This window comes from Mauremys mutica, chromosome 17 (assembly GCF_020497125.1).
Source record: "Mauremys mutica isolate MM-2020 ecotype Southern chromosome 17, ASM2049712v1, whole genome shotgun sequence".
Lineage (NCBI taxonomy): Eukaryota > Metazoa > Chordata > Testudines > Geoemydidae > Mauremys > Mauremys mutica.
In genome coordinates this window covers 6670471-6738375 of record NC_059088.1, presented here as the reverse complement: position 1 = coordinate 6738375, position 67905 = coordinate 6670471, and the positions used below count along the sequence as shown (strand labels likewise).

The following is a 67905-nucleotide window of genomic DNA, read 5'->3' as shown; positions in this document are numbered from 1 at the left end:
GGCGGGGGGGGGGGAGGGACGCACTGGGGATGTGGGGCGCACGGGGGGCAGTGAGAGGGTCAGGACCCCGGCGGGGGGGGGGACGCACTGGGGATGTGGGGCGCACGGGGGGGAGCGAGAGGGTCAGGACCCCGGCGGGGGGGGGGGAGGGCCCCACGGGGGATCTGCCGCCCCCCGGGGGGATCGAGAGTGACAGGACCCCGGCGGGGGGGGGGGAGGGACGCACTGGGGATGTGGGGCGCACGGGGGGCAGCGAGAGGGTCAGGACCCCGGCGGGGGGGGGGAGCCGCCCGCAGGCGATGCGCGGCGCGGGGGGGGGAGCGAGAGGGTCAGGACCCCGGCGGGGGGGGAGGGACGCACTGGGGATGTGGGGCGCACGGGGGGGAGCGAGAGGGCCAGGACCCCGGCGGGGGGGGGGGGCGCACGGGGGATGTGGGGCGCACGGGGGGGAGCGAGAGGGTCAGGACCCCGGCGGGGGGGGGGACGCACTGGGGATGTGGGGCGCACGGGGGGGAGCGAGAGGGTCAGGACCCCGGCGGGGGGTGGGAGGGACGCACTGGGGATGTGGGGCGCACGGGGGGGAGCGAGAGGGTCAGGACCCCGGCGGGGGGGGGGAGGGAGGGACGCACTGGGGATGTGGGGCGCACGGGGGGGAGCGAGAGGGTCAGGACCCCGGCGGGGGGGGAGGGACGCACTGGGGATGTGGGGCGCACGGGGGGGAGCGAGAGGGTCAGGACCCCGGCGGGGGGGGGGGACGCACCGGGGTGGTGGGGCGACCCGGGGGCGGCGAGAGGGTCGGGACCCCGGCGGGGGGGGGGTGGGACGCACTGGGGATGTGGGGCGCACGGGGGGCAGCGAGAGGGTCAGGACCCGGCGGGGGGGGGGGAGGGACGCACTGGGGATGTGGGGCGCACGGGGGGGAGCGAGAGGGTCAGGACCCCGGCGGGGGGGGGACGCACTGGGGATGTGGGGCGCACGGGGGGCAGCGAGAGGGTCAGGACCCCGGCGGGGGGGGAGGGACGCACTGGGGATGTGGGGCGCACGGGGGGGAGCGAGAGGGAGAGGACCAGCGGGGGGGGGGGAGGGAGGGACGCACTGGGGATGTGGGGCGCACGGGGGGGAGCGAGAGGGTCAGGACCCCGGCGGGGGGGGGGAGGGAGGGACGCACTGGGGATGTGGGGCGCACGGGGGGGAGCGAGAGGGTCAGGACCCGGCGGGGGGGGGAGGGACGCACTGGGGATGTGGGGCGCACGGGGGGCAGCGAGAGGGTCAGGACCCCGGCGGGGGGGGAGGGACGCACTGGGGATGTGGGGCGCACGGGGGGGGAGCGAGAGAGGGTCAGGACCCCGGCGGGGGGGGGGGACGCACTGGGGATGTGGGGCGCACGGGGGGGAGCGAGAGGGTCAGGACCCCGGCGGGGGGGGGGGGGGTGGGACGCACTGGGGATGTGGGGCGCACGGGGGGGAGCGGAGAGGGTCAGGACCCCGGCGGGGGGGGGACGCACTGGGGATGTGGGGCGCACGGGGGGCAGCGAGAGGGTCAGGACCCCGGCGGGGGGGGACGCACTGGGGATGTGGGGCGCACGGGGGGGAGCGAGAGGGTCAGGACCCCGGCGGCGGGGGGGAGGGACGCACTGGGGATGTGGGGCGCACGGGGGGCAGCGAGAGGGTCAGGCCCCCGGCGGGGGGGGAGGGACGCACTGGGGATGTGGGGCGCACGGGGGGGAGCGCGAGGGTCAGGACCCCGGCGGGGGGGGAGGGACGCACTGGGGATGTGGGGCGCCCGGGGGGGAGGGGGAGGGTCAGGACCCCGGCGGCGGGGGGGAGGGACGCACTGGGGATGTGGGGCGCACGGGGGGGAGCGAGAGGGTCAGGACCCCGGCGGGGGGGGGGAGGGACGCACTGGGGATGTGGGGCGCACGGGGGGCAGCGAGAGGGTCAGGACCCCGGCGGGGGGGGGAGGGAGGGACGCACTGGGGATGTGGGGCGCACGGGGGGGAGCGAGAGCGTCAGGACCCCAGGGGGGGGGGAGGGACGCACTGGGGATGTGGGGCGCACGGGGGGCAGTGAGAGGGTCAGGACCCCGGCGGGGGGGGGAGGGAGGGACGCACTGGGGATGTGGGGCGCACGGGGGGCAGCGAGAGGGTCAGGACCCCGGCGGGGGGGGGGAGGGACGCACTGGTGATGTGGGGCGCACGGGGGGCAGTGAGAGGGTCAGGACCCCGGCGGGGGGAGGGAGGGACGCACTGGGGATGTGGGGCGCACGGGGGGCAGCGAGAGGGTCAGGACCCCGGCGGGGGGGGGAGGGACGCACGGGGGATGTGGGGCGCACGGGGGGCAGCGAGAGGGTCAGGACCCCGGCGGGGGGGGAGGGACGCACTGGGGATGTGGGGCGCACGGGGGGCAGCGAGAGGGTCAGGACCCCGGGGGGGGGAGGGACGCACTGGGGATGTGGGGCGCACGGGGGGGAGCGAGAGGGTCAGGACCCCGGCGGGGGGGGGAGGGAGGGACGCACTGGGGATGTGGGGCGCACGGGGGGGAGCGAGAGGGTCAGGACCCCGGCGGGGGGGGAGGGACGCACTGGGGAGGTGGGGCGCACGGGGGGCAGCGAGAGGGTCAGGACCCCGGCGGGGGGGGAGGGACGCACTGGGGATGTGGGGCGCACGGGGGGCAGCGAGAGGGTCAGGACCCCGGCGGGGGGGGGAGGGACGCACTGGGGATGTGGGGCGCACGGGGGGGAGCGAGAGGGTGAGGACCCCGGCGGGGGGGGGAGGGACGCACTGGGGATGTGGGGCGCACGGGGGGGAGCGAGAGGGTCAGGACCCCGGCAGGGGGGGGAGGGACGCACTGGGGATGTGGGGCGCACGGCAGGATTCAGGGGGTCCCGCCCCCCCATTTACCTCCTTCTCCCCACAGATGTGGCTGACAGTGGCGGCCGAGGCGGGACTCGCAGCTGGCCCCAGAACCGACACCACCCCTTTGGGCAGGATCTGGCACACTGCGGGGAGAGAGAGTGTGGGGGGCACGCCGGGCAGCCAGGCCCTCGCACGCCCCCCTCGCACGCGCACACACGCACCTGCATGCTCACCACTGCACACCTACCCTTGCACACGCGCAATCCTCCCTCCACAAACGTATCTTCACATGCCCACGCTTGCACACACACACTTACACACAACCCTTGCACACTCACCATTGCATGCCCACCCTCACACACGTGCACTCCTCCCTCCACAAGCATACACGTCCTGCACAATTACCTTTGCGCACACACCCTGACACACACATGCTCTCACACACATCCTCCTCTTGCCACAAACATGCATGCCCTGTCCGTTCACACTCACATGCTTGTCTGCCCACGAATGCACACTCATCCTTCCCCACACTCCCATCCTTGCACACCCACCTTGCACACTTTCCCTTCCACAAATACACACCCTCATCTTTGCACATGCCCACTCACCCTCACTCTCCTGCTGTGACACAGTGGGAATGTTCCCAATGTTTCTCTGAATACTGTGGGTGCCTCAGTTTCCCCTGTGTGTTAGGTACCTGGCTGGGGGGCTCAGGGGGTGTGATTGGTGCAGTGACCCCTGGAGGGCAGGTGTGACGACCGGCCCACGCTCAGAACCTGCTCACTGATGGCTGGAGCTTGGCCCTGCAGGGCCGGCCGGGGGGCGGGAGGGGAACCCAGGAAAGGGACAGAGGCCGAGGGGGCTACGGGGGGTGGGAGGCTGGGCTGGGGGAACTGGTCAGTCCTGGCTTGGGACTGGGGGGGCTCTGGGTCCCCCCCAGACAGACTTTGCTGCGGCCCCTGGTCCCTGTGCTCACAAGCTCTGTTCTACGCTGGGTCCCCCACGACGAATAACCCGTCGGGGTCACTCGCTGGCTGGGAGTCGCTGGGGGGGGCAGGGCCCTTTGGGGGCGTGAGAGGCTCCCCAGGGGCCCCGCCCAGGGGGACTCGCTGCGGGGGGGCCGGGGTGAGCAGGGGGCCGAGGTCGGACCCAGGAGGCCCCGAAGCTGAGCAGGCTCCTGGCCCCGGTGACAGGTGCCCTGCGGGAGACGCTGCCCCAGAGTCCTGCCTGGCTTCCCCCGGAGCCCTGAGAGCCCCCAGCCCGGGGCCCCGGGACCCCCCCAACCCCCTGCCGTGCCAGGACCCCGGGACCCCCCCAACCCCCTGCCGTGCCCAGGACCCCGGGACCCCCCCAACTCCCTGCCGTGCCCAGGACCCCGGGACCCCCCCAACTCCCTGCCGTGCCCAGGACCCCGGGACACCCCAACCCCCTGCCGTGCCCAGGACCCTGGGACCCCCCCAACCCCCTGCCGTGCCAGGACCCCGGGACCCCCCCAACTCCCTGCCGTGCCCAGGACCCCGGGACCCCCACAACTCCATGCCGTGCCCAGGACCCCGGGACACCCCCACCCCCTGCCGTGCCCAGGACCCCGGGACCCCCCCACCCCCCTGCCGTGCCAGGACCCCGGGACCCCCCCAACCCCCTGCCGTGCCAGAACCCCGGGAGCCCCCCAACTCCCTGCCGTGCCAGGACCCCGGGACCCCCCCAACCCCCTGCTGTGCCCAGGACCCCGGGACCCCCCAAACGCCCGGCCGTGCCCAGGACCCCGGGACCCCCCCAACTCCCTGCTGTGCCAGGACCCCGGGACACCCCAACCCCCTGCCGTGCCCAGGACCCTGGGACCCCCCCAACCCCCTGCCGTGCCAGGACCCCGGGACACCCCAACCCCCTGCCGTGCCCAGGACCCCGGGTCCCCCCCAACTCCCTGCGGTGCCAGGACCCCGGGACCCCCCCAACTCCCTGCCGTGCCCAGGACCCTGGGACCCCCCCAACCCCCTGCCGTGCCCAGGTCCCCGGGACCCCCCCAACCCCCTGCTGTGCCAGGACCCCGGGACCCCCCCAACTCCCTGCTGTGCCAGGACCCCGGGACCCCCCCAACTCCCTGCCGTGCCCAGGACCCCGGGACACCCCAACCCCCTGCCGTGCCCGGACCCCGGGTCCCCCCCAACCCCCTGCCGTGCCCAGGACCCCGGGACCCCCCCAACTCCCTGCCGTGCCCTGGACCCGGGTACACCCCAACCCCCTGCCGTGCCCAGGACCCCGGGACCCCCCCAACCCCCTGCCGTGCCCAGGACCCCGGGACCCCCCCAACCCCCTGCCGTGCCCAGGACCCCGGGACACCTGCACTCTGACCCCTCCCCCCCTACGCACACAAACGTGCACACTCCCCATCGCCTCCGTCTCCTGCACGCTCCAGCACACACTCACATCCATTCTCCTCCTTGCACACTTGTGCCCGGCACATGCCCATGTCCCTGACTTCACACAGATTATCCCCACCCAGTGAGGGCTGGGCCCACGTGTGCACACGCACCTTGCACACCCAGCCATGCTCATGCTCCCACCCCGTTGGGTCACGGACTCACCCTCGCCTACTCACACTCGCCGCACCACGATGGTCTTGCAGAGGTGCTTTTGGACTAACCACCCTCGTGCTCACTCCCCCTCGCACGCTCCCCTCACATGTTTACACACTCACATGGGGTCACCCCCTCACACACTGAACACTGGCACATACAATGGTGTTGGCAAACTAGTTCTGGCTACCCCTTGCACACTCACCCCTCGCACATTTACTGGTGTCAGTGGTCTCACACATGCCCCCTCGCACAAGTACTGGTGTTAGTGGTCTCATGCACGGCCCCTCGCACACGTACTGGTGTCAGTGGTCTCACGCACGCCCCCTCGCACACATACTGGTGTTAGTGGTCTCACGCACAGCCCCTCCCACATGTACTGGTGTCAGTGGTCTCACGCACGCCCCCTCGCACACGTACTGGTGTCAGTGGTCTCACGCACGGCCCCTTGCACACGTACTGGAGTCAGTGGTCTCACGCACGGCCCCTCGCACACGTACTGGTGTCAGTGGTCTCACGCACGGCCCCTTGCACACGTACTGGAGTCAGTGGTCTCACGCACGGCCCCTCGCACACGTACTGGAGTCAGTGGTCTCACGCACGGCCCCTTGCACACGTACTGGTGTCAGTGGTCTCACGCACGGCCCCTTGCACACGTACTGGAGTCAGTGGTCTCACGCACGGCCCCTCGCACACGTACTGGTGTCAGTGGTCTCGTACTGGCTGTCGCGCTGCAGTTCGAAGATCTCGACCTCCACGCGGGCCTTAGCCGGCACCTCGATGATGCTGTTGATCTGCTCCCGGGCCAGGGCCAGGGCCAGGCGCTCCCCGCGCCCACACACTGTCTGATCGTCCAGGATCGCAGCTGGGGGGCACAGAGCCGGGGGGCACGTGGGGCCAGAGACACCACCGACACCCCTCCCCCACCACTGAGCTCCCCCCATCCTCAGCCACCTCCCATGGCCCCCCACCCATCCACGGCCCCTCACTCCCGACCCGCAGTCCCTACCCCCCAGCCCTGGGCTTCCGGCCCCCAGCTCTGCCGGTGCCCCTCACTCCCAACCCGCAGCCCCTGCCCGCAGCCCCAGGCTCCCCCAGCTCTGCCGGTGCCCCTCACTCCAGACCCGCAGCCCCTGCCCCCAGCCCCGGGCTCCCCCAGCTCTGCCGGTGCCCCTCACTCCAGACCCGCAGCCCCTGCCCCCAGCCCCGGGCTCCCCCAGCTCTGCCGGTGCCCCTCACTCCAGACCCGCAGCCCCTGCCCCCAGCCCCGGGCTCCCCCAGCTCTGCCGGTGCCCCTCACTCCTGACCCGCAGCCCCTGCCCCCAGCCCCGGGCTCCCCCAGCTCTGCCGGTGCCCCTCACTCCTGACCCGCAGCCCCTGCCCCCAGCCCCGGGCTCCCCCAGCTCTGCCGGTGCCCCTCACTCCAGACCCGCAGCCCCTGCCCCCAGCCCCGGGCTCCCCCAGCTCTGCCGGTGCCCCTCACTCCAGACCCGCAGCCCCTGCCCCCAGCCCCGGGCTCCCCCAGCTCTGCCGGTGCCCCTCACTCCTGACCCGCAGCCCCTGCCCCCAGCCCTGGGCTCCCCCAGCTCTGCCGGTGCCCCTCACTCCCGACCCGCAGCCCCTGCCCGCAGCCCCGGGCTCCCCCAGCTCTGCCGGTGCCCCTCACTCCAGACCCGCAGCCCCTGCCCCCAGCCCCGGGCTCCCCCAGCTCTGCCGGTGCCCCTCACTCCCGACCCGCAGCCCCTGCCCCCAGCCCCGGGCTCCCCCAGCTCTGCTGGTGCCCCTCACTCCCAACCCGCAGCCCCTGCCCCCAGCCCCGGGCTCCCTGGGGTGCCTCACCCATGCGCAGTGACGACAGCACCTGCAGGCTCAGGCGGGTGAAGCTGACAATCAGCAGCAGCAGCAGCAGCGCGGGCGACGTCGGCATCTTCCACCCTCCTCATGGGGAACGTCGCCGCGGCCCCGGCTGCCACCTGCGGGGGGGAGGGGGAAGAGCCCGGGGCGGGGCCCGGGGGAGTCACATGGCAGAGCACCCCCTAGTGGCACCCCACAGCGCCCCCCCACTGACCCGGCCCACAGCGCCCCAGTGACCCCCCACAGTGCCCCCACTGACCCGGCCCACAGCGCCCCCTACTGACCCCCTGCCCCCATTGACACTGCCCCACAGCGCCCCCCCACTGACCCCTGGCCCCACAGCGCCCCAGTGACCCCCCACAGTGCCCCCACTGACCCGGCCCACAGCGCCCCCTACTGACCCCCTGCCCCCATTGACACTGCCCCACAGTGCCCCCTACTGCCCCCCTGCCCCCATTGACACTGCCCCACAGCGCCCCCCCCACTGATCCCTGGCCCCACAGCGCCCCAGTGACCCCCCTACAGCCCCCTCTACTGACCCCGCCCACAGTGCCCCAGTGACCCCCCACAGTGCCCCCACTGACCCGGCCCACAGCGCCCCCTAGTGACCCCCCCAGTGACCCCTCCAGCCTCCTCTACTGGACCCCATCCACAGCGCCCCAGTGACCCCCCACAGTGCCCCCACTGACCCGGCCCACAGCGCCCCCTAGTGACCCCCCCAGTGACCCCTCCAGCCTCCTCTACTGGACCCCATCCACAGCGCCCCCTACTGACCCCCTGCCCCACAGACCGCTCTACTGACCCCGCTCACAGCACCCCTAGTGACCCCCCACATCCCCCTTACTGACCCCGCTCACAGCACCCCTAGTGACCCCCCACATCCCCCTTACTGACCCCGCTCACAGCACCCCTAGTGACCCCGCTCACAGCACCCCTAGTGACCCCCCACATCCCCCTTACTGACCCCGCTCACAGCACCCCTAGTGACCCCCCACAGCCCCACCTAGTGACCCCCCACATCCCCCTTACTGACCCCGCCCACAGTGCCCCCTAGTGACCCCCTGCCCCCATTGACACTGCCTCACAGCCCCTCCAGTGACCCTGTGCGACGAAGTGGGGCTGTTCTTAATGTTCCCTCTGAATACTGGGGGGGGGGGGCCGGTTCCTGGCCGACCCTCTGTCACCTGGCAACTAATGGCCAGGCCCTGCCCCCCCGTAAGGGGATGCTAAAGGGGGGAAGAACAAAGGGGTCAGGTGACCTCCTGGCCCGGGAAAGGAGCTGAGCAGAGAGGAGGGGCTGGAGGGGGTCAGTCTGGGGCTGGCTGGGGACGGGGAGTGAGGGCAGACGTGGGGGTCTGGCTCACTGTCCCCCAGAATGGACCCGGCCGAGGGGTCCGGCTCGCGGTACCTACAAGCTCTGTGTTAGCCCCTGTTCCTGTCATCGAATAAACCTCTGTGTCACTGGCTGGCTGAGAGTCACGTCTGACTGCACAGTGGGGGGGCAGGACCCTGTGGCCCCCCAGGACCCCACTGGGGCGACTCGCTGTGGGAAGCGCACGGAGGGGCAGGGGAGGCTGAATGCTCCAAGGAGAGACCCAGGAGGTGAAGCCGTGGGAGCTTCTTGCCCTGCAGACAGGCTGCTCCGAGGGAGAGGAGGCTCCCGAGTCCTGCCTGGCTTGGTGGGGAGCAGCTCCAGAGCAGCGCCGGGGACCCCGTAATACAAGAACTAGGGGTCACCAAATGAAATTAATGGGCAGCAGGTTTAAACAAATCAAAGGAAGTTTTTCTTCACACAGCGCACAGTCAACCTGTGGAACTCCTTGCCTGAGGAGATTGTGAAGGCTAGGACTATAACAGCCTTTAAAAGGGAACTGGATAAATTCATGGTGGCTAAGGCCATACATGGCTATTAGCCAGGCTGGGTAAGAATGGTGTCCCTAGCCTCTGTTCGTCAGAGGATGGAGATGGATGGCAGGAGAGAGATCACTTGATCATTGCCTGTTAGGTTCACTCCCTCTGGGGCACCTGGCATTGGCCCCTGTCGGTAGACAGATACTGGGCTGGATGGATCTTTGGTCTGACCCGGTACGGCCGTTCTTATGCTCTTATGACACTGCCCCACACCCCAATCCACAGAGCCCCCTACTGACCCCCTGCCCCACAGCACCCTCTTGTTTCCATGCACAGGGGGGTGGGACTCAGTGTCCCGGGTGTTACTGGTTAACGAGGGGGGGGGAGAGGGAGTTTGTTGGGACACAGGACCGGAGAGGGACTCGGGACCCCGGCCCGGCCTGGAGGATGGAGACCCCAGCGACTGGTGACCTGGGGACCCAGAGACCCAGCTCAGGAGTCGCAGCCGGTTCTGGCCAGTGGGGGACAATGGGCTGCGGGGAGAGGACCCCGGTGACCTGCCCAGCCGGCTCCAGCCAGAGGGGCCAGAGGACAGAAGAGGGGAGAGGAGACCCAGGCGACCCTGTGTCCCTGGAGAGGAGACAATGGACAGAGGGGGCCTGGGGCCGGGGGTATCGGAGGCCCAGCTGGGAGCAGGGGGCTCGGGGCTGGAGGGGGGGAGCAGGCAGAGCCCCCCCTGGCTGCAGGGGGACTGGGATATGCTGGGCTGAGCGAGGCCAGGCCTGAGGCCGGAGAGTTTCCTGTGCTGGGTTCAACTCTCAATAAACCCTCCTGTGTTACGCTGGGGGAGTCGCTCCGGGCTAGAGAACAGGGTGGGGGGGGGGGGGGATCGTCCCCTTCGGGGGTGAGGAGGCCCCGGGGGCCCAGAGCAAGGGGACTCCCTGGGGGGCCCACGGCAGAGCCAGACGTGCTGAGGCTCAGAGCGGTGCGGCTCCGGGAGGTGGAGGGGCCTGACCCTGGGAGAGGGGCCCCCCGAGAGGGGCTGTCGCACTGAAGGGGGCACCCCCCCACACAGACCGCACGGGGCCACGCGTGGGAACGACCTGGGAGTCCGTGACACACCTCTTACTGACCCCCTGCCCCACAGCGCCCCCTAGTGACCCTGCCCCACAGTGCCCCCTACTGAGCCTCCTGCCCCACAGCGCCCCCTACTCACCCCCCTGCCCCACAGCGCCCCCTAGTGACCCTGCCCCACAGTGCCTTCTACTGAGCCTCCTGCCCCGCTTCCTGCCCCACAGCACCCCCTACTCACCCCCCTGCCCCACAGTGCCCCCTACTGAGCCTCCTGCCCCCCGGCGCCCTGGCCAAGGTGACTCCCGGTGGCAGTTTGGGGGAGGGGTCTCGCAGCATCTGGCACTGCTCCCCCCCCCCCCCCGGCACCGCTCCCCGTTTGTGCCAAGTCAGCAGCTTGCAGCGTCCTCGCGCCACCTTCACCTTGAGCGACGTGGCTTCCCGCAGCCTGGCTGGGCACTGCTGGGGGAAGCTCACAGCACCAGGGGCCCCAGGGAGGGGGCGTCTCAGTGCCATGGGAGGGGGATATAGTCAGTTGCATGGGGATGGGGCCATGTCCAGTGCTGGGTTCCCGGGGGGGATTTGGGGGGGACGGGGCCGTGTCCAGTGCTGGGGTTCCCGAGGGGATCTGGAGGGGACAGGGCTGCGTCTCGGTGCCAGGGTTCCCAGGTGGAATTTCGGGGACAGGGCCGTGTCTTGGTGCTGGGGTTCCCGGGGGGGATTTGGGGGAGACGGGGCCATGTCTTGGTGCTGGGGTTCCCGGGGGGGATTTGGGAGGGATGGGGCCGTGTCCAGTGCTGGGTTCCCGGGGGATCTGGGGGGGCCGGGGCCATGTCCAGTGCTGGGGTTCCCGGGGGGGATTTGGGGGAACAGGGCCGTGTCCAGTGCTGGGTTCCCGGGGGGGGATTTGGGGGAACAGGGCCGTGTCCAGTGCTGGGTTCCCGGGGGATCTGGGGAGGCCGGGGCTGTGTCCAGTGCTGGGGTTCCCGGGGGGGATTTGGGGGGAACAGGGCCGTGTCCAGTGCTGGGTTCCCGGGGGATCTGGGGGGGCCGGGGCCGTGTCCAGTGCTGGGGTTCCCGGGGGGATCTGGGGGGACAGGGCTGTGTCTCGGTGCCAGGGTTCCCAGGGGGAATTTCGGGGACAGGGCCGTGTCCAGTGCTGGGGTTCCCGGGGGGATCTGGGGGGAACAGGGCCGTGTCCAGTGCTGGGGTTCCCGGGGGGGATTTGGGGGAGACGGGGCCGTGTCCAGTGCTGGGTTCCCGGGGGGGATCTGGGGGGGACGGGGCTGCGTCTCGGTGCCAGGGTTCCCAGGGGGAATTTGGGGGACGGGGCCGTGTCTTGGTGCTGGGGTTCCCGGGGGGGATTTGGGGGGATGGGGCGATGGGATGGGGCCAATCACCCATCCCTCCATGGTCCAGGAAGGGGGTGGGGGAAATGGGAATCCAATCCTGTCACGTGACCCTTGATGCCCCACCAGCTGCATGGGGGAGGGGAGGGAGAAGGGGGCGGGGTCTCAGATGGCGTTGCCTGGAGACACCAGCTTCCTTCCTAGCCGTGTCCTGTTGCCCAGCAACAGCTACCGGCTGCCACAAAAGGGTATCAACATCTGAGCAGGGAGACGGTGCTGTGAGCTTCACCCCAGCAGTGCCCCCAGCCAGGGCCCCTGGTGCTGTGAGCTTCCCCACAGCAGTGCCCTCAGCCAGGGCCCCTGGTGCTGCGAGCTTCACCCCAGCAGTGTCCCAAGCCGGGACCCTGGTGCTGCGAGCTTCACCCCAGCAGTGCCCCTGGCCAGGACCCTGGTGCTGCGAACTTCCCCCAGCAGTGCCCCCACTTTGGGATCCTGGTGCTGCAAACTTCCACCAGCAGTGCCCCCAGACCAGGACCCTGGCACCATGAGCTTCCCCCCAGCAGTGCCCCCAGATGGGGACCCTGATGCTGTGAGCTTCCCCCCAGCAGTGCCCTCAGCTGGGGACCCTGATGCTGCGAGCCTCCCCCAGCAGTGCCCCCAGACCAGGACCCTGACACTGTGAGTCTCCCCCCAGCAGTGCCCCTGGCCAGGACCCTAGTGCTGCGAACTTCCCCCAGCAGTGCCCCCAGATGGGGACCCTGACGCTGTGAGCCTCCCCCCAGCAGTGCCCTCAGCTGGGGACCCTGATGCTGTGAGCTTCCCCCCAGCAGTGCCCTCAGCAGTTAACTCTGCCCCTTGAACCCTCAGCACTGAGACATGGCCCCTGCTAGAAGGCAGCCCCAAGGAACTGCCACTCTGGAGAGACAGCCCCTGTCCCCCCCCCCACTGCATCCCAGCCCCCGCCCCGAAAATCCAGCACCCAGACCTGGCCATGCCCCTCCCCCCATAGCAGGAGGCCCCAGGCCCCAGCCCGGCCTGGCCAGCGACTCAGCCCCGAGTCCTCCTGCCCAGGCCGCGCCAGGGAGCCGGGGGGGGGGGGACCTCTGTGCCCCCTGCAGCTGCGGGTGAGCGAGGCCTCGAACTCAGGGCTCGGCTGCGGGGGGCTGCCAGGGCCCTGGGGCAGAATGTGCAGAGGGGCCCTCTGGGAGGGGGGGTGCAGTGGGGTGGGACGGACGGGGTTTGAGCGCTGGGAGCTGCTGGGGGGGGCTAGGAGAGAGGGGGGCTGTGGGGTGGGGGCACATGGGGGACCCGGGGTGGTTGGTCCCAGAGCGGGGCAGGGGGAGCATACAGACACCCCCTCCCCCCATGACCCCCAGGCGCAGGGGGAAGGGGGCTTGGGCCTGTGGCCGAGGGGGGCCGGCTGGTGCCTGGGGGGGGCGCTGAGACCCAGCAAACTCGATTCACACATGGACCCACTGAGCAGCTAGAGCGTCCCCGAGCCCAGCTCCCCCCCCCCCGGCGGGGACAGGCCCCTGCCCCATTCCCTGCCCCCCTGAGCCAGCCAGTCCCTCCCCCCGGGCCGGATCGGGGCCGGGGCCCCCAGCCCTGGCTTGGGGCTAACGGGGGGCACCATGGGGACAGGCCGGGGGAGGGGTCAGGCCGAGCTGGGGGCGCCAGGACGGAGCAGAGAGAAAAGGGGGGGCCGGGGCCCAGCGAAGGCGGGGGGGCTGCAGGGTGTTGGGGGGGCGCAGCCCGGCGGTCTCTGCCCCTTGTCTCCCGCCCCCCCATCCCCGCCAGAGGCCAGACGAGGTCCCCCTCCCCCAGCTGCCCCCGCACCCCAACCCCCCCATACCGCCCCCGGCCCCACATACGCGTGCGCAGAGCTTCGGCACAGGCCACGCCAAAGTGCGGGGGGGGCACGGAGCGGCCCCCCCGGCGCCCCCAAACAGGCAGGAAAGTAGCGAGACTTACGGAATCCGTGATCGGCGCGGGGGCCCCCCGCTCTGGCTGCCTGCGGCCCCCCCTGCCCGCTCGGGGCCCCCCAAGTCCGCAATCCGGGCAGCGGCGAGACGCGCGGGGGGCGCAGCGAGGGGGGCTCAGGCGTCAGCGCCCCGCATTTTGCAAGCGGGGGGGTGAGAACTGCCGGTAGAAGAGAAAACGCCCCATGTCCGTCTGTCTGTCCGGGGGGGCCGCCCCGAATCTCCCTCGACCGCAGCCCCCGCTCGCCCTCCTGGGGGGGGCCGGACCCCCCCCGATCGCAGCCCCGGCCTCGATCTCCACGCGGGGAGGGTTCAAATCCCGATTTTCCGCCGGGGGGGCGATGCAGGGGACGCGGGGGGGGCGCTTCAGGAGCCCTCAATCAGCCGAGGCCGGCGCATCGCGGCGACGCTGGGGGGGGGGCGGAGATGGAGGGGGGCGGAGAGAGGGGGAGGGGGCGGGGATGGAGAAAAGGGGGGATGGGGGCGGCCGGACCCTCCGTCGGGGGCGGGGTCTTACGGCCTGGGGGGGATGGGGGGGTGGCGAGACCCCCTCCTTTGCATGGGGTCGGGGGGCGGCCGGGGGACGTGGGGCCGGGCTCGGGGGGGCGGCTGGGGAGCTCAGGGGGGGCTGCAGGGGGCGGCTGGCGGCGGGGGGGGTCTCTGGGGGGCCGGGCTGGGGGGGGGTCTCCTCATTGAGATTCGCTGCGGCGCTCGCGGGCGCGAGCTGAATCCTGATGAGGCCCCGCAGCGACCCGGCCCGGCGGGAGGGGGGGGGGGGACGGGGGCGGGGCGGTGGCGGGGGGGGCGGGGGGTTCTCTGGGAGCCGCTGAAGACTTGACGGGGGGGCGGGAAATGGCTTCAATCACCACTAGCTCCCCTCGGGCAGGCAGGACAAAGGGAGCTAGGGACACTGCTGTGGGGAAGCTCGCAGCGCCAGGGCACTGCCGTGGGGAAGCTCGCAGCGCCAGGGGCCCTGGCTGGGCACTGCTGTGGGGAAGCTCGCAGCGCCAGGGCACTGCTGTAGGGAAGCTCGCAGTGCCAGGGGCCCTGGCTGGGCACTGCTGTGGGGAAGCTCGCAGCGCCAGGGGCCCTGGCTGGGCACTGCTGTGGAGAAGCTCGCAGCGCCAGGGGCACCGGCTGGGCACTGCTGTGGGGAAGCTTGCAGCGCCAGGGCACTGCCGTAGGGAAGCTCGCAGCGCCAGGGGCCCTGGCTGGGCACTGCTGTGGGGAAGCTCGCAGCGCCAGGGCACTGCCGTGGGGAAGCTCGCAGCGCCAGGGGCCCTGGCTGGGCACTGCTGTGGGGAAGCTCGCAGCGCCAGGGCACTGCTGTAGGGAAGCTCGCAGTGCCAGGGGCCCTGGCTGGGCACTGCTGTGGGGAAGCTTGCAGCGCCAGGGCACTGCCGTAGGGAAGCTCGCAGCGCCAGGGGCCCTGGCTGGGCACTGCTGTGGGGAAGCTCGCAGCGCCAGGTCCCGGCTCAGGCACTGCTGTGGGGAAGCTCGCAGCGCCAGGTCCCGGCTCAGGCACTGCTGTGGGGAAGCTCGCAGCGCCAGGGCACTGCTGTCGGGAAGCTCGCAGTGCCAGGGGCCCTGGCTGGGCACTGCTGTGGGGAAGCTCGCAGCGCCAGGGGCACGGGCTGGGCACTGCTGTGGGGAAGCTCGCAGCGCCAGGGGCACCGGCTGGGCACTGCTGTGGGGAAGCTTGCAGCGCCAGGGCACTGCCGTAGGGAAGCTCGCAGCGCCAGGGGCCCTGGCTGGGCACTGCTGTGGGGAAGCTCGCAGTGCCTGGGGCACCGGCTGGGCACTGCTGTGGGGAAGCTCGCAGCGCCAGGGGCCCTGGCTGGGCACTGCTGGGGGGAAGCTCGCAGCGCCTGGGGCACCAGCTGGGCACTGCTGGGGGGAAGCTCGCAGCGCCTGGGGCCCTGGCTGGGCACTGCTGGGGGGAAGCTCGCAGCGCCAGGGGCACCGGCTGGGACACTGCTGTGCGGAAGCTCACAGCGCCAGGGGCCCTGGCTGGGCACTGCTGTGGGGAAGCTTGCAGCGCCAGGGGCACCGGCTGGGCACTGCTGTGGGGAAGCTCGCAGAGCCAGGGGCACCGGCTGGGCACTGCTGTGGGGAAGCTCGCAGCGCCTGGGGCACCGGCTGGGCACTGCTGTGGGGAAGCTCGCAGCGCCTGGGGCCCCGGCTGGGCACTGCTGTGGAGATGCTCAATACATTGTGATCCAAGACCAGCAGCAGGAACGTGGGGCCTTGGGGTGCAGCTCCCGTGGGGGGCTGGGGGGGAACTGTCCTTGCTCAGAGCCACCCAGACAGACAGGGACGGACAGACGTCCCCAAGACCAGCTGGAGAGGGACAGGGAGTGGGGGCTGGGGGGTTAGAGCTGGGGGGGCTGGGAGCCAGGACTCCTGGGTTCTCTCCCTGCTCTGGGAGGGGAGTGGGGCCTGGTGGTTAGAGCAGGGGGGGCTGGGAGCCAGGACTCCTGGGTTCTCTCCCTGGCTCTGGGAGGGGAGTGGGGGCTGGGGGGTTAGAGCTGGGGGCTGGGAGCCAGGACTCCTGGGTTCTCTCCCTGGCTCTGGGAGGGGAGTGGGGGCTGGTGGTTAGAGCAGGGGGCTGGGAGCCAGGACTCCTGGGTTCTCTCTGGGGGGTCTGCCCCATTCTCCCCAGGGCACAGCTAGGGCTGGCAACGGGGGATCCGCCACCCGCCTCCTTTCTAGCCCAGGCTCCACCAGTCCTGCACCCAACAGCTCTTTGGCAAATGTGCATGAGAAGTGGAGGGCAAAATGTGAGGATGCAGCCACCTCTGGGGCGGGGCGCAGGGGCTGGTTATACAGGGACCCTTCACCCGGCGCTGGGATGCGGCCACCTCTGGGGCGGGGCGCAGGGGCTGGTTATACAGGGACCCTTCACCCGGCGCTGGGATGCGGCCACCTCTGGGGCGGGGCGCAGGGGCTGGTTATACAGGGACTCTTCACCCGGCGCTGGGATGCAGCCACCTCTGGGGCGGGGCGCAGGGGCTGGTTATACAGGGACCCTTCACCCGGCGCTGGGATGCAGCCACCTCTGGGGCGGGGCGCAGGGGCTGGTTTGTACCCAGCCTGTGCTGCAGTTGGGGACAAGAAGTGAGGGGGACTCAGTCCCCTGCTGGAGTCTAGTGGGGAGGGAGGGGGCAGATGGAAAGACCCAGGGGGTCCAGGCCTGGGTGCCGGGTTGTCACGGGGTCCCCGGGCGCTGCTCTGGAGCTGCTCCCCACCAAGCCGGGCAGGACTCTGGGGAGCCTCCTCTCCCTCGGAGCAGCCTGTCTGCAGGGCAAGAAGCTCCCCCGGCTTCACCTCCTGGGTCCCTCCTTGGAGCATTCAGCCTCCTCTGCCCCTCCGTGCGCTTCCCACAGCGAGTCGCCCCAGCGGGGTCCTGGGGGGCCACAGGGTCCTGCCCCCCCACTGCGCAGCCAGACGTGACTCTCAGGCAGCCGGTGAAGCAGGTGGTTTATTCGATGACAGGACACAGGCCAGGACGGGTCTTGCCGGCACAGACAGTGGGACCCCCCCCAGTCAGGTCCATCTGGGGCCCCCGGGAGGCCCGAGCCGCCTCGGGGCCCCCCTCCAGCCCCCCTCTCTGGGCTGTCTCTGCCCCGCCAGGAGCTCACCTGAGCTCTGTCTCCAACACCTTGGGCTGGCACCTGGCAGGGGGAAGGGCCTGGCCATTAGTTGCCAGGCGACAGAGGGTCGGCCAGAGCTGAGCCCCCCCCCCCCCCCCAGTATTCAAAGGGACCATTACAACCAGGCCCAGCCCCTCACACCCCTCCCCCCTTCGAGACCGAGCTGAGCGGGGTCACTCCAGCCCGTGACCTGGGGCAGTTCGAACCCACGTTCCCAGGGACGCCCCAGCATCCCCCCCCTCGGGGGGGAGAGTTACCCCAGGCCCTTCCGGTTTCCTGCCCCCCTTTAGGTTGGGGGGCTCGGTGGCACCCGTAGGCTGCAGGGGGGAAGGCTGATCCGGCCCGTGTCCCTTCCCCACTCCAGTACCCCTGAGGTGCACGCGGGGCTGGGGGCTTCTCCCCGCGTTCCAGGCTGGGGGGCTGGGATTCGGGCTCTCTCGGTTCAGAGCCCCCCCTCTGACCCTGGCCCCCCTCTGGACAGGCTCCTCGGGGCGGGGCGAGGGCCTTACAGCCATCCCCCCCCTGTCCCGGGCCTTCCTCCCCCCCCCGGCAGGGGGCACAGGAGCGGCAGTGCTGCCGGACATGGGCAAAGACCCCAGGCCAGTAATAGTTCTGTAGCAGCCTCTGCTGGGTACGCCAGGCTCCCGGGTGCCCTGAGGGGGGGATGTCATGGGCCCGGCACAGCAGCTGGTGGCGATACTCCTGGGGAACCACCAGCTGCCTCCTGATCCCCCCTGACTCCATCTTCCCTGGGGGAGCCCATTCTCGGTACAGGAGCCCCTTCTCCCACAGGAACCTTTTCCGGCCACCTCGTCCCATGGTCTGTCCCCCCCCCCCCCCCCCCCGAGGCTGGCCAGGTCCCTTATCCTCCGCAAGGAGGGGTCTTCCCGCACCGCGGCCTGGAACTCAGCCGCTGGGGCAGGGGCGGGGATCTGCTCCCTCTCCCCGGCTGGGTCTGGGGCCACAGCCTCTCTGGGCCGTGTCCCTGGGCGTTCCCTCCCCACCGGGTCAGGGGTCTGCTCCTCGGGCAAGGTACCTCCCGAGGTCAGGGCAGTGTCCCGTGCAGGCTGAGCCTACGGGTCACGACCAGGGCACCCTGGGGGTTGCTTGGCCAGTTCTCCATGTCCCCCCCTATGAACACCTCAGTGCGTGTGACGAGCTGGGAATGTGCTGAATGTTTGCTCTGAATACGGTGTTGGCGCCTCAGTGACCCCTCTGCAGTTCTTAATATCTAGGTGGTGGGATCAGGGGGTGCGATTGCTGCAGAGGAAGGGGCCAGTGCACCTAAATGCCTGGGACTCTGTCTCCTAGCAACCAATGGCCTGGGCCCCTCCTCTGCAAAGGTGCCAACTGAAGGTGTTGGAGACAAAGGGGTCAGGTGACCTCCTGGCCCAGGAAAGGAGCTGAGCAGAGAGGAGGGGCTGGAGGGGGGGTCAGTCTGGAGCTGGCTGGGGACGAGGAGTGAGGGCAGCCGTGGGGGTCTGGCTCACTGCCCCCCAGGATGGACCCAGCCAAGGGGTCCGGTTCTCTGTACCTACAAGCTCTGTGTTAGCCCCTGTTCCTGTCATCGAATAAACCTCTGTGTCACTGGCTGGCTGAGAGTCACGTCTGACTGCGCAGTGGGGGGGCAGGACCCTGTGGCCCCCCCAGGACCCCGCTGGGGTGGACTCGCTGGGGGAAGCGCACGGAGGGGCAGAGGAGGCTGAATGCTCCCAGGAGAGACCCAGGAGGTGAAGCCGGGGGAGCTTCTTGCCCTGCAGACAGGCTGCTCCGAGGGAGAGGAGGCTCCCCAGAGTCCTGCCTGGCTTGGTGGGGAGCAGCTCCAGAGCAGCGCCCGGGGACTCCGTGACGACTGGTGGCAGCGGTGGGATGTGCTGCACCCCGTGAATGGCGCTGCTTGCAGTGAGTGACTGGGGAGCAGTAAAACAAAGGAGGGATGATGAGGACCAGGAGTGCTGAAGGCTCAGAGAGGGACGGTTTCAAGGGGCGGTTAACCTCTGGGAGTGTGTGACCAGCGAGAAGGACTGTTGGAGTAACGGGGTCCCCCTGAGGATGGCAGGGAGCAGTCCCAGGGGCGGAGGAGGCTGCAGCTCGACCCTGGCAGAGAGGTGGTGACCACGAGAGGGGCTGGCACACCAGGGGTCTTCCTGGAAACCACGGGGGAGCGGAGAGCACACAGGCCTGTGAGTCGAGAGCCACTTGGGAGCGGTGCAGTGAGGCCTGTCACCATCCCCTTGAGAAGGACATTGTGATCCTGTGCACACAGAGAGGGTGATGCATGGGGAAGTTCACCCAGGCCCAGTTAATCGTGCAGTTGGAGGAGGAGAACCGCTCTGAGGAGCAGATTCCTGACCCAGATGGGGCTACAAGAGGATCTGGGAGCAGCTGGAGCAGCAGCCAGGCATCCCCGAGAGTCTGGTCCCCAACCAGACGAGGGTCTTCACGATCGGGTTCCCCATCAGCGGATCGGGGCCGGATGGGACTGGAGCAGAGCCCGAGAGAGCGAGAGGCCGTGAGAGAGAGCAAGAGCCCGAGGAAAAGCTGCAGGAGAAGCAGCAGCAGCCTGGACTGGCGATGGTGGAGCGGGGAGACATAGGGGGCTGCCCGGGGTCAGTGGGGAAACACGCCTGGGGTGGCGAGACCCTGGGACAGAGAGAACTGGGGTGGTGCAGCCGCAGATGCTGAGGGGCTGTGGGACCTGGGTGAAGGTCCCCGGGGTGAAGCCCCTCGCCCTGCCTATGGCCCGGCTCCCTGTGCAGCCCCAGGAGGGGTCGGGCTGGCTGGTCGTTGGGGTTCTCCAGGATATCGGCTGGGAGGCCCTGCTGGGGGGTGACTGGGTCTCTGGGACAGGATCCAGGCCCTGCTCCGGTAACGGCCGAGGGTTTGAATTCAAATCCAGGGAACCAATTGGCTGGGATGGAAATGGTCAGTGAAAATAGACTCATAGACTCATAGACTTTAAGGTCAGAAGGGACCATTATGATCATCTAGTCTGACCCCCTGCACAGCGCAGGCCCCAGAATCCCACCCACCCACTCCTGTAACAAACCCCTGACCTATGTCTGAGTTACTGAAGTCCCCAAATTGCGGTTTGAAGCCCTCAAGGTGCAGAGAATCCTCCAGCAAGTGACCCATGCCCCACGCTGCAGAGGAAGGTGAAAAACCCGCAGGGCCTCGGCCAATCTGCCCTGGAGGAAAATTCCTTCCCGACCCCAAATATGGCGATCAGCTAAACCCTGAGCATGTGGGCAAGACTCACCAGCCAGCACCCAGCACCCAAGACTCACCAGCCAGCACCCAATGCGAATGACCTGGCTGGCAGGGGGGAGGGGCTGCTGGGCTCAGGATACCTGCCTGCCTGTAACCAGCCCCCTGGGGCTGAGGGGGAGGGAGAGATGCTCCCCGCCCCCCTGCACACCGGGGAGGGGCTCACGCTGGCTCTGATGCTGTGACCAGGGCAGAGAGCTCGCTGCCTGCCCCCACTGGGACAGCCAGGGCAGCGCTGAGCACGGGGGGAGCTGAGACCCCAGCTGAGTGGGGGGACCCCCAGGCAGGGCAGGTCGGCTGCCAACCAGGTTTGCCTGGTCCAGGTGTGCTGCTGGGAAGTGGTTACACAGCAGGGAGGGAGCTACCAGGGACAGGGCTCAGGGGGGCTGTGACCCCAGGCCCAGCCAGCGAGAGGGGGCAGGTCCCACTCCCTGCCCCAGCAGCTGGATCCCAGACCGAGCTGCGGAGGGATCCCTCCTTGGAGAAGCTCAGGGAACTTGCTGGCCCCAGCGCTGCAAACCCCCTTGGGGACGGCTGCAGGGACAGAGTCCTGCGGGGAAGGGATCCCTGTACCGGGAATGGGCTCCCCAAGGGGAAGCAGAACTGGGGGGATCGGGAGGCAGCTGGTGGTGCCCCAGGAATCCACAGGGTTCTTCCCGCTCGAGCTGCTGGATGGGAGGAGAGTGAGGGGACCCCTGGACCTGGAAGGGGAGGATTGGGAGGAGAAGGGGGGAGACCCCCTGGGGATCTCTTCCCTGAGGTGGGAGCCAATCTCCCCATCAGGTGTTCCCCGTTCAGAGTCACTGGGGAAGCAGCCCAGAGCCTGGAGAGAGGTCAGGGACCTGCTGGCTTTAGATGGAATCCAGCCGTTCAACAGCCCATGGGCCTTACCCGTGGGGCTGGCCCCCAAGGGAGATGGGATGAGCTGGTTCTGTGGGGACCATCGGAAGCTTAAAGCCCTCGCGGTGTCCGATGCCAACCCCATGCCTAGGCCTGGGGAGAGTCCAGACAAGCCGAGGGGGATGGAGAACCTGGCCCTGGCAGACACTGATAACAGGTGGCCCAGGTGAAGGGGGGGCTGGGCTGCCCCAAGGAGGTGGGACTGACGGTAACAGCTGGACAGTGCAAGGTGGGGGCGGCAGAGGGGGTGTATCTGGGCACAAGGTGGGACGCGGCTGCCCAAGCCCAGCGCTGGCCAAGGCCAAGATGGAGGCTCTTAACCAAGGGAGCCCGAATCGCAGCCCAGGGTGCTGGGAGAAGCCCCCGTCCCAGGTTGAACCCCAGGGGTATTGGGCTGGCAAAAGGCCTCGGGCTGCACAAACCTTCCCACATGCGGCCTGCGAGCGCCACCGAGCACCCCCGGCCTGAGGGAGGGCGCGAGACTGGCCTGTCCTGGGGTAACTCACCCCAAGGAAGGGGAGAGATGCTGGGGCGTCCCTGGGAACGTGGGTTCGAACTGCCCCAGGGCACTGGCTGGAGTGACCCCGCTCAGTTCGGTCTCGAAGGGGGAGAGATGTGACGAGCTGGGAATGTTCTGAATGTTTGCTCTGAATACGGTGTTGGTGCCTCAGTGTCCCCTCTGCAGTTCTTAATATCTAGGTGGTGGGATCAGGGGGTGTGATTGCTGCAGAGGAAGGGGCCAGTGCACCTAAATGCCTGACACTGTCTCCTAGCAACTGATGGCCTGGGCCCCTCCTCTGCAAAGGTGCCGGCTGAAGGTGTTGGAGACAAAGGGGTCAGGTGGCCTCCTGGCCCAGGAAAGGGGCTGAGCAGAGGAGGGGGGGCTGGGGGGGTCAGTCTGGAGCTGGCTGGGGACGAGGAGTGAAGTGCAGACGTGGGGGTCTGGCTCACTGCCCCCCAGAATGGACCCGGCCGAGGGGTCCGGCTCGCGGTACCTACAAGCTCTGTGTTAGCCCCTGTTCCTGTCATCGAATAAACCTCTGTGTCACTGGCTGGCTGAGAGTCACGTCTGCCTGCGCCGTGGGGGGCAGGACCCTGTGGCCCCCCAGGACCCCACCTGGGCGGACTCGCTGTGGGAAGCGCACGGAGGGGCAGAGGATGCTGAATGCTCCCAGGAGAGACCCAGGAGGTGAAGCCGGGGGAGCTTCTTGCCCTGCAGACAGGCTGCTCCGAGGGAGAGGAGGCTCCCCAGAGTCCTGCCTGGCTTGGTGGGAGCAGCTCCAGAGCAGCGCCCGGGGACCCTGTGACAATGTTGCACTAGTATGTGTCCAGCAGACTGTAGAGTTGTGCAGTGCACAATGTGTGTGCAGCAGGCTGAGTGTGCACACATTGCACTAGCATATGCAGCAGGCCAGGTCTGTATGCATTGCACCAGCAAGTGTGCAGCAGACTGAGGGTGTGCAATTGCACTAGTGCATGTGCAATGGGCTGTGTGCACATGTGGGTGTGTACTGCACTAGCAGACTTGCAGCTGGCCGGGGAAGGGGGCAGCTATCAGTGAACGAGAGGTGGGGATATGGGTAAGTGTGTAAGAGCAGACACAGTGCTGGCACACACATGTGCCCCGCCACTAGCCGTGCAGGTCAGCATGTGGCTGGGTGGTGAGGGGCACATGGAGCCAGGCCCCTGAACTAACACGGGCGGAGCTGGGGCAGGTCCCTCCACCCAGCCACCCCTTGGCCTGCGGCCACACCTCAGCCCCCGTCAGAGTGCGGCCGGCAGCCCTGGGAGCATCAGACCTTCGGCTGCTCCCCCACCAAGCCCTCGGCCCCCCGGTTCGGTGCCCACACGGGCAGAGAGAGCCTGGGGAACGCCCGGGGGGCAGGGCAGGTGTTGCCGCGGGGGAGTCAGTGGGAAAGATGATGACAGCTGGGCGGCGGGTGTTGTATCTCCGAGGGTTGTGTCACCACGTGAGATGGTTAGTGACAGCTGGGCAGCGGGTGTTGTCAATGTGGGGTGTGTTAAACATCCACTGACATCACACTGCTGCTGAATGAGGGTGTTGTGTCACTGCTGGTTACATCAGTGTGCAAGATGGTTAGTGACAGCTGGGCGGCAGCTGTTGTTACCAGACGGTGTGTTAGCTGCAGTGTGACGCATCAGTGGATATCAGAGCGTCAGGGTGTTGTGTCACCGCGGGTTGTCAGCCTGTGAGATGGTGACAGCTGGGCAGCGGGTGTTGTCACCACAGGGTGTGTTAGCTGCAGTGTGACGCATCAGTGGATATCACAGAGCGTCAGGATGTTGTGTCACCGCAGGTTGTCAGCCTGTGAGATGATGACAGCTGGGCAGCGGGTGTTGTCACCACAGGGTGTGTTAGCTGCAGTGTGACGCATCAGTGGATATCGCAGAGTGTCAGGGTGTTGTGTCACCGCGGGTTGTCAGCCTGTGAGATGGTGACAGCTGGGCAGCGGGTGTTGTCACCACAGGGTGTGTTAGCTGCAGTGTGACGCATCAGTGGATATCGCAGAGTGTCAGGGTGTTGTGTCACCGCAGGTTGTCAGCCTGTGAGATGGTGACAGCTGGGCAGCGGGTGTTGTCAGCACAGGGTGTGTTAGCTGCAGTGTGACGCATCAGTGGATATCGCAGAGTGTCAGGGTGTTGTGTCACCGCGGGTTGTCAGCCTGTGAGATGGTGACAGCTGGGCAGCGGCTGTTGTGTCATCACAGGAGGCGTGTGCAGCGTGGGGGGGGAGCCCCACTGTACAAGATCCCTCCCAGGCCCAGGAAATGGCCCCCTGCCAGGACACTCACCCCCCCCCCCCATGCTCCTGTCCAGGTGGGGAACGGAGAAGGGACACAGCACAGGTGGGGGGCAGGGAAGCAGGTAGGGAATGAACCAGTCCCCCCCCACCGGCCAGCCTGGAACAGCCCCACCTGCTGCCAAAGGAGGGAGGGTGTGGGGGGGACAGGCAGACACCGGGGAGACCCGGCCCCCCGAGGCGACAGGGCAGGAGGGGCTGGGCCCGTTGGCTGGGGGTCGCGCGTGTGCGAGCGGCTCCGTGGCGGGGGGGACCCGCGGCCACTCAGCAGCGGGGGGGGGGGATTGCTCAGCTCTGGGACTCAGGACAGCCCCCCCCCCCAGGACAGCCCCAGGCTAGTGTTTGGCAGGCCCCTCGGCCGCGGGGCTGGAACCGGGACAGCGGCCTCACGCGTGGGCCTCTCTCCTCCCCGGCTCCATCCAAATCCTGCCCGGGACCCCCCGGTCTGGGGGGGCTGAACCTGCGGCGGCGCCCGGCCGAAGGCCTGGGGGCGTCTCCTCGCTCGGGGGCCCCCGTCTCTGGGAGATTCGGGAGTGGCTGGGGGGGGCTGCGCCGGCAGCGCCCGGAGGGGTTTGCTGTGTGGGAGCCCCCCGGGGGGAGCGTTACGGGGGCGCAGCCGCACCCCCGTTACCGGCTGTACCTCAGGAATCCCGCCCCCCCAAGCCCCCTCACAGGGCGACATCCCCCCCTTCTCCCGCCCCCCAGCATGGGGGAGGGGTTCAGTCCAACAGGACAGGGCCTTGCTAATGGACCCCCCATTGGAACCCCAGGACACCCCCGACCCTCTAACGGCCCCACCGAGCCCCTACCCCCCACCTGCCCTTGGGCCCCTCAGCTCCAGCCCCCCAGGACACCCCCCGACCCTCTAACGGCCCCACCGAGCCCCTACCCCCCCACCCCCCACCTGCCCGTGGGCCCCCAGCTCAGCACCGTGGAGTGTTTTCTAGCCCATCCTGCCCCAGGACCAGTCACTCCAGGCTGATTGTTCACTCATGTTTAATTGTAACACGGATACCAAAACGCCCCCCCAGGGAGGGGTCCAGTTAGCAAAAGTCGGGGGGGCTGTTATTTACGTGGGGGGGGTGGCTGGCTGGGGGGTCAATAGAAAAGTGAGCTACTCGGGGGCAGGGGGGATGGGGCCGGGTTCAGGGGGGGGGGTTCCTGGAGCGGCAGCCACGTGGCAGCGGGGATGCGGCCCCCAGCGGCAGCCAGAGAAGCAAATGGAATTGCCCTGGTGACGAGTGGCCACGAGGAGGAACTGGGGGGGGGAGCGCCGTGGCCAGGAGCCGCGTGGCCCCAGGCCGTGGCCACGAGGGGGAGCCAGAGGGGGCAGCGCCGTGGCCAGAAGGAGCCGCGTGGCCCCAGGCCGTGGCCACCAGGGGGAGCCGGGGGGGCAGCGCCGTGGCCAGGAGGAGCCGCGTGGCCCCGGGCACAGGGAGGTGGCCACCAGGGGGAGCAGGGGGGGGCGCACCGCCGTGGCCAGGAGGAGCCGCGTGGCCCCGGGCACAGGGACGTGGCCACGAGGGGGAGCCAGAGGGGGCAGCGCCGTGGCCAGAAGGAGCCGCGTGGCCCCAGGCCGTGGCCACCAGGGGGAGCTGGGGGGGGCAGCGCCGTGGCCAGAAGGAGCCGCGTGGCCCCGGGCACAGGGACGTGGCCACCAGGGGGAGCCGGGGGGGGAGCGCCGTGGCCAGGAGGAGCCGCGTGGCCCCGGGCACAGGGACGTGGCCACCAGGAGGAGCCAGAGGGGGGCAGCGCCGTGGCCAGGAGGAACCATGTGGCCCCGGGCACAGGGACGTGGCCACCAGGGGGAGCTGGAGAAGCAGCTGTTGCCATGTGTGACCCAGCCACGGCTAGAACAGAAGCTGTGTGGCCACCAGCCAAGAGCTCCGGCACGAGCTGTGTGTGGGGGGGAGGCTCTGTCCACGCCGTGGCCCCTTCTCCCGGCTCAGACCCCTCCCAGCTGAACGTTCTCCAGGCGACCGCCCGGGGCGCCCTCGGGCTCGGTGGCCACAGCGGGGTAGATCTCGATCGTCTCCATGATGGTCAGGGTGTTGCCGTAGTCCGGGGCAGCGGCGGCTGCCATGGCGGCCGCGGCGGCGGCTTCGGCCAGGGCCTCCTGCTCGTTCTGCAGGCGCTGCTGCTGGTGCAGCTTGCGGTGTTTCCACAGGTTGGAGAAGGAGCGATAGGCCTTGCCGCAGTCGGCGCAGTGGTAGGGGCGCTCGCCCGTGTGGATGCGCCGGTGCTCGGCCAGCCGCACGGCGATGGTGAAGGCCTTGCCGCACTCCTCGCATTTGAAGGGCTTCTCGCCGGTGTGCAGCCGCCGGTGGTCCTTGAGGTGGGTGGACTGGCGGAAGGCCTTGCCGCAGTCCGGGCAGGGGTAGGGCCGCTCCCCGGTGTGGATGCGCCGGTGAACCTGCAGCGAGGTCTCAGTGCTGAACAGCTTCTTGCAGTCGGCGCATTCGAAGCTCTTGGGGCAGGCGGGGCGGCGGGGCGGGGGGGGCGGCGGCGGCGGGGCGGGGACCTCCTCCTCCGGGGAGGCCGCGGCCCCCCCGTCGTGGAGCAGCTCGTGGGCGCGGAGCCGGGCGGCCGAGCTGACCTTCTTCCCGCAGGTGGGGCACTCGAAGCGCCGGCTCACCTTGCCGCACTTGTGCTCGCGGAGCTGCAGGGCCGTGACGAAGGCAGCGCCGCAGCCGGCGCAGACCTGGGGCTCCCGCCCGGCGTGGCTCAGCTGGTGCACGTCCAGCAGGCGCCGGAGCAGGAAGGAGCGCCCGCACTCCTGGCACTTGTAGGGGTACTCGCCCGTGTGGTGGTAGCGGTGCATGAGCAGGCGGTAGGGCCGGTGGAAGTTGATGCCGCACTCCTGGCACTTGTAGGGGTAGTGGCGGCTGTGCACGAAGAGGTGCTGCTGCAGGGTGGAGGACTGGGTGAAGGCCTTCTGGCAGATCTCGCAGCGGTAGGGGCGCTCGCCCGTGTGGGTCAGCCGGTGGCGCAGCAGGTTGGCCTGGGAGTTGAAGCTCTTGCCGCACTCCTTGCAGTGGAAGGGGCGCTCGCCCGTGTGGGTCAGCAGGTGGTTGCGGACGTGCGACTTCTTCTTGAACATTTTGCCGCAGGTCTGGCACTTGTGGCGCCGCTCCAGCTTGTGCACGAAGCGCTGGTGCCGCACCAGCTGCAGGTGCTTGGAGAAGACCTTGCTGCACATCAGGCAGCGGAAGCTGGGCCCGTTGGCCTCCGCGTTCTCCACCGAGTAGATGATGGCCAGCGGCACAACGTCGTCTGGCTTCTTGGGCGCCGGCGGGGCGGGCGGGGGCTCCGGCGGGGCGGGCAGGGGCGGCTCCGGCGGGGGCGGCGGCAGGGGGCCGTGGGAGCGGCGGTGGTAGAGGAACTTGGTCATGTTGAGGAAGGCCTTGCCGCAGGCGCAGCGGTGCAGGGGGTTGGGGGAGTGGCCGCGCCGGTGGGCCAGCAGCACGGCCTCGGTGTCGAAGGCCAGGCCGCAGTCCAAGCACAGGTAGCGCGACTCGCCGCTGTGCTCGCTCCGGTGCTGCCGCAGGGCCAGCGGAGTGGGCAGCACCTTGCTGCAGAGCGGGCACTGGAAGGCGCCCTGCCGGTGGCACTGCAGGTGCAGCTGGAGCTGGTGTGCCGAGGGGAAGGGCTGCTGGCACTCGGCGCACCAGGGCTCCTGGCCGCCCCGCTTGGGCCGGCGCGGCGCGGCCGCCGCCGCCTCCTCAGGCCCATTCTTCAGCTCGTAGCTGTGGTCGCTGGCGGTGATGCTGGGCTCCGAGGGGGCGGGCGCGGCTCCGTTCAGCACGCCCGCCGGCGCCGCTTGCGGGGGCTCCGCCGGGCAGGCGGGCGGCTCTGCCAGCTCCCCGGCGGGCGCAGCGCCCAGGTGCGTGGCCTGGTGCTCCAGGAAGTCCTTGGGCGTCTGGAAGAGCTGCAAGCACTCGCCGCACTCATAGAGCAGCAGCTGCACCGCGCAGCCGTCCCCCCCTGCCGCCGCCGCCGCCTCCTCCGGCTTGCGGTAGGAGTGCTCCAGGTCCACCAGCGCCTGGCTCTGGCCGGCGGCTCCTGCCTCGGCTCCGGGGGGCTCCGGGGGGGCGCGGTGGGCCTGCCGGTGAGCCAGCCACACCTCCTGGCTGAGGAAGAGGGCCTTGCACTCCACGCACTCGTAGTGGATCTGGCTGGAGGCCGGCAGCTTGGCGGGCGCCTCCGGCTCCTGGCTCAGGCGCTTGAGGTGCAGCTCCTGGTGCTCCAGCAGCTCGGCCGGGGAGAGCAGCAGCTGCCCGCACTCCAGGCACTGGTACTGGCTGCTCTCCTGCACGGCCAGCGCCTGGTACAGCCCGGCCTCGGCCTCGCCCGCCAGCCCCACCACCTCGTAGTGCTGCTCCGGGCCCAGGTGGCTCTGCTGGTGCAGCAGCGCCTCCTCCAGGGAGCCGTAGAGCTGGCTGCACTCCGAGCACACGTAGCGATGCTCCACGTACAGCAGCGTCTCCTCCGCCGGCTCCGCCATGCCGGGGCGGGGGGGCCTCACCTGCCGGGGGGGGAGAGACGGGGTCAGAGATGGGGGCTCCGGGGGGGTGACACATGCGGGGGTCCGTGGGGGGGGTGACACAGGGGGGGGTGACTGCCAGGGGGCTCCGTGGGGGGGGCACACGGGGGGCTTTGTGGGGGGATGACACATCGGAGGGACCCTGGGGGGCTCCGTGGGGGGGTGACACGCGGGGGGGAGACACGCGGGGGGTCCCGGGGAGACTCCATGGGGGGGGTGACACACGGGGGGGTGACACGCGGGGGTGACACGCGGGGGGGTGACACGCGGGGGGGGTTCCGGGGGGAGTGACACGCGGGGGGGGCTCCGGGGGGGGTGACACGCGGGGGGGGTGACACGCGGGGGGGGCTCCGGGGGGGGTGACACGCGGGGGTGACACGCGGGGGGGGTGACACGCGGGGGGGGTGACACGCGGGGGGGTCCCGGGCTGCGGATCCCCCCGAGGCTCCTGCCCCGTCTCACGCTCACGGGGGGGGGGGAATCTGACCCCCACGGCCCCGCCCCCACGCGGGGGCTCCGGGTCCACGCGGGGGGGGGCGAGGTCACGCGCTGCCCCTCCCCCCGCGGCCCCGTCTCACCTCCTGGCAGGCCCCGCTCGCTCTCGCTCTCTCGCTGTCAGCCCCGGAACAAGCCGCCTGTCCATTGGCCCAGCGCTGCCGGCCAATCGCGAGGCGCGTTACTTAGCGCCCAGCCAATCAACGCGCTCGGCCCGCAGGCACCGCCCACTCCCGCGGGGACCCGCATAGGGAGGTTTCGCAATGACGTTGGACCCGAGTCAAAGCGAGGCTGCTCCGCCATGTTGGCAAGAGAGAGAAAGAGCCCGTTGGGTCAAACCAATGTGAAGCGGGCAGAGGGGGATTGGATCGAACCAATGAGGGGCCGGAGGGGGGTTGGAAAATACAGCAATAACTCGCCCTGTTTCCATGGGGGGGAGGAGAAAAGCCCCGATGCAGTGATAGGAAGGGGGCGGGTCTCCTCAGCACCCTCACCCCCCCCCGCCTTTCCCACTCAGCCACCAGGGGGCCCCGTGTTCCCGAGCCAGGGACTTGCGCCCGGACTCCTGGGTTCTCTCCCGGCTCTGGGAGGGGAGTGGGGGCTGGGAGCCCGGACTCCTGGGTTCTCTCCCGGCTCTGGGAGGGGAGTGGGGGCTGGGAGCCCGGACTCCTGGGTTCTCTCCCGGCTCTGGGAGGGGAGTGGGGGCTGGGAGCCCGGACTCCTGGGTTCTCTCCCGGCTCTGGGAGGGGAGTGGGGGGCGCTGGGAGCCCGGACTCCTGGGTTCTCTCCCCAGCGGGGAAGTGCTGCTGGTGTGCTTTGAAGCCCCCCGCCGGCTGGGCATGGGGGAGGGGCTAGTCCATGCGTGCCCCTCCCCCCCCCAGGCCAGGGGAGGGGGGCGGAGCTTGACCCGAGGCAGTGGGTGTGGCTCCTAGAGAGGGGCTCAAGCCCTGCCCCCAGGAACCCACAGGGATCGGAGCCCTCGGGCCCCAGGCAGGGGGGGAGGGGCAGGGTGTGGGGGTGACAGAAGACAGAGACCTGGGGCAGGGGGCAGCACCTGCATAGAGACCTGTAACCTTGGGGCAGGGGTAGTGGGGGGTGGAGCCCAGGGGCCTGGCCTGGGGTGGTGCCAGACACCTGGGCTCGGGGGCGTGGCCCGGGGTGGTGCCAGACACCTGGGCTCGGGGGCGTGGCCCGGGGTGGTGCCAGACACCTGGGCTCGGGGGCGTGGCCCGGGGTGGTGCCAGACACCTGGGCTCGGGGGCGTGGCCCGGGGTGGTGCCAGACACCTGTTCTTGGGGGCGTGGCCCGGGGTGGTGCCAGACACCTGGGCTCGGGGGCGTGGCCTGGGGTGCAGCCAGACACCTGTTCTCGGGGGCGTGGCCTGGGGTGCAGACAGACACCTGGGCTCGGGGGCGTGGCCTGGGGTGCAGCCAGACACCTGGGCTCGGGGGCGTGGCCCGGGGTGCAGACAGGCACCTGGGCTCGGGGGCGTGGCCTGGGGTGCAGACAGACACCTGGGCTCGGGGGCGTGGCCCGGGGTGCAGACAGGCACCTGGGCTCGGGGGCGTGGCCCGGGGTGCAGACAGGCACCTGGGCTCGGGGGCGTGGCCCGGGGTGCAGACAGGCACCTGGGCTCGGGGGCGTGGCCCGGGGTGCAGACAGGCACCTGGGCTCGGGGGCGTGGCCCGGGGTGGTGCCAGACACCTGGGCTCGGGGGCGTGGCCTGGGGTGGTGCCAGACACCTGGGCTCGGGGCCTGGCCCGGGGTGGTGCCAGACACCTGTTCTCGGGGGCGTGGCCCGGGGTGGTGCCAGACACCTGTTCTCGGGGGCGTGGCCTGGGGTAGTGCCAGACACCTGGGCTCGGGGGCGTGGCCTGGGGTGGTGCCAGACACCTGGGCTCGGGGCCTGGCCTGGGGCGGTGCCAGACAGAATCAGAACCCCCTTGCAGCCAGAGACATGGACGCGCCCCGGGCTCTGTAAGGAGCTGTATTTCGGGGGGCAGGAGGCGCACACAGACAGGCGGACAGCAGCCAGGCTCTGTAAGGGGCTGTATTTCGGGGGGCAGGAGGCGCACACAGACAGGCGGACAGCAGCCAGGCTCTGTAAGGGGCTGTATTTCGGGGGGCAGGAGGCGCACACAGACAGGCGGACAGCAGCCAGGCTCTGTAAGGGGCTGTATTTCGGGGGGCAGGAGGCGCACACAGACAGGCGGACAGCAGCCAGGCTCTGTAAGGAGCTGTATTTCGGGGGGCAGGAGGCGCACACAGACAGGCGGACAGCAGCCAGGCTCTGTACATTTCTTTATTTCCCCGTGGGCAACACACTCAGTTACAAAAATGTCATTAAAAGAAGCAAAAAACCCACGAACAAGAAACGAGCTGGGAGCTGGACTCACACAGACAGCACCCCAGGGGTGAGCTGCAGCGGGTTCGCACGGGTTCGCGGGAACCCGTTGTTAAATTTTAGCAGCCATTTTAGAACCGGTTGTTAAGGGCTGCTAAATTTAACAAAAGTTCCCGCCCACTCCTCTCCTGCTCTGCCCCCTTCTCCTCCCCCTCCCCTGCTTCCTGCGAATCAGATGTTCGCGGGAAGCCTGAACAAGCAGCATGGAGGCAGCCAGCAGGTAAGCTGGGGCGCGGAGGGGGAGGGGAGGTGCGGCTGGCTCAGCAGCTCCCGGTCCCAGACCGTGGCTCCCTCCAGCCCAGCGCCGGCCCGGGGAGTCGGGCCCCGCGGCTGCCGCCAAGCGGCCGGGCCCCGGTGCCGGCCCGGGGAGTCGGGCCGAGCGGCCGGGCCCCGGTGCCGGCCCGGCCCGGGGAGTCGGGCCGAGCGGCCGGGCCCGGTGCCGGCCTGGCCCGGGGAGTCGGGCCCCGGTGCCGGGCCGGCCCGGGGAGTCGGGCCCCGCGGCGCCGGTCGTGGTCCTGGCAGAGTGGACCCGGTCCCCAGGCAGTGTGGTAAGGGTTGTGGGTTGTGGGTTGTGGGGGGGTGGATAGGGGTCAGGGCAGTCAGAGGGCAGGGAACAGGGGGATTGAATGGGGGCAAGGGTCCCGGGGAGCAGTCAGGAAAGAGCAGGGTTGGATGAGGTGGTGGGGGCACTCAGGGACAGAGAGAAGGGGTAGTTGTATGGGGTAGGAGTTCTGGGGGGCCATTGAGAATGAGAGGAGGGGTTGGGTGGGGCGGCAAGGGGCAGTCAGGGGACAGGGAAGGGGGGGATGGGTCACGGGTCTCGGAGTGTGTGTGTTAAGGAACATGAGGGGTTGGATGGGGCACGACGCCCCCCCCCCACGGAGGGGGGGGAAGGAGGGAACCCGTTGTTAAAATTTTGGAGGGAGGAGGGAACCCGTTGTTAAAAATTTGGCAGCTCATCACTGCCCCCACTGCCCCCCCCCGAGGAGGGAAGGCGCAGGGGAGCGGGAGTGGGGGAGCAGGCTGTGGGGATCTGGCAGGGAGGGACTAGGAACAGCACAAGAGGGAAGCTAGCTCCTGGGGGGTCGGGGGCAGAAGGAGCTGGGGGGGAGCTGCAGGGGGAGACCAAGGAGGCGGGAGTGGGTGGCAAAGGGAAGCAGGGACCCATGGAGATGGGGGAGGGGCGGGAGGCTCGGGGGCTGGGGTGAGCAGGACAGAGACATTGGGGGAATGGAGGGAGGGAGAGAACCTCGCTCTGGACTGGGGGGTTCAGCAGGGGATGCCTCGATGTGGCCTCTGTCCCAAGGCTCCAGCCCCCCCAGCTGTGCTGGAAGGGGTGAGAAGCCAGACTCACCCCACTGCGATCCCTGCAACTGCCCCAGATGCACCCAGAGCAAATCCCGCGGCAGAGGCAGAGCCCCCTACCACACAGGGCAAGATAGAACCCAGGAGTCCTGGCTCCCAGCCCCCTGCTCTAACCACTACACCCACTCTCCTCCCAGAGCCAGGGGGAGAACCTAGGTGTCCTGCCTCCCAGCCCCCTGCTCTAACCACCAGCCCCCACTCCCCTCCCAGAGCCAGGGGGAGAACCCAGGTGTCCTGCCTCCCAGCCCCCTGCTCTAACCACCAGCCCCCATTGCACTCCCAGAGCCAGGGGGAGAACCCAGGAGTCCTGGCTCCCAGCCCCTCTCCACACGCCAACCAGGGACCATGGGTTCCTGATGTCAGGCCCTGGGCTGGGGGGAGCCCTGTTCTCTGGGGAGGGGGCAGAGCACCGGGGCAGGAGACTGAGACGGGCCGGGCTGGGCGAGCAGAGGGGAGGGAGAGAAGGGGGCAGGGCAGACAGTTGTGAGGTGGGGGAGGGCAAGGGAGGCCGGGAGAGGGGGCTCTGGGTCTCAGGGCGGAGGGAGGAGGGGACGAGGGAGCCCCGTCACCCCCCAGCGTAAGCCGGAGTCGTTGGGGAGGGGGCGAGAGACAGACGGACAGAGCCACACAGGTACCCGGCTCACTCCCGCGCTCAGCCCTCCCCCCGCCAGGAGAAGAGACGCTCAGATCCCCCCAGGAGATAAAAATCCCCATTTCTGGTCTCGTCACCATCCTCCTCCTGCTTTGGATTTGGAGGGGCCGGGGCCGCTCGCAGCAAGTTACTGGGGGCGCCTGGGAGGTTTTACGTATTTTTGTTGATTTTTTTAATTATTTTTTTTAGCATTTTTGTCATTATTTTTCTGCCTCCCGACTACGATTCTTTCCCCGTCCCTTAGGCAAAGGGAGCAGGGCTGCGTGTGGTGAACAGAACATCTTTGGTTTTTACTTCTCCTAACTTCTACCCTGACAAAGCGATTCCTAGTGACTCCGGTTCCCGCCTTTGGCCTTTGGGTCAAGCTGCGTTTCGGACTTTGCGGTTTTTTCTTTAGTTCTCTAGTCAAAGCTGAGCTAAAGGTTGGCCCCTCCGGGAGCTAAGGGGTTAAATCTACACCAAGAGTTGGAAGGCAGTTTGGGTCCTGGCCTCATTCACACACCACCAGCTCTGCACCACAAGCCTCGCTGCTCTCGCCACTGGGACATTTTCGAAAGCCCCTAAATCTCCTAGGAACGTAAACCTGTCGCAGCTCCCGGGCTAGGTCAATTCAAGAGCGACTGACCCACTCCAGAGCAAACCCCGTTCCCAGCAAGGGACTTGCTCCAAGTGAAGTACATTGATTTCGAAACTCATGTCGGCATTTCCAGAGTGAATTCCACTAAACTGAATTAAGTCCACTTTAATTCTGAATAGCAGCATCCACACGAGAATTTTAACTAATCCGCTCTAAATTCACACCTTTAGTTAATTTGGATTAATTTGCCTGGACGTCCCCATGTAGACAAGCTAAATCCATATAACTGTGAGAGGTTTGCATTGTTCTCCTGAAGCCAGTTAAACGCATTCTTTTGACTGTGTACAAAACCTGCTGCATGGGAAATGCACTGATTTACCAAAGTAGGTTTCTAAAGCAATCTAGTTAAATGAGAACACCTCTCTTCTCTGGCATTAAACCTGCCTGAAACAGCTTCATCTTAAATCAGCACCAAACCAGCTGAATTCAGTACCAAACTGAGTGAACTCAGTACCAAACCGGGTGAACTCAGTGCCAAACTGGGCGAATTCAGTGCCAAACTAGGCAAATTCAGTACCAAACCGGGTGAATTCGGTACTAAACCCAGTGAATTCAGTACCAAATCCGGTGAATTTGGTACTAAACCAGGCAAATTCAGTGCCAAGCCAGGCGAATTCAGTACCAAACCGGGTGAACTCAGTGCCAAACTGGGCGAATTCAGTATCAAACCAGGTGAATTCAGTTCTAAACCCAGTGAATTCAGTACCAAATCCGGTGAATTCAGTACCAAACCAGGCAAATTCAGTATCAAACCAGGTGAATTCAGTTCTAAACCCAGTGAATTCAGTACCAAATCCGGTGAATTCAGTACCAAACCAGGCAAATTCAGTACCAAACTGGGCAAATTCAGTACCAAACCGGGTGAACTCAGTACCAAACCAGGCAAATTCAGTGCCAAACTGGGCGAATTCAGTACCAAACCGGGTGAACTCAGTGCCATATCAACCCCAAGGCCTTATCCCCAGGGGGAAAATGTTTCCCTGCAACTTCGGTGTTTTCAGCATGAATGTCTCGGCCCCCCACACAACGGAGCTCTTTCTGCTCCTCCAGTGACAAGCCAGCTACTTCGGAAGCCAGCCAAGGTTGAACTTGTCTACATGGGGGATCTGAGCCAAACAGCTACAGCACTCCAGCTCCCCATGTGGATTCGGTTTGTGTCTTTTTCCAAGTTTAACTGAATCCACTTTCAAAGGGATACAGCTGCCCCTGGAAAGAGGAAAATTCACACACGGAGCTAATCCGGAATAGCGTGAGTGCCTCCCATTCACACCCTACCTTAGTCCAGACTAGCTCCCCAGCCACACGCCTTCCAGAGGTGCCAGTTGTTCGAACCGGGCACCGTCCTGAGTGGATACCCGGAAATGGGCTTAAATCCGTGTGACCTCAGAGTTTCTGGGTTAAGATAAATGGAGCTGCAAATCGATCTAAGAGTTTGACTAGGGGTTTGTCTACATGGGGACCCTCAGTGTTAATCTGAATGAATTTTGAAAGGGGATCAGCTGAAGTCCATTAAACCCCTTGTGCGACGCTCTCATTCCAAATATAAGTGGGCTTCATTTGGTTTAGTTTAATTCACTTCCAAAATTAATGCACTTTACATGCTTAATTCACTTCCAAAACTAATCCACTTAAAAGGTTTAATTTGCTCCCAAAATTAATGCACTTCAGCTAATCCATTTTACATTCACACCTTTTGTTAATTCAGATTAACTTTCCTGGGTATCCCCATGTAGACAGACCCTAATTTGCTTTGAACCTCCCTAGTTTTGGCTAACCCGGAGCAATCTGTGTGAGGACTAAGCCTTGGTGTAAACGGAAATAAGGCTCGTGTCTCTTTCTTTCTCTGGCCCGGGGCCTGGCCCTGACCAGACTCGACTTGCACGGGACTCCTGTTTGTGTGAGTTAAGCTACATCGGGCCTTGGCACTTGCAGGGGACGGGACCCGAGCCCCTGCTGAGACAGAGGCCCCCAGGCAGCCCTTCCACCGTCACCGAGGCCAGCGGCACCTGAGCCCTTGGCATTTTTGTCTAAAAACAAGCAGTCGAGGAGGGAGGTTATTTCTCAGGGACCTTTTAAATTGCCATCGATTGCGGGGGGTGGGGTGGGAGGAAGTGCCGCCTCACCCCGCCGGGCAGAAAAGCCCCCCATCCCATGCAGCTACAGGAGGAGGAACTGGGGGGGAGGGCAACACCCCCCCGCCAACATCCAGGAGGCTGCTCTGGTATAAGACTTTGGTATCTCTTCTTCTGCCCGGATGTGAAAAAGGAAGTCCCACCCTGTAGAGAACAGGAAGTCCAACCCCTCAGAGAACAGAAGTGCTATCTTGGAGGGGATGAGAAGTCCCGCCCCCACACAAAGAGGAAGTCCCGCCCTGCAGAGTACAGAAGTCCCGCCCCCACACAAAGAGGAAGTCCCGCCCCCACACAAAGAGGAAGTCCCGCCCTGCAGAGTACAGAAGTCCCGCCCCCACACAAAGAGGAAGTCCCGCCCCGACACAAAGAGGAAGTCCTGCCCTGATGCAAAGAAGTGCTACCCTGTATGGAAAAGGAAGTTCTGCCCTGCTGTCAATATTCTCCGCTACGGTGAATGGGGCGTCCTTGCCATTGTGGAACAGGAAGCCCTCGCATGCAAAGAAATCTCAGTTTCTGTGCCAAGGAGGAAGTCCCGCCCTGCCACCTCTGCTTCGCTCTGACCCTCTCCCACCTGGTTCTCAATCATGTTGCTCAGAGGCACCTTCACCCTGCCCCAGGAACTCCTTCCCCACACACAACAAACGCTGGTGGCTGCCATGCTCACACAAACCATTTTCTCCAGCACCCCCCTTGGACGCAAGCCCCTCGGACAACCACCTCCACGGTCCAGCCCCACATCCAGGGTGAACTGGAGAGTGCAGGTTTACAACCATGAGAACTAAAGCTAGAACAATCTGCACAGCAAGCTGGGAGAGCGAGGCCAGCCAGGAGAACTCCTTGTTACCTACATCCAGGAGGACTTGGAGCAGCTTGGGAAAGCTCCAAGGCCTCGGTGTTACCTGGAGGGCAACCTGGAATGGCAAGAGTCACCTAGAACCATCCAGCTTTTCTTGGAACATCTGATGTGACTCACAGGCTCTGTTAGTACTTGGAGACTCAAGCATAACCTAGGATGATGAGTCACCTAGAATGCCCAAACTGAGACACAATACTAAGTTTGACCTGAAGAGCTCAGAACTGCTTAAAGAATTGAGAGTAATCTAGAACACTAAGCATCACCTAGAACATTTAGCACATAGCCAAGAACAGCTCGATATCTTAGAGCACCACTTAAAGAATCAAGTGTCATCTAGAACACTCCCAATGGTTTTGAACAGCTGGAGTAACATATACCCTGCAGTTCTGCTTGGAGAACTCAGGTCCTATCTGGAATATCAAGTGTCACCTAGAATGCCCAACATGACCCAGAACAGCTGGAGTGATCTAGAGTCTCCAATAAAACACAGAAACCTTATGAGTAATTTGGAGTACCAAGAGTCACCTAGAACATCCAATGCACGGCCCAGAACAGCTAGCATGACCTGGAGATTTCAGAGTTGCTTAGAGAATCAAGAATGACCAAGAAAATCAAGTGTCACCTAGAACATCCAGCACGTGTGCTAGTTCATGCCAGAAGCCCAGGACATGGCACATCACAGAGCAACCTAGAATTCCTCAGTGTAGGAGGCATCTTGGATCAACAAACACTGAGTGATTCAAAGTCCTTTATGGCTCCATTGACCCAGTTCTAGCATGAGAATTGTACAGGGGCCAAAAATTTCCCCTCCCTTCTTTCCTCATCACACAGAAACCGCGGGAGAGTTTGAGGGGGAAAAGTTGTATTTCTGGAGGGGGGCTTTGGCACTACGAATGCAGTTCCCCTTCCTGCCCCCGCACCTGCTGACAAGGGTCCCGATCCCCTTTAACTCGTCTTTGGTTGCAAGATTTTTTTTTTTAATTAAAAACTTTTTTTTAAAAATGACGACAGGAAAAACAACCCTCCCCCACAGAACAGAATATAAAAAAGTCACTCAGAATATCTGTTACATTATTATTATTAATTTTTCAAGTCACTTCTAAGTCCCACAGTTACAAATAAATTAACAAGACAGGATCAGACCCTGGAAGATTAAAACTTAAAACGTTTAAACACTAGGAACTGACTACCTTTGGCAAAGTCATCGCGATTTTCCACCCCTCCTGTGTCAGTTACTGGGAGAGGGCGGCAGCGGGGAAGGGTTCGGATGCTGGCACTGCCCTCTCATAGTGTCCGGAATGGGCATCGCCCTGGCTCACAGACCGGTGGCAGATGCTTCCCCCAGTCCACATGGGGAGAGGGGTGCAGCGGAGCACCATCATCCTGGGGTGTTACTCGAGATCCCCAACCTGACGTGGCTGAGTCTGGAGAGGGGCTGTCTAGGTTGGGGGATGGACTGGTGGCCTTGGGGGAATCCTCCCTCCCCCGTCAAGATTCCTCCAGCCCTGCGCCCGCACCACCGCCACCCCCAAACAAAAAGGAAAACCCACGAAGGAAAGGAAATGGAGGGTCGCTCCTGGGGGCTCCGCGGGACGATGGGAGAGGTCGCCGCTCCCCTCCCCCGTCCAGCACACACCCTAATAAAGCATTTCTATTTGGTTTATCTTTAAAGTAGATGAGGTATATGGCAGGCTATCTCCAGAGAACCTTGTGGTGGGTCCCACGGCACCGTGGGGGGAGGGGATCCCCAGCCCAGCCCCTCCCTGCCGCCCCCCCAGTCCTGACTGGCTTGCCAGCACGGAGGTGTGTACGTCAATATTTGGTTTCACAGCTGTAGTTTAAAGCTTGTTTGGATACTTATTCTCAACCCCTCTCTGGGGAGGGGCATTGGGGGGCTGGCTCAGGGGAAGTGGGGGGGCCATGGATGCATTTCATAGGGATTCATGAGCCTCCCATCACAGCCTCTCTTGCAAGAGGTTCAGTTATGGAACTGATGGGAACCATCATCATCTCGCAGGGAGATAGTGGGAGAGCCGGGGAGAGAACCCAGGAGTCCTGGCTCCCTGCCCCCCTGCTCTAACGCACCACACCCCACTCCCCTCCCAGAGCCGGGGCGAGAACCCAGGAGTCCTGGCTCCCAGCCCCCCTGCTCTAACCACCAGCCCCCACTCCCCTCCCAGAGCCAGGGAGAGAACCCAGGAGTCCTGGCTCCCAGCCCCCCTGCTCTAACCACCAGGCCCCCTATGAAATGCAGTCCCAGTGGAAGGGATACCCCATGGCTCAGGTTAGCCATGGACAGAAATCCCATGGCCCCCTGCTCCCCCCACGACAGCCATCTCACTTGCCCTCTTTCACTCCTCTTCCCCGTTAGGTTCTGGGGTCGCCCCCCGCCAATGCCGAGTACCCAACACTCCCTGTTCCGCTCCTGGAGATAGGGTCATTTTTGGTCTAAAATCCTTTTTTTTTTTTAAACAATTTTTGGTTTTTTGGGTTTTTTTTGTCATCTCAAACTTTTTGCGTTTGGGTTTTTTTGTTTTGTTTTTTTTTGTTTTTTTCATTTTTGTCGTTTTTTATCTATACAGTAAGAAGCAATAAAGCAGAACATAGAATTTCTCTCTATAAAAAAGGGACGAGTTCCCTCTCCCTCTCCCCCCACCCCAAACCAAAAATAGTCCCAAAAGAAAGAAAGAAGAGAGTTCACTAAAACAGTTACATTCCACCTAGAAACTCGTTCAGGCAGCACGTCCGGGAGAGACCAGCCACCCCACACGCTGTTCCTCTCCCTTCGAGATGAGAACTGCAAGTCTGGGGGCTGGCTCCCCTCCCTCACGCACCTTACAGGGTGAAAAAACAGCAGTGTCAAGTCTGGGTTTTTTTGGTTGGTTCTTGTTGGGGTTTTTTGGTATTTTCTGTGTTTAAACCCAGATGTTTCGGTCCATTTCTTTGTAAAACAGTTTCACAGTATGTTCATTTTGTGTTGTCTCAAACCCACCTGAACTCTATGAACACAGCTAAAAGCAGGAGCTAAAATGAGGTCAAGATTCTTTTTGTTTCCTTTAAAGAAAGGTTTGTTTGTTTTCAATGTTTTTTTTTTTTAAACTTTTCCATTCTGTTCTTTAGTTGCCGGATGGCATTTTCTCATGGCTAACTTCCTTCTCTGAAAGGAGCAAGACTTTGGTTCGCAGGCGTTGAAAAAACAAAACGAAACAATCACGCACGAAAATTAATCCAACTAAAAAAGAAACAACCCAAAGAAAAAGTTGTCTTTGTGTTTTAAAAAAATCAAACAATATCTCAGCGTTTCAAGAAGCCGTTTTTTAAAGCTTTTCCGACCGTGGGGAGGGCGCTCAGAACTCTCCGTGAGCCCCATCCCATTCTGGCGATTTGGTTTATTTGGAACTGGTTTTTTTGGTCCTTTTGTCACATAAACCAGGGCTTCTCAACGCAATGTCCATGAGGTATTTTTTTTAAGACAGAGAAAGAGCGTTAGGCCATCAGTCTAGTCAGAAAAAGTCGACATGCCCCTTTAGGTCCATTGTTTAAAATCCTTTCTTCTTCAATTCAAGGGTTTTTATTTGAGTTTTCTTGGGTCACTTTGTTATGAATTTTTTTGGTTCAAAGTTTTTTCTCGCATCCCGAGTTGTTGCGGTGAGAGCAAACGTCTTCATGCCGTTGTTTTTCTGTACATAGATCCAGCGATTTTTTGGTTTCTTTTGGAAAATGTAAAGAAAGCTGAAATTCCCGGTTTTCTGTGTTTGTCTTTTTTTTGTCAGGCACTGGAATATGATTTTTTTTTCAGAACGTAGATATAAAAATAAGAATAAACCATTATATGTCCTTCCCCTGCTTCAGAAAATAACCCCAGAGATACCCGCGCTGAACGGAAAACCGAACAAACGGAATGGAAAACGACTGGTAGAAAATATGAAATTAGCAACCCTCTCTGCTCCATTGCTGCCTGCCCTGGGAGCTCCCAATCCTGCAAAGTGCTGAGCACGGGAGCCGCCTGCAGCAGCACCGGACCTACGCAAACTGTGGAGTGTCCCCACCCGCCAGAGTCTTTGCAAGGGCGGGAGCCGGGGGGTTGCATGAAGACTGTGCAGCAGTTTAAGCAGAGGGGTGAGTTTAAAGCGATTTAGCCAGACGGCTGCAAAGCCCCGTCGGATGAGCCGATTCCAGGCTAAATCAGGCTTCTTTGGGGTTCGCTAGATTCAGAGCACCTTGAAGCTGCACCGCGGACACATGGCAGGGTCGTGGATTCCCTCGGCTCCGAGAGCTGCCCAACTGGAGGCTGCTTACAGACCTCTCAGAAAGGCACCCGGGCTGGATCCACCATGGCGCAGCCCCTGCCACCCAATGGTTAATACCTCACACTGCTAATCACTGCGCCTTCCTGGCATTTCTCCAGCGTTAATTTGGTTCTTGCTCTGCCTTGCTCTGCCAGGTTAAAGATTTTCTCCCCGTGAAAGTACGTAGACGCTGTCATCACGTCACCTGCCCGGCTCCTTTCGGAGAAGCTCCTGAAGTCTCTCGCTACCAGGCGTTTTCACCAGCCTGCGGCTCCCTGTCTGCTTTGGAAAAGCAGAACCCTGCAGGTAAGTCTGTGCAGCCGGGGCGGTTCGGTTAAACTGAAGCACAGCGTCCCCATGCAGGCCCGGCTCTGATAAATGCGGCAGGCAGATCCGAAAACCCCTTCGGAAACATCTTCCCGAGCACTACGGAAAAGCCACCTTCCCGCCCGGTTAGTTCTTTACAAAAATAAAAGCAAATTGAAAAAATAGAGATTTATCAAATCGAAAGCAAAAGCGAGTTTGTTAAGAGCGTGACTCTGACGTGAAAAGAGCCTCCCACCCGTCCCCCGCTAGCCCCCTTCCCAGATGGCAAATAAAAATCAATTCATAATAAATAAAAGGTTTCAAAAGACATTCGACCGGACACAGAGGTTAGAAAAGTTTGTAAAAAGCCTTTGGGCGAAGCTAGGACTGGTCATGGGTTGGGGTTTTTTGGTGTGAGATTTTTTTTTCATATTATTTCCCCTATTTCTTCTTCCTGTGCAATCAAAAAAACCCACCTATTTTTTCTTATGTTTCCCCCAAAAAATGTCCAAGAAACACTCCGAGAAAAATCAAATAAAAGGAATTCCAAAAACCAGATCCGCTGGCCGAAGAGCGACTCAAGCCGCCCGTCTGGCCAGCCCCCCGCTTTCAACACACAGGAAATCAAAGGCGAGATCGCCATTGAGAATCACGAGCTTTCAAACGAAACGAAACGAAACGAAACACCGCAATCCAATCTGGGTTCTTTGCCTTCTGCTTTCGCCACCTTCGGGGGCACGACCGCACGATTTTCTCCAGGCCCAGCAGAGCTGGGGATTGGGTTTTCCTCGAGGAACGCGCCAGTGCTGCTCCAGCGTCGTGCCCCCGGGAGCTGGGGCTCTGGCGAAGGCGGCAGATCCCACGCCAGACTGCGGCTGGGCCTGGTTCTTGGGCGTGTCGGAGGGAATAAGACATTCCAAGCACGGCCCCGAAGCGCCAGTGCCGGGGGAATTCGGTTTGGGTTTCTCCATCTCGTCCCTTGGTTCGGCTGCTCTGGGTTATTTTTGGTTGATTTCTTCATTTGGCTGCTGCTGACAGTTTTGCTTTCACTCGGCTCTTGCCGCCTCCCCTCCTTGCGCGGCACCGGCGGGCAGCGCCCTGCCCCCCCTCACGCCGTCTTGCCGTCCGGCTCGGAGGCTGCCGGCCCGGCGTGGCCCGGGGGCGGCCCGGCCGCCTCGCTGGAGGAGCTGCAAGAGGAGCAGGTGGAGGAGGAGGAGGAGGAGGAGGCGGAGGTGAGGCTGGGGGACTTGCTGGACAGGGAGGCGGCCACGGCGGCCGAGACCAGCCCCACCCCCCCTGGGGTGGCGCTCAGCAGGGGCAGCCCGGCGTGGTTCAGGAAGAGCGGCGAGGTGACAAGGCTCTGGCTCCCCGGGGTGCTGGCCGTGGTGCCCAGGACCAAGTTACCGCTGGCGTCAAGACTGGTAATGGGCAGGGTTCCACCACTGGCCAACGCTGCGGAGAGATTGGCCGATTAGCTGGAGAGGCCACCCCCCATTCGCTGCCCCCCAGGCAGCCAGTCCCGCCCTGGGGCCGGGGGGGAGCCGGCGCCCCCTAGAGGGGACAGGCCCCTACCCCATTCCCCCACCCCCCCAGCCAGCCAGTCCTGCCCTGGGGCCGGGTGGGAGCCGGCGCCCCCTAGAGGGGACAGGCCCCTGCCCCATTCCCCCACCCCCCCAGCCAGCCAGTCCTGCCCTGGGGCCGGGTGGGAGCCAGCGCCCCCTAGAGGGGACAGGCCCCTGCCCCGTTCCCTGCCCCCGAGCCAGCCAGTCCCGCCCTGGGGCCGGGTGGGAGCTGGCGCCCCCTAGAGGGGACAGGCCCCTGCCCCATTCACTGCCCCCTGAGCCAGCCAGTCCTGCCCTGGGGCCGGGTGGGAGCCGGCGCCCCCTAGAGGGGACAGGCCCCTGCCCCATTCACTGCCCCCTGAGCCAGCCAGTCCCTGGGGCCGGGTGGGAGCCGGCGCCCCCTAGAGGGGACAGGCCCCTGCCCCATTCCCCCCCCCCCCCAGCCAGCCAGTCCTGCCCTGGGGCCGGGTGGGAGCCGGTGCCCCCTAGAGGGGACAGGCCCCTGCCCCATTCCCGCCCCCCCGAGCCAGCCAATCCCTGGGGCCGGGTGGGAGCCGGTGCCCCCTAGAGGGGACAGGCCCCTGCCCCATTCACTGCCCCCTGAGCCAGCCAGTCCCTGGGGCCGGGTGGGAGCCGGCGCCCCCTAGAGGGGACAGGCCCCTGCCCCATTCCCCCACCCCCCCAGCCAGCCAGTCCTGCCCTGGGGCCGGGTGGGAGCCGGCGCCCCCTAGAGGGGACAGGCCCCTGCCCCATTCCCACCCCCCCTGAGCCAGCCAGTCCTGCCCTGGGGCCGGGTGGGAGCCGGCGCCCCCTAGAGGGGATAGGCCCCTGCCCCCCATCCAGTGAGCCCCCGGGGGCCCCAGGGCCGGAGGGGCAGCGTGTAGGACACAGAACAGACAGTGTGGGAGGGGCGGTTAGTGAGTGGATGGGATGGATGGTTACTGGTGACTACGGTGCCGGCGACAGGCCATGGATGGGATGAGGGGGACCCAGACTGAATGAGCAGGCGGGAGTGTCTGGGGTGCCGCCGGCCGGCCTCGCACACTCCTTGCACACTCAACTGCCAGGACGACACACGCACCTGGTCCCACAGCCACACTCCCCGCATGCACACCCCCGATCCTCACACACACACGGATCTCTGCACACGTCTGTCCTCGCACGCACACCCCCGATCCTCACACACACACGGATCTCTGTACACGTCTGTCCTCCTCACACACACACCCCCGATCCTCACACACACACGGATCTCTGCACACGTCCACCCTCCTCACACACACACGGATCTCTGCACACGTCTGTCCTCCTCGCACACACACCCCGATCCTCACACACACACGGATCTCTGCACACGTCTGTCCTCTCGCACGCACACCCCGATCCTCACACACACACGGATCTCTGCACACGTCTGTCCTCCTCACGCACACCCCCCCGATCCTCACACACACACGGATCTCTGCACACGTCTGTCCTCGCACGCACACCCCCGATCCTCACACACACACGGATCTCTGTACACATCTGTCCTCCTCACACACACACCCCCGATCCTCACACACACACGGATCTCTGCACACGTCCACCCTCCTCACACACACACGGATCTCTGCACACGTCTGTCCTCCTCGCACACACACCCCCGATCCTCACACACACACGGATCTCTGCACACGTCTGTCCTCCTCACACACACACCCAATCCTCACACACACACACACATGGATCTCTGCACACGTCTGTCCTCCTCGCACGCACACCCCAATTCTCACACACACACGGATCTCTGCACACGTCTGTCCTCGCACACACACCCCCGATCCTCACACACACACAGATCTCTGTACACGTCTGTCCTCCTCGCACGCACACCCCAATCCTCACACACACACGGATCTCTGCACACGTCTGTCCTCGCACACACACCCCCGATCCTCACACACACACAGATCTCTGCACGTCTGTCCTCCTCACACACACACCCCCGATCCTCACACACACACAGATCTCTGCACACGTCTGTCCTCCTCACACGGATCTCTTAACACATCCGCCCTCCCAGCACGCGCCCTCCTGATCCTCACACACACACGGATCTCTGCACGTGTCCGCCCTCCTTGCATGCACACTCCCAATCCCCCCCTCCACATGGATCTCTGCACACGTCTGTCCTCCTCACACGCACACTCGCAATCCTCACACACACATGGATCTCTGCACACGTCCACCCTCCTCACACACACACAGATCTCTGCACACGTCCGCCATCCTCACGTGCTCCCATCCGATCCTCACACACACACGGCTCTCTGCAAACATCCACCCTCCCCGCACGCACACTCCTGCTACACACACCTTCCAGATCTCTGCTCTCCCAGGATTCCTTGCACGCTCACACCCGGCCTGTCCCTCTTGTGCCCCTGCACACGCTAACCCCCCGTTCCTCCCAGACAGACCTGGCTCCAGACATGCTCCTGAGCCCCCACACTCACACCCACTCCCTCGCACACGCCCAGGCACGTCCGCCCTGGCCGGCCGGCAGAGCAAATGGCAACATGCCTGCTCGTGCCACGAACCTTGGATGGTGGCCAGCGGGTTGGTGGCCATTAGTGCCGGGTTTAACCCCGCGTTCACCCCTAGCACTGTGCTTCTGAAATCAAACCAGATGCAGGAGGTTAGGCCGGGGAATCCCCCAACACCCTCCCGTGGCCAGGGGCACGTGCACCCCACATCACTGGTTAGAGGCGTGTATGCCACCCGCCCTGGCTCCAGGCCCCTCGGCAAGGGTGCCACCCCCCCACCCATGGCACCGGAAGCACCTGCCCCCTTGGGGGGGAGTTACCGTGCCAACGTAGGGCAGTGTCGTCCCTGCCACCCCCTTCAGTCCCTGTCACGGCCCCCCCCACTTACCCCGTGCTGGGATTCAGGCCCGACAGGCCGATGGCCGAGTGGCTGCTGCTCTGGGGGCTGGGGTTGGCGCTGTTGGGGGGGGGCGGCGTGGCGGAATTGATGGTGGGGGGCCCCCCGCCCGCTCCCGTCCGGCTGGGGGTCAGGGAGCCGACCGCTGAGGATAAGGTAGTCACTGCAAGAGAGAAGTGGGGGTGGACAGGGGGATCAGGAGAGGGAGCAGCTCATCCCCACGGGTCTTTGTTTGTGTAGGCCCTATGCAAACACAGCGCCTTGGTCTGCCCCCCGCCAGCTGAGTTTAGGTAGGTTCTATGTAAACACTGGCTTTCAAGTGCTCATTCAATCTACTCCCTGTTGGCCAGGTAGTTTGTGCAGGTCCTAGGTAAACACAGTGCCCTGCTGGCTCAGTCTCCCCGCATTGAACAGATCCCATTTCTCTAGGTCCTACTTAAATAAAGGGCCTCAATCTCACTCTGCTGACTGAACAAGGTCCTGTTTGTGCAGGTCCTATGTAAATACAATGCCTCAGCCCCCCTCCCCCCAGCAGGGTCCTGTTTGTGCAGGTCCTATGTAAATACAATGCCTCAGCCCCCCTCCCCCCAGCAGGGTCCTGTTTGTGCAGGTCCTATGTAAATACAATGCCTCAGCCCCCCTCCCCCCAGCAGGGTCCTGTTTGTGCAGGTCCTATGTAAATACAATGCCTCAGCCCCCCTCCCCCCAGCAGGGTCCTGTTTGTGCAGGCCCTATGTAAACAAGGGGGAAGGCCACACCTGTTGTGCTCAGACTGCTGGAAGCCTGGGAGAGCGGGAGACTCACGCCGGGGCCTGGACTCGTCACCTGGGCAGAGAGACGGAGCGTCGGGTCACGATGCGCCCACCTCTGGGGTGAGCTGTGGGAACTCCCCATGGGCAGGGTCGGTACATACCATGGGAGAGTTGGGGGGGTTGTACCATGGGAGGGCTGTACGGGGTGGTTCGAACCATGTGGGGGCTGTGCGGGGGTACATCCCGGGGGGGGTCATACCATGCGGGGGCTGTACCGAGAGGGTAGTTCATACCATGTGGGGATAGTACCATGGGGGGAGGTACGTACCATGTGGGGCCCATAGCGGGGGGGTCAGTATGTACAGTGTGAGGGCCATTTCTGGGGTGGTAGGAGCCATACCTCGAGGGGGGGTCGGTACATACCACGTGGGGGCAATAAGGGGAGGAGTCCATACATACAATCTGGGGAAGGCCCTACTGTGGAGGTCAGTATGTACCATGTAGGAGCCATACGGGGGGGGGTGGGGGGATGTCGGTATATACCATATGGGGGCCGTTCCCGGGGTGGGGGGTCGGTAGGTACCATGTGGAGGCTGTGCCCGGGGTGTTGGTACGTACCATGCAAGGGCAGTACCTGGGGGGAGGGGCCATACCCGGGTTCAGTACGTACCATGTGGGGGCCATACCCGGGGGAGTCGGTACATACCATGTGGGGGCTGTACCTGGGGTGTTGGTATGTACCATGTGCGGGCCGTACCTTGGGGGTCAGAATGTACCATGTGGGGTAGGGTGACCAGATGTCCAATTTTTATAGGGACAGTCCCATATTTTGGGACTTTTTCTTATCTAGGCGCCTATTACCCCCCACCAGGGGCGGCTCTAGGCATTTCACCGCCCCAAGCACGGCACAGGCAGGCTGCGTTGGCGGCTTGCCTGCGAAGTCCACCGAAGCCGCGGGACCAGCGGACCTCCCGCAGGCAAGCTGCCTAAGGCACCCTGCCTGCCGCCCCCGCGGCGCCCCCCGCGGCGCCCCCCGCGGCCCCCCGCCCCAGGCACCCGCTTGGTGTGCGGGGGCCTGGAGCCGCCCCTGCCCCCCACCCCCAGCCCATTTTTTCACAGTTGCTCTCTGGTCACCCTAATGTGGGGGCTGTACCTGGGGTGTCGGTACGTACCATGTGGGGGCTGTACCCGGGGGCGTCAGTACGTACCATGTGGGGGGCCGTACCCGGGGGGGTCGGTACGTACCATGTGGGGGGCCGTACCCGGGGGGGTCGGTACGTACCATGTGGGGGCTGTACCGGGGGGCGTCAGTACGTACCATGGGGGGGGCCGTACCCGGGGGGGTCGGTACGTACCATGTGGGGGGCCGTACCCGGGGGGGTCGGTACGTACCATGTGGGGGCTGTACCCGGGGGCGTCGGTACGTACCATGTGGGGGGCCGTACCCGGGGGGGTCGGTACGTACCATGTGGGGGGCCGTACCCGGGGGGGTCGGTACGTACCATGTGGGGGCCGTACCCGGGGGGGTCGGTACGTACCATGTGGGGGGCCGTACCCGGGGGCGTCGGTACGTACCATGGGGGGGCTGTACCCGGGGGGTCGGTACGTACCATGTGGGGGGCCGTACCCGGGGGGGTCGGTACGTACCATGTGGGGGGCCGTACCCGGGGCGTCGGTACGTACCATGTGGGGGGCTGTACCCGGGGGGGTCGGTACGTACCATGTGGGGGGCTGTACCCGGGGGGGTCGTTACATACCATGTGGGGGCTGTACTCAGGGTGTAGGTATGTACTATGTGGGGGCCATTCCCGACGGAGTTGGTACGTACCATGTGGGGGGCCGTACCCGGGGCATCGGTACGTACCATGTGGGGGGCCGTACACGGGGCGTCGGTACGTACCATGTGGGGGGCCGTACACGGGGCGTCGGTACGTACCATGTGGGGGGCTGTACCCGGGGGGGTCGGTACGCACCATGTGGGGGGCCGTACCCGGGGGAGTCGGTACATACCATGTGGGGGGCCGTACCCGGGGGGGTCGGTACGTACCATGTGGGGGGCCGTACCCGGGGGGGGTCGGTACGTACCATGTGGGGGGCTGTACACGGGGCGTCGGTACGCACCATGTGGGGGGCCGTACCCGGGGGGGTCGGTACGTACCATGTGGGGGGCCGTACCCGGGCGTCGGTACGTACCATGTGGGGGGCCGTACCCGGGGCGTCGGTACGTACCATGTGGGGGCCATACTGGGGGGTGTCGGTACGCACCATGCGAGGGCAGTACCTACCATGTGGGGGCCGTATCCAGGGGGCTGGTATGTACCATGTGGGGTTATACCCAGTTCAATACGTACCATGTGGGGGCCGTTCCCGGCAGAGTCGGTACATACCATGTGGGGGCTGTAACCAGTGATGAGCTGCCAAATTTTTAACAACGGGTTCCCTCCTCCCTCCAAAATTTTAACAACGGGTTCCCTCCTTCCCCCCCCTCCGTGGGGGGGGGGCGTCGTGCCCCATCCAACCCCTCATGTTCCTTAACACACACACTCCGAGACCCGTGACCCATCCCCCCCTTCCCTGTCCCCTGACTGCCCCTTGCCGCCCCACCCAACCCCTCCTCTCATTCTCAATGGCCCCCCAGAACTCCTACCCCATACAACTACCCCTTCTCTCTGTCCCTGAGTGCCCCCACCACCTCATCCAACCCTGCTCTTTCCTGACTGCTCCCCGGGACCCTTGCCCCCATTCAATCCCCCTGTTCCCTGCCCTCTGACTGCCCTGACCCCTATCCACCCCCCCACAACCCACAACCCACAACCCTTACCACACTGCCTGGGGACCGGGTCCACTCTGCCAGGACCACGACCGGCGCCGCGGGGCCCGACTCCCCGGGCCGGCCCGGCACCGGGGCCCGACTCCCCGGGCCAGGCCGGCACCGGGGCCCGGCCGCTCGGCCCGACTCCCCGGGCCGGGCCGGCACCGGGGCCCGGCCGCTCGGCCCGACTCCCCGGGCCGGCACCGGGGCCCGGCCGCTTGGCGGCAGCCGCGGGGCCCGACTCCCCGGGCCGGCGCTGGGCTGGAGGGAGCCACGGTCTGGGACCGGGAGCTGCTGAGCCAGCCGCACCTCCCCTCCCCCTCCGCGCCCCAGCTTACCTGCTGGCTGCCTCCATGCTGCTTGTTCAGGCTTCCCGCGAACATCTGATTCGCAGGAAGCAGGGGAGGGGGAGGAGAAGGGGGCAGAGCAGGAGAGGAGTGGGCGGGAACTTTTGTTAAATTTAGCAGCCCTTAACAACCGGTTCTAAAATGGCTGCTAAAATTTAACAACGGGTTCCCGCGAACCCGTGCGAACCCGCTGCAGCTCACCCCTGGCTGTAACTGGGGGGGAGTTGGTACGTACCATGTGGGGTCCATACCTGGGGAGTCAGTACATACCATATGGGGGCTGTACCCGGGGTCTCGGTACCTACCATGTGCGGGCCGTACCCAGGGGGCTTGCCCTGGGTGGGCAGCATGGGGGTGCTGCTGCAGGGGTTGATGCGTTTCTCCTTCTGGCGGCGGTTGCAGAACCAGACCCGGATCACCTCCTTCTCCATGTTCAGCTGCTCTGCGATCAGCAGGATCTCCTCTGAGGTAGGCTTCTGGTTCTGGGGGCAGTGACGCAAGAACATAAGAGCGGCCGGACTGGGTCAGACCCAGGGTCCATCCAGCCCAGTGTCCTGTCTGCCAACGTGGCCAGTGCCAGGTGCCCCCGAGGGAGTGAACAGAGCAGGGAACCATCAAGTGACCCATCCCCTGTCGCCCATTCCCAGCTTCCGGCAGAGGCCGGGGACACCCTCCCTGCTCAGCCTGGCTAAGAGCCATTGATGGACCCGTCCTCCAGGAACTTCTCTAGTTCTGTTTCTAGCCCTGTCATAGTCTTCAGCTTCACAAGACCCTCTGGCAGAGAGTTCGCCCCAGAAACAGAAATACGTCCTTTTGTTTGTTCTAAACCTGCGGCCTGTTCATTTCATTGGGTGACCCCTAGTTCTTGTGTTACGCAGAGGGGTAAATAACACTCCCTTATTTACTCTCTCCCCACCAGTCATGATTCTATACACCTCGGTCACATCCCCCCGAGTCGTCTCTTTTCCAAGCTGAAAAGCCCCCATCTTATTCATCTCTCCTCATTCGGAAGCTGTTCCATATCCCGAATCATTTTTGTTGCCGTTTTCTGAACCTTTTCCAATTCCAATAGATCTTTTCTGAGCTGGGGCGGCCACATCCGCACGCAGCAGTCAAGGTGGGGGCGTATCATGGATTTATGTAGAGGCAACATGAGATTTTCTGTCTTATTCTCTCTCCCTTTTTTAATGATGCCCAACATCCTGTTCACATTTTTGACGCCGCTGCCCATTGAGTGGATGTTTTCAGAGAACTCACCACAACGGCTCCAAGATCTCTCTGGAGGGTAACGGCTCATTTACACCCCATCTTATATGTGCAGTTGAGATTATGTTTCCAATGTGCATCACTTTGCACTTATGAACAGTGAATTTCAGCTGCCATCTTGTTGCCCAGTCACCCAGTTCTGTGAGATCCCTTTGTAGCTCTTCGCACTCTGCCTGGGCCTTAACTAGCTTGAGTAGTTTTGTATCATCTACAAAATGTGTCACCTCCCTGTGTGACGAAGTGGGGGATTCTCTTAATGGTTTGCATGAACACTGTGTGTGCCTCAGTTTCCCTGTGTGCTGCACAGGACCAGGTGTGACCTCACCTAGAAGCAGGGACCCCAGACACCAGCCTGGAGATTGGGGACCCAGCCCAGCTCAGGGCCAGTGCGGGGCCAATGGGCTGAGGAGAGAGGGGCCCGGGGACCTGTTCAGCTGGGATGAAAGAGAAAGGACAGAGGAGGGGCTGGTGGGGGAGGGGATTTAGGGGGCTCGGCTGGATGGGGACAAGGAGCAGCCGGAGCCATGGGGCCGGGACAGGCCCAGCTGCCCGGGGCTCAGACTGGCCGGGCCGAGGGCCCTGAGACCTGCCTGGGCTGGTCCCGATGCTCAATAACCCTCCTGTGTGATGCTGGCAGAGTCACTGCAGCTAGAGATCGGGGGTGTGGCTCCCCCTGGGGGTGGGGGTCCCAGGGGCCCAGATCGAGGGGACTCCCCGAGGGGCCCCAGGCTGCTGGGGGCTCAGGGGTGCGGTGCCGAGGGCCTAACCCCCGAGAGAGAGTGAACTCCCGAGAAGGGCTGCCAGCCTGGGGGGTTCCTCCCAGGGGCCGCAGGGAGCCGAGCGTGGGGGGGGGGGGCTGGGAGCCCATGACACACTGTTTACCCCCTTTTCCAGCTCCCTTGTGAATACGCTGAACAGCCCTGGGCCCAGCACAGAGCCCTGGGTCCCTGCTAGTTACCTCTCTCCAGTCTGGAAACTGACCATCTCTCCTTTGAACCAGTTCCCGCCCCATGAGAGGGTCCTGCCCTCTTAGCCCGGGGCAGCTTCCCTTGCTTAAGCGCCTGTGGGGAGGGCCCTTGGCCAAGGCTTTCTGAAAGTCCACGTACGCGACAGCCACTGGCTCCCCCTTGGCCACCTGCTTGTTGACCCCTCACAGAATTCTAGCAGATTGGTGAGGCGCGATTTTCCTTCACAAAAGCTGAGTTGACTCTTCCCCAGCAAATCGTGTTCATCCCTGTGTCTGACAATTCCAGAGTTTCATCCCGTCTGGCCGGCACTGAAGTCAGGCTCCCCGGCCTGGAATTGCCGGGGTCGCCTCTGGAGCCTTGTTACAAAAATTCATGTCCCATTAACTATCCACCAGTCAGCTGGGGCAGAGGCTGATTTAAGCGATAGTGACACACCACCACTACAAGTGGGGTCCCTCGCAAAGCAGCGGGAGCACCACGGGAGGGGGGTGGCTCCGAGGGGGCTCACCGCGAGAAAGCTCTTCTCCAGGGCGAAGCGCACGTTGGTCTCAATGCTGGTCCGTTTCTTGCGGCGCCGGCCTGGCAGCCCGTCAAAGCCCAGGCTGGGGCTGCTCAGCTGGTTCGGGCTGGGGAGGGTCGAGTCCACCGACATGGTCTCTGGGGGGCGCACAGACCATTGACTCGGGCCCCCCACTGTCCTGCCCCAGCTGGCGCCATCCCGGTCCCAACCCACCCAACGCACTCCCCTCCCAGGGGCAGGAGAGAACCCAGGAGTCCTGGCGCCCAGCTCCCCTCCCCCCGACCACTACACCCCGCTCCCCTCCCAGAGCCAGGAGAGAACCCAGGAGTCCTGCCTCCCAGCTCCCTGCTCTAACCACTACACCCACTCCCCTCCCAGGGGCAGGAGAGAACCCAGGAGTCCTGGCGCCCAGCTCCCCTCCCCCCGACCACTACACCCCGCTCCCCTCCCAGAGCCAGGAGAGAACCCAGGAGTCCTGCCTCCCAGCTCCCTGCTCTAACCACTACACCCCACTCCCCTCCCAGAGCCAGGAGAGAACCCAGGAGTCCTGACTCCCAGCCCCACCCTCACCCACCCGCTGGGCCCCAAAGCCCATAGACCCGGCACACAGACCCCCTCCCCAGCAGCCCCCCAGACCAAAGCCTGGTCCCCCCCTCCCCACATTGCCTGCTACCCCTGCCCCTGTGCTGCCCACCCACAAAGTCCCAGTCATGACCCTCTGACCCCCAGGCCTCCCTCCCCACCTGCCCCACACCCCACACCTCACCGGCGTCATTCAGCCACTTCTCCAGCAGCGGCTTGAGCTTGCACATGTTCTTGAAGCTGAGGTTCAGGGCCTCGAAGCGGGAGATGGTCGTCTGGCTGAAGTCGTTGCCATAGAGTTTCCCCATGGCCAGCCCTACATCGCCCTGGGGCGGGGGGGTCGCAGTTAGCAGCAGGGCAAGAGAGAACGCAGGAGTCCTGGATCCCAGCCTCCCTGCTCTAACCACCAGGCCCCACTCCCCTCCCAGAGCAGGGAGAGAACCCAGGAGTCCTGGCACCCAGCCCCCCTGCTTTAACCACTAGGCCCCACCGCCCTCCCAGAGCAGGGAGAGAACCCAGGAGTCCTGGCTCCCAGCCCCCCTGCTCTAACCACCAGGCCCCACCGCCCTCCCAGAGCAGGGAGAGAACCCAGGAGTCCTGGCTCACAGCCCCCCTGCTTTAACCACCAGGCCCCACCGCCCTCCCAGAGCAGGGAGAGAACCCAGGAGTCCTGGCACCCAGCCCCCCTGCTTTAACCACCAGGCCCCACCGCCCTCCCAGAGCAGGGAGAGAACCCAGGAGTCCTGGCTCCCAGCCCCCCTGCTCTAACCACCAGGCCCCACCGCCCTCCCAGAGCAGGGAGAGAACCCAGGAGTCCTGGCTCACAGCCCCCCTGCTTTAACCACCAGGCCCCACCGCCCTCCCAGAGCAGGGAGAGAACCCAGGAGTCCTGGCTCCCAGCCCCCCTGCTATAACCACCAGGCCCCACCGCCCTCCCAGAGCAGGGAGAGAATCCAGGAGTCCAGGCTCCCAGCCCCCCTGCTTTAACCACTAGGCCCCACCGCCCTCCCTGAGCAGGGAGAGAACCCAGGAGTCCTGGCTCCCAGCCCCCCTGCTCTAACCACCAGGCCCCACCGCCCTCCCAGAGCAGGGAGAGAACCCAGGAGTCCTGGCTCCCAGCCCCCCTGCTCTAACCACTAGACCCCACCGCCCTCCCAGAGCAGGGAGAGAACCCAGGAGTCCTGGCACCCAGCCCCCCTGCTTTAACCACTAGGCCCCACCGCCCTCCCTGAGCAGGGAGAGAACCCAGGAATCCTGGCTTCCAGCCCCCCTGCTTTAACCACCAGGCCCCACCGCCCTCCCTGAGCAGGGAGAGAACCCAGGAGTCCTGGCTCCCAGCCCCCCTGCTTTAACCACCAGGCCCCACCGCCCTCCCAGAGCAGGGAGAGAACCCAGGAGTCCTGGCTCCCAGTACCTCCACTCTAACCACTAGGCCCCTGTCCCAGAGCCAGGCGAGGACCCAGGAGTCCTGGCTGCCCCTCCCCCAGCAGTACCTGCGTGAAGCCCAGCTTGATGCGTCGCTGTTTGAAGGTGCGGGCGAACTGCTCCAGTTCCTCCAGGTCGCTGGGCTCCTCGGGGTGCGCCGGCGGCTCCAGGCATTTCGGGGGCTGGGGGTGCGCGAGGTGGGACTCGGGGAGGCCCGGCCGAGTCACTGGCTGGGGGGGACAGGGGGTCACTGGGGGGCACAGGAGACAGGGGGATCCATGCACCCCAAGCGCCAGCACAGACCTTGTGCCCCCTGCTGGATGGGGGGATGGACGGACAGACAGATGGGTGGGGTGGGGGTGATGGATGTACTGATGGGGGGGGGGGGATGGACGGACAGACAGATGGGTGGGGTGGGGGTGATGGATGTACTGATGGGTGGGGGTGGGGTGGGGTGGGGTGGGGGGACGGACAGACAGATGGGTGGGGTGGGGGTGATGGATGTACTGATGGGTGGGGTGGGGTGGGGGGACGGACAGACAGATGGGTGGGGTGGGGGTGATGGATGTACTGATGGGTGGGGGTGGGGTGGGGTGGGGGGACGGACAGACAGATGGGTGGGGTGGGGGTGATGGATGGACGGACAAGTTGGGGAGGGTGATGAAGTGGGAATTTTGCATAATATTTTGGATGACTACTGTGTGTGCCTCAGTTTCCCCACGTGGTGCCTGGTTACTAGGCGTGGGGGGGGGTTCTCTGCACAGACCCGGAGACGGATGCCTGGGGATAGAGGTCTCTGAGGTCCTAGTGAGGCAGGGCTGTCCCTGGGGGTGCCAGGGGTGGGGGGCTGGCCCCACGCCTTGGTGTGTCCCAGAAGACAACGGCCCGGACACTCCGCAGGACGCCGGGCGGGGTGAGCAGCTGGGGGACGAAGGGCTGGGGGGGCTGATAAGGGGGGGCTGGAAGCGGGGTCTCACGGGGGGTCGGGGCCGCCCCAGCTGGACTGTGCTGTAATTTCCCTTCTCCAGGGTCACTCAGGGCGCCCGGACCCCCAAGAACCCGCCCGGGTCACTGCAGCCTCGGGGGCGGGGTCCCCCCCCAGTGTCCCCCCCAGGGGGGCTCCCGGCCCCAGGGAGAGTGACCCCAGGGGGCGGCGCAGGGAAGGGGTCCCCCAGGGACGGGCCCAGATGGACGAACAGTTGGAGGTGTGGCAGGGCTGGATGGACAGACAGACGGATGTGGGGTGAGGAGGACGGATGGATGGTAATGGGGGGCACGGCCAGCAGAGCGATGGGGGTGGGGGGACGGACGGGGGGACAGACGGACGGGGGGGGGGACGGACGGAGGGGAGGTGGATCCCGACCCCTCGGAGCCCCCGGCTGGCTCACCTGAGCCGGCAGCCCGGCGCGGGGGGGGGCCGGCAGGAGCCCCCCCGGGCTTTGCTGAGGTAGCTGAAAGAGATTTGGTGTCGGGAGCAGCCCTGCAGGAGAGGAGAGAGTGAGCCCAGCGCCCTGCCCCCGCGATGCGCCTGCCTCTGGGGGGGGGCAGGACGGGTTATCCCGAGACCCCTCACCCAGCGCCCAGCCCCCGCGACGCGCCTGCCTCTGGGGGGGGGGGCAGGACGGGTTATCCCGAGACCCCTCGCCCAGCGCCCAGCCCCCGCGACGCGCCTGCCTCTGGGGGGGGCAGGACGGGTTATCCCGAGACCCCTCGCCCAGCGCCCTGCCCCCGCGACGCGCCTGCCTCTGGGGGGGGGGGGCAGGACGGGTTATCCCGAGACCCCTCACGGCCTGTCTCTGGGGGGCTGGGCATACAGGCACCCTCACCTGGGCAGAGATGCCGCCCCTCTGGGGTGGTGCATGGGAGCCAATGCTAGAGGGCTGGGGGGCTGGAGAGGAGCTGGGGGGCAGGGCGCTGGGGGACGGGGGGGAAGGGCACTGGGGAGGAGCTGGGGGGCCGTGCCCGGCTGCAGGGCAGGGCATTGGTGAGGAGCTGGGGGGCAGGGCGCTGGGAGGAGCTGGGGGGGGGTGGAGCTGGGGGGCTGGTGGAGAGAGGCTGGCTGGGGGGCAGGGCGCTGGGGAGGAGCTGGGGGGCAGGGCGCTGGGGGGCAGGGCGCTGGGGGGAGCCGGGGGCAGGGCGCCGGGGGGAGCCGGGGGCAGGGTGCTGGGGGCAGGGCGCGGGGGAGGAGCTGGGGGGCAGAGCGCTGGGGGGAGCCGGGGGCAGGGCGCTGGGGGGAGCCAGGGGGAGCCGGGGGGCAGGGAGCCGGGGGGCAGGGCGCGGGGGGGAGCCAGGGGCAGGGCGCCGGGGGGAGGCGGGGGCAGGGCGCGGGGGCGGAGCGGGGGGGCAGGGCGCCGGGGGCAGGGCGCTGGGGGGAGCCGGAGGCAGGGCACTGGGGAGGAGCTGGGGGGCAGGGCGCCAGGGGGAGCCGGGGGGCAGGGTGCCGGGGGGAGGCGGGGGCAGGGTGCTGGGGAGAAGCTGGGGGGCAGGGCGCGGGGGAGGAGCCGGGGGGCAGGGCGCTGGGGGGAGCGGGGGGCGGGGCGCGGGGGGGAGCCGGAGGCAGGGCGCTGGGGAGGAGCTGGGGGGCAGGGCGCCGGGGGGAGCCGGGGGGCAGGGCGCCGGGGGGAGGCGGGGGCCGGGCGCTGGGGAGGAGCTGGGGGGCAGGGCGCCGGGGACAGGGTGCTGGGGGGAGCCGGGGGCAGGGCGCTGGGGGGCAGGGCGCTGGGGGAAGCCGGGGGCAGGGCGCCGGGGGTAGCCGGGGGGCAGGGCGCCGGGGGGCAGGGCGCCGGGGGATGCGGGGGGCACGCCGCCGGGGGGAGCCGGGGCGCATGGAGCCGGGGCGAGGAGTGCGCAGGGCGCTGGGGGGCAGGGGGTTGGGGGGAGCCGGGGGCAGGGCGCCGAGGGGAGCCGGGGGGCAGGGCGCCGGGGGGCAGGGCGCTGGGGGGCGCCGGGGGCAGGGCGCCGGGGGCGCCGGGGGGCAGGGCGCCGGGGGGCAGGGCGCCGGGAGGAGGCGGGGGGCAGGGCGCCAGGGGGAGCCGGGGGGCAGGGAGCCGGAGGGAGCCGGGGGGCAGGGCGCCAGGGGGAGCCGGGGGCAGGGTGCTGGGGGGCAGGGCGCCGGGGGGCGCCAGGGGGCAGGGCGCCGGGAGGAGGCGGGGGGCAGGGCGCCAGGGGGAGCCGGGGGGCAGGGCGCCGGAGGGAGCCGGGGGGCAGGGCGCCAGGGGGAGCCGGGGGCAGGGTGCTGGGGGGCAGGGTGCTGGGGGGCGCCAGGGGGCAGGGCGCCGGGGGGAGCCGGGGGGCAGGGCGCCGGGGGGCAGGGCGCCGGGGGGAGGCGGGGGCAGGGCGCGGCCAGGGCTGTACCTTGCTGTCCTTGCTGGGCCTGCGGCAGCAGGAACTGGGCGGGCGGCTGGAGGTGGTGCCCGGGGACAAGCACCAGCTGCTGGAGCTGAAGGAGCTGCTGGATGTCCTGGGGGACAGAAAGAGGCTCAGGGGGGAGATGGGGGGCTGGGCCTGGCGCCGTGTGGGGCTCAGAGCCTTAGCGGCCCCGGTGCACGGCAAGTGACGGCTCTCCCCACCTATGGTGCGCAGCGAGACGCAGTGACACACACATCCCCGCAGTGCCCGGTGCAGTGCAGTCCCCGCCCCATGCAGTGTCCAGCACGATGCAGTGGCCACCTACAATGCCAAGCCCAGTGAAGTGACGCCCTGTGGTGCCCGTTGCAATGCAGTGACCCCCCCCCTGCAGTGGCCAGCGCAATGCAGTGACAGCCGGCAATGCCAGGCCCAATGAAGTGATGCCCGATGGTGCCCAGTGCAATTCAGCAACCCCACAGTGCCCAGAGCGATACAGCGACCCCCCACAGTGCCCAGTGTGATTCAGTGACCCCCCACAGTGCCCAGTGTGATGCAGTGACCCCCCTGCCACGCCCAGAACAATGCAGTGACCCCCCCACAGTGCCCAGCATGATGCAGTGACACCCCCCCACCATGCCCAGAGCGATGCAGTGACCCCCACACACCATGCCCAGAGCGATGCAGTGACCCCCGCAGTGTCCAGTGTGATGCAGTGAACCCTCTCGCCGTGCCCAGAGTGATGCAGTGCCCACCACCATGCCCAGAGCGATGCAGTGACCCCCACCGTGCCCAGAGCGATGCAGTGACCCCCCCCGCAGTGACCAGTGTGATGCAGTGACCACCCCACCGTGCCGAGTGCTGCAGTGACCCCTGCAGTGCCCAGAGCGATGCAGCGACCCCCCGCCATGCCCAGAGCGATTCAGCGATCTCCCCCCACAGGGCCCAGTGTGATGCAGTGACGCCCCCTCAGTGCTCAATGCGATGCAGCGACCCCCGCCATGCCCACTGCAATGCAGTGACCCCCCCCGCCGTGTCCAGTGCGATGCAGTGACCCCTCTGCCGTGCCCAGAGTAATGCAGTGACCCCTGCAGTGCCCAGTGTGATGCAGTGACCCCTCTGCCGTGCCCAGAGCAATGCAGTGACCCCTGCAGTGCCCAGTGTGATGCAGTGACCCCCCCACCGTGCCTAGAGTGATGCAGTGACCCCCCCGCCGTGCCCAGAGTGATGCAGTGACCCCTGCAGTGCCCAGTGCGATGCAGCGACCCCTCTGCCGTGCCCAGAGCAATGCAGTGACCCCTGCAGTGCCCAGTGCGATGCAGCGACCCCCCACCATGCCCACAGCGATGCAGCGATCTCCCCCCACAGGGCCCAGTGCGATGCAGTGACCCCCCGCCGTGCCCAGAGTGCTGCAGCGCCGCCCGGGGGGGCGTCCCTTACCTGCGCGGTGAGCTGGATGGGCTGCGACAGAGCCAGCTGGGGCGTTTGCGGCTGGCTCTGGGGCGCCTCGCCCCCCGGCGGCTGGCTGCCGGCGTTGGCTGCAGCGGCCGCGTTGGATTGCTGCACGGCCGCCGCCAGGAGCTGCGCCTGCGCCTGCTGCAGGAGGAGCTGCTGCTGGGCAGGCATCAGGGCCGTCAGCTGGGGGCCGGGCAAGCCGGGGCGCAGGGGGCGCGGGCGGGGGAGGGGGACAGAGAGGGGAAGCAGCAGGTTAGTCCCAGCGCGTCCCCCCCGGAAGCGCCAGCGAGCGGCAAAGCAGCCCCCACCCCTGTTAGCGCGAGGGCACCAGCCGGGGACCCCCCCTCAGCCCACGCTGGGGCCAGCTGGGAGCCAGCGCCCCCTGCAGGGGAAAGGCCCCTGAGCCAGCCCCCACCCCAGGGCCATCACCCCCCTCGCCACCGGGGGCCCCCACTCACCCCGGCCAGCTGGCTGCCGGCTAACATGAGCTGGGCCTGGGGCAGGTGCGGCTGCTGGGCCGGGGGGGCCGGTGCTGGAGCTGGAGGCAGGGCCGGGGGGTCCTCCGCCTTGATCTGGGGGAGAGGAGAGACGGGTCAGGGGGGCAGAGCGGGGCATTGGCAGGGGGTCAAGGGTCACAATTGGGGGCTGGTGGGGGGGTCAGAGTGGGGGGTCGGGGGTCACAAGGAGGCCTGGTGGGGGGCTCAGAAGTCGGGGTCGGGGGGGGGAGGCTTTTGGCCCCGGGCCAGCCTGGGCCCTTCTCACGCTGATCTCTCCCTCCCCCGAGGGAGCCAGACTCCCCCCCCCTCGGAAACTCTGAGGAGCTGGGCGGGGAGATCCCCTCCCCCGGCCCCGCCGGCATGGGGGGCCATATGGGGGGCAGAGCTGGGGAGCTGCGAGGGGGGACAGGACCAGGGTTACCTGACAATGTTCCCGGGGGGGTTCAGCTCCCCAGCTTGCGGAGGGGGGGCTGGTGGGGGGGTGGGGCGCTCGCTCACGCGCTCTCCCGTCCCCCCCCCCCGCCCGCTGAGCCGCTTCCTGTTTTGCTGCCGCCCCGGGGGCCCCGGGATTTCCCCCCACCCCCACCCCCCTGAGTCATCGCCCGCAACCAGCCAACCGAGCGAAAACAGGAACGGGGGGGGGTGGAAACCCCTGGGAACCAGGCATGGTCCCCCCCAGGCACGGCTCCCCCCGCCCCCTAGCAAGGCGCAGCCCCCCCAGGCACGGCCCCCCACCGGCCCCCCAGCGAGGTGCAGCCCCCCCCCGGCACGGTTCTTACCTTGGGGCTGGGGCCGGTGGGGGGCGGGGAGAACGGGGCTGGTTTGCTCTGCTGGGTCTGCGACAGATGGGGGGACCCCGAGTCAGTGGGGGGATGGGGACCCTCCTGTGCCCCCATTCCCCCAACCCCACTGTGCTCCCCCCACCTGCACCGTGCTCCCCCCAGCCCCACTGCCCCCCTCCTGCCCTTCCCCAGCCCCCCCACCTCTCTGGACCCTGCCACGCTCCCCCCCACACCGGACTCTCCCTCGGCCCCCCTGCGTCCCCCCCCCACTCACCTGGTGGTTCGTGTCGGGACCGTTTCGTTCTGTGTCTGGAACAAGAGGGAAAATGAACCTTCGTCTCTGGCCTCCCCCAGCGGGATCAAACCCTCACAACCCCCCCAGCCCAGGGCCCTGCCCCCCCCAAACCAGGGCACCCACAGGGCCTGCTAAGGGCCTCGTTCCCGACCCCCTTCGCCGGCTCCGCTAGGTGGGCGGTGGGGCAGCCCCCAGCAGGGTTTCGGGGGTACCTGTGTGCTCCCCATGTGGCTCCACTCGTGCCTTCTCCAGCTCCAGTGGCTTAGACATTCTTATTTCTAGAGAGAGAGAGACGGGGAGCGATGATTAACCGGGCCTGGGACCCAGGCGTCCTGGCTCCCCCCGCCCCCTCCCCGCTCTAACCACTAGGCCCCACTCGCCTCCCAGAGCCAGGAGAGAACCCAGGAGTCCTGGCTCCCGGCCCGCCCCCCTCTGTGACCCTGTTGGCTGCACAGTGACTGTGTCCAGGTGGGGGGCAGGATGGGGGGCCAGCCCTCTCAGTGCTCTCAGGCTGGGGCTCCCCCCTCCTGAAGCCTAACCCCCCCATCAGATTCCCTCCCCAGCCCCTCCCTCGCTGACCCAAATTGGGGGTGCCCCACAACCCAGCCAACTCCCACCCCAATCTACCCCCCAGGAATTACCTGCGGGGTGAGAGTTTAACCCCTGCCTGTCCACGCCGCCTGCTTGCCCTCCGGCCAGCCCCAGGGGGTCCCTGCCCCCCAGGCCGCACACACGGCCCCCCAGCTCCTGCCTGCTTGGCTGGCTCTGCGCCCCCGGGACCAAGTGGGCCCGGAGCCCGGGGCCGCCAGGAGCCGCCTGCTGCCTCATTTGCATGAGGGACTGAGTCACCGGCACAAACCCCGAAACAGGCGGGCGGGGGGCGGGGGCAGGCTCCGTGCTGGGGATCCTGGGGATGGGGGGACGGGGCAGGCTGGGGGCTGGGCTGTGTCCAGGTGCTGGGGGGTGGGGTACACCGGGGGATGGGGTAGGCCGGGGGGCTGGGTAGGCCGGGGGCAGGGTAGGCCGGGGGGCAGCGTACACCGGGGGCTGGGGTAGGCCGGGGGGACAGGGTACACTGGGGGCTGGGGGTATGCCAGGGGGCTGGGTAGGCTCTGGGGTGGGGTACGCTGGGGGCAGGGTAGGCCGGGGGGCAGGGTACACCGGGGGCAGGGTAGGCCGGGGGGCAGGGTACGCCGGGGGCAGGGTACGCTGGGGGGTGGGGGTACACCGGGGGCTGGGTACACTGGGGGCTGGGGTAGGCCGGGGGGGCAGGGTACACTGGGGGCTGGGGTAGGCCGGGGGGCAGGGTAGGCCGGGGGCAGGGTAGGCCGGGGGGCAGGGTACGCCGGGGGGGCAGGGTACACTGGGGGGTGGGTACACTGGGGGCTCGGGTAGGCCGGGGGGCTGGGTAGGCCGGGGGCAGGGTAGGCCGGGGGGCAGGGTACGCCGGGGGGGCAGGGTACACCGGGGGGGCAGGGTACACTGGGGGGTGGGGGTACACCGGGGGCTGGGTACACTGGGGGCTGGGGTAGGCCGGGGGGCTGGGTAGGCCGGGGGCAGGGTAGGCCGGGGGGCAGGGTACACCGGGGGCTGGGGTAGGCCGGGGGGGCAGGGTACACTGGGGGGTGGGGGTATGCCAGGGGGCTGGGTAGGCTCTGGGGTGGGGTACGCTGGGGGCAGGGTAGGCCGGGGGGGGCAGGGTACACCGGGGGCAGGGTACGCTGGTGGATGGGGGTACACCAGGAGCTGGGGTAGGCGGGGGGCTCGGTACACCAGGGGCTGGGGTAGGCGGGGGGCTGGGTACACCAGGAGCTGGGGTAGGCGGGGGGCTGGGTACACTGGGGGCTGGGGTAGGCGGGGGGCTGGGTACACTGGGGGGTGGGGTAGGCGGGGGGCTGGGTACACTGGGGGGTGGGGTAGGCGGGGGGCTGGGTACACTGGGGGGTGGGGTAGGCGGGGGGCTGGGTACACTGGGGGGGCCTGTCCCACAGGCCGTGGCCTGACGTTCCCGAGCTGTGACGGCCTGCGCCCCCCCAGCCCGCCCCTCCCCCGGCCTGCGCCCCCCCCCCCCGACACAGGCCGGTCTGCCCCTGTGGCCCTGGGCTGGGGGCTGGGCCCTGCTGGGGGCGAAGGCCCCGGGCCGGGGGGGGGGGCAGGGCCTGGCCAAGCCCCCCCGGCACTTTCACTTCTCCTATTTGTTTCCCTTTCGCATTTTTAGCCGGTTTAAAAAAGCCTCCGATTTACTGAAACCCAGGCTAAAAATACCCCCGCCCCACGGCCGGCCCCCCGCCCCACGGCCGGCCCCCCGCCCCATGGCCGGCCCCCCACGAGCAGGGCCCCCGCCCCACGGCCAGCACCCCCGCCCCACGGCCGGCCCCCCGCCCCATGGCCGGCCCCCCACGAGCAGGGCCCCCGCCCCACGGCCAGCACCCCCGCCCCACGGCCGGCCCCCCGCCCCATGGCTAGCCCCCCACGAGCAGGGCCCCCGCCCCACGGCCAGCACCCCCGCCCCACGGCCGGCCCCCCGCCCCATGGCCAGCCCCCCACGAGCAGGGCCCCCGCCCCACGGCCAGCACCCCGCCCCACGGCCGGCCCCCCGCCCCAGGGCCTGCCCCCCCCGAGCAGGGCCGGCGCCCCACGGCCAGGCCGGCCGCCCCACGGCCGGCCCCCCCCCCCATGGCCAGCACCCCGCGACCAGCGCGCCCTCCCCTCCTCCTGCCCCGCGCGCCCTGGCCAGCCCCCCACGCGCATGGCCCCCGCCCCACGGCCAGCACCCCCGCCCCACGGCCCGCTCCCCCACCCCACTGGCCAGCCCCCCACGAGCAGGGCCCCCACCCCACGGCCAGCCCCCCAACCCACGGGCAAGGCCCCCACCCCATAGCCAGCCCCCCGCCCCACGGCCAGCACCCCCACCCCACAGGCAGTGCCCCCACCCCAGGGCAAGACCCCCAAGGCCAGCACCCCCACCCCACCTGCAGGGCCCCCACCCCACGGGCAGGGCCCCCGCCCCACGGCCAGCACCCCCACCCCACTGCCCAGCCCCCCACGAGCAGGGCCCCCACCCCACGGCCAGCCCCCCACCCCACAGGCAGGGACCCCACCCCACTGCCCAGCCCCCCACAGCCAGCACCCCCACCCCATGGGTCAGCCCCCCACGGCCAGCAACCTCACCCCACGGGCAGGGCCTCCACCCCACAGGTCAGCCCCCCACGGCCAGTGCCCCACAGGCAGGGCCCCCACCCCACAGTCAGCCCCCCACAGCCAGCACCCCCACCCCATAGCAAGTGCCCCCCATAGCCAGCACCCCCACCGCACAGCCGGCACCCCCCCAGCCAGCCCCCATGGCCAGTGCCCCCCCAGCCAGTGCCCCCCGGCCAGCCTCCCCCGACCCCCAGCACCCCCACCCCACAACCAGCCCTGCCCTGCTCCCCACAGCACCCCGTGCCGGGAGCCCCCCCACCCCATGAACAGAGCCAGACGCAGAGGGAGCCCAGGCAGGGGGAACTGACCCACCCCCCCCGGCTCCTCCCAGCCCTGCCCCCTGCTCCTATCCCCACCCCCTACCTGGCATCCACCTGTCGGGGTTCACCATGGCGGGGCAGCTTGGCTGCTTGGGCCCCGGCAGCGTGGGGCCCGGCGGGTCGGGGAGGGGTGTGACGGGGGAGGGGCAGAGCAGGGGGGAGTTCCCACCCCCCACCCCCCGGAGGAGAGAGCGAAGGGGGGGCAGGGGGAACGCGGGCAGCAGGAAGCAGCTGGGAGGAAATTGCAGGGGAGGCGAGGGGTGAGGAAAACACCCGCGTGCAACCAAGCTCCAGGCACGGCCACAGGCACGCCCAGCGTGCGACAGGGCCTGCAGCACAGACACACGTACACCCACGTGCGACAGGGCTCCAGGCACAGCCACACGTATACCGCGTGCGACAGGGCTCCTGGCACAGCCACAGGCATGCCCAGCGTGCGACAGGGCCTGCAGCACAGACACACGTACACCCACGTGCGACAGGGCTCCTGGCACAGCCACAGGCACGCCCAGCGTGCGACAGGGCCTGCAGCACAGACACACGTACACCCACGTGCGACAGGGCTCCAGGCACAGCCACACATATACCGCGTGCGACAGGGCTCCTGGCACAGACACACGTACACCCGCGTGTGACAGATCTCCTGGCACAGACACACGTACACCCGCGTGTGACAGGGCTCCTGGCACAGACACACGTACAACCGCGTGTGACAGGGCTCCTGGCAAAGCCACACATATACCGCGTGCCACAGGGCTCCTGGTACAGACACACGTACACACGCGTGTGACAGAGCTCCTGGCACAGACACACGTATACCGCGTGCGACAGGGCTCCTGGCACAGACACACGTATACCGCATGCGACAGGGCTCCTGGCACAGACACACGTACACCCACGTGTGACAGAGCTCCTGGCACAGACACACGTACACCCGCGTGTGACAGAGCTCCTGGCATAGACACACGTACACCCGCGTGCGACAGGGCTCCTGGCACAGACACACGTACACCCGCGTGTGACAGAGCTCCTGGCACAGACACACGTACATCCGCGTGCGACAGGGCTCCTGGCACAGCTACACGTATACCGCGTGCGACAGGGCTCCTGGCACAGACACACGTATACCGCGTGCGACAGGGCTCCTGGCACAGACACACGTACACCCACGTGTGACAGAGCTCCTGGCACAGACACACGTACTCCCACGTGCGACAGGGCTCCTGGCACAGACACAGGCACGCCCAGCGTGTGACAGGGCTCCTCGCACAGACACACATACACCCATGTGCAACAGGGCTCCTGGCACAGACACACGTACACCCGCGTGAGACAGGGCTCCTGGCACAGACACACGTACACCCACGTGCGACAGAGCTCCTGGCAAAGACACATGTATACCGTGTGCGACAGGGCTCCTGGCACAGACACAGGCACGCCCAGCGTGCGACAGGGCTCCTGGCACAGACATACGTACACCCACGTGCGACATGGCTCCTGGCACAGACACACGTACAACCACGTGCGACAGGGCTCCTGGCACAGACACACGTACAACCGCGTGTGACAGGGCTCCTGGCATAGACACACATATACCGTGTGTGAGAGCTCCTGGCATAGACACACGTACACCCGCGTGCGACAGGGCTCCTGGCACAGACACACATACACCCGCGTGTGAGAGCTCCTGGCATAGACACACGTATACCGCATGCGACAGGGCTCCTGGCACAGACACACATACACCCGTGTGCGACAGAGCTCCTGGCACAGACACACGTACAACCGCGTGTGACAGGGCTCCTGGCATAGACACACGTACACCCCCGTGCGACAGGGCTCCTGGCATAGACACACGTACACCCGCGTGCGACAGGGCTCCTGGCACAGACACACATACACCCGCGTGTGAGAGCTCCTGGCACAGACACACGTATACCGCATGCGACAGGGCTCCTGGCACAGACACACATACACCCGCGTGCGACAGAGCTCCTGGCACAGACACACGTACACCCGCGTGTGACAGGGCTCCTGGCACAGACACACATACACCCGCGTGCGACAGAGCTCCTGGCACAGACACACATACACCCGCGTGCGACAGAGCTCCTGGCACAGACACACGTACACCCGCGTGTGACAGGGCTCCTGGCACAGACACAGGCTCACTAGGCAAGCAACAGGGCCTGCAGCACACACACATGCACACATGCTGTGCAACAGGGCCCCTAGCACAAACACATGCACACCCGGCATGTGACAGAGCTCCTGGCACAGACACACAGACATGGTGTGCAACAGGGCCCCTGGCACAGACACACACACAGACACAGAGTGTGCACCAGAGCTTCTGGCACAGACACACGCATGCCTGGCATGCGACAGGGCCCCTGACAGAGACAAACATACACTTGGTGTGCGACAGGTCCCGTGGCACAGAAACACATACCAAGCATGCAACAGGCCCCCTGAAAAGGACACACGCACATCCCCCGTGTGACAGGGCCCCGAGACAGACACATGCCCACCCTGCGTGCAACAGGGCCCCTGACACAGATGGACGTACACCCATGTGCGACAGGGCCCCCAACACGGACACACGTCCACCCCCGTGCGACAGGGCCCCCGACACAGACACACGCCCACCCCCGTGCGACAGGCCCCCTGAAAAGGACACACGCACGTCCCCCGTGTGACAGGGCCCCGAGACAGACACATGCCCACCCTGCGTGCAACAGGGCCCCTGACACAGATGGACGTACACCCATGTGCGACAGAGCCCCCGACACGGACACAAGCTCACCCGTGTGTGACAGAGCCCCTGACATGGACACAAGCTCACCCGTGTGCGACAGGGCCCCCAACACGGACACATGGACACCCCCCTGCAACAGGGCCCCCGACACGGACACACACCCACCCCTGTGCGACAGAGCCCCCGACACGGACACACACACACCCCCGTGCGACAGGGCTCCTGACACGGACACACGC

At 66.5% G+C, this 67905-nt stretch overlaps 3 protein-coding genes across 5 annotated transcripts in view; all 3 read right to left on the bottom strand.

The window, feature by feature from the left end:
• The window catches only part of GRIK5 (glutamate ionotropic receptor kainate type subunit 5), a 37097-nt gene extending 23197 nt beyond the window's left edge, over positions 1-13900 (bottom strand). The window contains exons 1-4 of one of the 3 annotated variants that reach the window (XM_044991049.1): positions 13530-13900; positions 7273-7406; positions 6134-6298; positions 2900-2997 (exon numbers count right to left, since the gene is read on the bottom strand). In XM_044991049.1, coding sequence (XP_044846984.1) covers positions 2900-2997; positions 6134-6298; positions 7273-7360 — 351 coding nt within the window. In that variant the 5' untranslated portion in view covers positions 7361-7406; positions 13530-13900. Of the gene's footprint in view, positions 1-2899; positions 2998-5893; positions 5944-6093; positions 6299-7272; positions 7407-13529 lie in introns of those variants that run through there. The other 2 variants (XM_044991050.1, XM_044991051.1) reach the window with 2 other exon arrangements.
• Positions 13901-25100: 11200 nt separating this feature from the next.
• LOC123351593 (zinc finger protein 574-like) lies at positions 25101-29582 on the bottom strand. The gene is made up of 2 exons (XM_044991052.1): positions 29300-29582; positions 25101-28703 (listed from the first exon to the last, which is right to left on the bottom strand). The coding sequence occupies exon 2, from the start codon at positions 28680-28682 to the stop codon at positions 26124-26126; it is 2559 nt and encodes an 852-aa protein (XP_044846987.1). The 5' UTR covers positions 28683-28703; positions 29300-29582; the 3' UTR covers positions 25101-26123.
• Positions 29583-42180: 12598 nt separating this feature from the next.
• On the bottom strand, positions 42181-65013 carry LOC123351604 (POU domain, class 2, transcription factor 2-like). Its single transcript, XM_044991068.1, has 16 exons — positions 64952-65013; positions 61600-61665; positions 61367-61401; positions 61090-61146; positions 60272-60385; positions 59799-59996; positions 58368-58473; positions 56402-56493; positions 55082-55195; positions 53773-53914; positions 52995-53143; positions 50558-50734; positions 47100-47166; positions 46333-46504; positions 45999-46072; positions 42181-43309 (listed from the first exon to the last, which is right to left on the bottom strand). Exons 1-16 carry the CDS (start codon positions 64977-64979, stop codon positions 42966-42968), a joined length of 1935 nt encoding a protein of 644 aa, XP_044847003.1. The 5' UTR covers positions 64980-65013; the 3' UTR covers positions 42181-42965.
• Positions 65014-67905: the final 2892 nt, after the last annotated feature.

What these genes read in the sequence shown, in the direction of transcription:
- LOC123351593 (XM_044991052.1), bottom strand. Translation starts at nt 28,682, where the DNA reads ATGGCGGAGCCGGCGGAGGAGACGCTGCTGTACGTGGAGCATCGCTAC.
- LOC123351604 (XM_044991068.1), bottom strand. Translation starts at nt 64,979, where the DNA reads ATGGTGAACCCCGACAGGTGGATGCCAG. An exon ending in CCATCCAGCTCACCGCGCAG is followed by an intron (nt 58,474 to 59,798) that starts GTAAGGGACGCC and finishes TCTGTCCCCCAG; the next exon opens with GACATCCAGCAGCTCCTTCA. An exon ending in TCAAGCTGGGCTTCACGCAG is followed by an intron (nt 53,915 to 55,081) that starts GTACTGCTGGGG and finishes CCCCCGCCCCAG; the next exon opens with GGCGATGTAGGGCTGGCCAT.